This window comes from Ictalurus punctatus, unplaced genomic scaffold (genome assembly GCF_001660625.3).
Source record: "Ictalurus punctatus breed USDA103 unplaced genomic scaffold, Coco_2.0 Super-Scaffold_100060, whole genome shotgun sequence".
Classification (NCBI taxonomy): domain Eukaryota; kingdom Metazoa; phylum Chordata; class Actinopteri; order Siluriformes; family Ictaluridae; genus Ictalurus; species Ictalurus punctatus.
This window is the reverse complement of record NW_026521090.1, coordinates 357,656-429,744: the sequence shown is the minus strand read 5'-3', so window position 1 is coordinate 429,744 and position 72,089 is coordinate 357,656. Positions and strand designations below refer to the sequence as shown.

At 39.8% G+C, this 72,089-nt stretch overlaps 2 protein-coding genes, 4 long non-coding RNA genes and 3 other non-coding genes across 9 annotated transcripts; 2 read left to right on the top strand and 7 right to left on the bottom strand.

The window, feature by feature from the left end:
• Positions 1 to 19,639: 19,639 nt before the first annotated feature.
• Positions 19,640 to 19,710, top strand: trnag-gcc (transfer RNA glycine (anticodon GCC)). The gene has a single exon. It is a non-coding gene; the product is annotated as a tRNA-Gly (tRNA).
• A 2,594-nt stretch (positions 19,711 to 22,304) lies between these two features.
• trnal-uag (transfer RNA leucine (anticodon UAG)) lies at positions 22,305 to 22,386 on the bottom strand. The gene has a single exon. It is a non-coding gene; the product is annotated as a tRNA-Leu (tRNA).
• A 5,284-nt stretch (positions 22,387 to 27,670) lies between these two features.
• Positions 27,671 to 28,401, bottom strand: LOC128630791 (uncharacterized). Its single transcript, XR_008395009.1, has 2 exons — positions 28,338 to 28,401; positions 27,671 to 27,914 (listed from the first exon to the last, which is right to left on the bottom strand). It is a non-coding gene; the product is annotated as an uncharacterized LOC128630791 (long non-coding RNA).
• On the bottom strand, positions 28,392 to 30,707 carry LOC128630790 (uncharacterized). The gene is made up of 3 exons (XR_008395008.1): positions 30,537 to 30,707; positions 30,066 to 30,199; positions 28,392 to 28,449 (listed from the first exon to the last, which is right to left on the bottom strand). It is a non-coding gene; the product is annotated as an uncharacterized LOC128630790 (long non-coding RNA).
• A 2,138-nt stretch (positions 30,708 to 32,845) lies between these two features.
• Positions 32,846 to 32,918, bottom strand: trnav-aac (transfer RNA valine (anticodon AAC)). Its single transcript has one exon. It is a non-coding gene; the product is annotated as a tRNA-Val (tRNA).
• A 3,659-nt stretch (positions 32,919 to 36,577) lies between these two features.
• On the bottom strand, positions 36,578 to 44,344 carry LOC128630779 (E3 ubiquitin-protein ligase UBR2-like). Its single transcript, XM_053679065.1, has 4 exons — positions 43,768 to 44,344; positions 43,582 to 43,675; positions 38,160 to 38,295; positions 36,578 to 36,680 (listed from the first exon to the last, which is right to left on the bottom strand). The coding sequence occupies exons 1-4, from the start codon at positions 43,895 to 43,897 to the stop codon at positions 36,660 to 36,662; spliced, it is 381 nt and encodes a 126-aa protein (XP_053535040.1). The 5' UTR covers positions 43,898 to 44,344; the 3' UTR covers positions 36,578 to 36,659.
• A 124-nt stretch (positions 44,345 to 44,468) lies between these two features.
• LOC128630789 (uncharacterized) lies at positions 44,469 to 45,678 on the bottom strand. Its single transcript, XR_008395007.1, has 3 exons — positions 45,580 to 45,678; positions 44,728 to 44,808; positions 44,469 to 44,557 (listed from the first exon to the last, which is right to left on the bottom strand). It is a non-coding gene; the product is annotated as an uncharacterized LOC128630789 (long non-coding RNA).
• A 33-nt stretch (positions 45,679 to 45,711) lies between these two features.
• Positions 45,712 to 46,517, bottom strand: LOC128630777 (E3 ubiquitin-protein ligase UBR2-like). Its single transcript, XM_053679051.1, has 3 exons — positions 46,240 to 46,517; positions 46,008 to 46,147; positions 45,712 to 45,867 (listed from the first exon to the last, which is right to left on the bottom strand). The coding sequence occupies exons 1-3, from the start codon at positions 46,337 to 46,339 to the stop codon at positions 45,712 to 45,714; spliced, it is 396 nt and encodes a 131-aa protein (XP_053535026.1). The 5' UTR covers positions 46,340 to 46,517.
• An 8,548-nt stretch (positions 46,518 to 55,065) lies between these two features.
• Positions 55,066 to 56,584, top strand: LOC128630787 (uncharacterized). Its single transcript, XR_008395004.1, has 3 exons — positions 55,066 to 55,309; positions 55,697 to 55,810; positions 55,961 to 56,584. It is a non-coding gene; the product is annotated as an uncharacterized LOC128630787 (long non-coding RNA).
• Positions 56,585 to 72,089: the final 15,505 nt, after the last annotated feature.

The window sequence follows — 72,089 nt, the reverse complement described above, 5'->3', positions numbered from 1 at the left end:
TGCTCTCAGAGTCCTCGCTGTCTTCGCTGTCGCTGGTATCGGTGCTGCTTGAGTCACTCCCAGATGTCGAGTCGTCCTCACTTGTGTGTAGTTTATTTTCTTCCCAGTTGTTATCCTCTTTATCGTTTGTTTTGGTCTCTGTGTTATGTGCGTTTTGTGTTGCATTCTGGTCAATGTCTTTTTGATTTTTCGGCATTCTTAGTTTATAGCTGTAAGAATTTGGGCATTGAAAATATATATGCCCAGTTTCATTACATAAATTACATACTTGTGTATTTCTACAACTCTTTCCTTTGTGGCCAAAGCTTCCGCATTTCCAGCACTTTGTTTTCTCACAGTCCTTTGCCTGATGGTCGGAATCGTTACATATAAAACATCGCTTTGTTTGGCCGGGGTATGTAATCGTTCCATTGTATGGTCCCATGGAATGGAGTTTGGTATCTGGAATATACTTCCGTCGGGGTTTTTCTTGAGTTTTATTTTATATCTCCTGACTCCATACCATATCCCGAACTGGTCCAGCGGCTTGTCAACAGGGTTCAGTATCTCACCAAACCTTAAGAGGTATCGTTCTACATCCGAGTCAGCGATTCTCCCAGTCCAAAACTTTACTACAATGCTCTTTATGTCTTGGGGAGCTGATGTAGTCATCTCCCAGTTTTTCCAGAATTCACTTCCTGTATTATTATTAAAAATTTGAGAAAATGTTTGAAGTGCCTGTTTCTTTGGTAAAACATATTTCATACTCTTTTCTGTTAAGCATTGCAATAAAAGAGTATACATCTGTAGTCGATATCCATTGACTACTTAAAAGGTTTACTCCGACTTCAGCCCTGTCTGGCGCTTCTCCTTCTCCACTGTAACGTAGTCTGACCCAGTGCCTCCCCGCCGACGGCGAGGAGGCCACACGGGGTGACATACCGAACCCCGGGTGGCGATAATTATCACCTTGTCAAAGGTGTTTTTGTTGTTGATGTCGTTAAAGTCTTTAGTTTCAAATTACGAACGAGGATACCACTTGCAAAAAGAGAGTATTAATTACCACCCTTGCCTCTTCCAGACATGATGCTGCTCCCGAAGTCAAGTCACTCAATAAAACTTCTCGCGCAGCGCCCACCTATTTATCCACACTCGACAGGACCTAGTTGAGAACAGGCGAGGAGGCGGGCCTAACGCCAACGGTCACACATAGCTCTCTTTTTCTAAAACAAACACTAGGCACTGCTTTTCACCTGCTAACGTCTTCTTCTTCCCCATTCTCTCTCTCTCTCTCTCTCTCTCTAATCACTGGCCTTCTCTTTTCACATTTCCATTTTCACTATCTGTGTTACAGTCGATGTACACACTGTGTTTGAACCTAAATGTCATGCATCAACCAAAAACTGCGCCGCCAGAATGACGGCTGAGCTTAAGATTGGCAAAATATGTCGCAGCAGTTGCATTCGTCAAATAAACTATGAGCAATTAAGTAGTGCCAATGAGATAATTACAGCAATGCGTAATGTCCAATAAGCTCAAAAAGAGTCGGACTCCTCGCACACTTTATTCTACTTGGCCAATCAAACACAATTATGAACTGGGATTCTGATAGTTGTGCGCCTTTAACTCACTGTGTAGAAAAATGAGGTCAGCTATATAGACAACAATTTTCATTACGTATTTAATTACTTCGATTGAGGTCATTATTAGAAGTAGTAGTAGTAATAGTAAAATACCTACAACCTACCTTCTGTTTTAGGCGGCGTGTGTTGTGCTGGATGGAACATGACTGCCCTCGTGTGGCCAAACTCGGGAACGGCAATTTCCCAAAAATTGCAGTATTCTCTTATTAAGCTTTTAATAGCGGTGTTTATAAGTCTATATTTGTATTATTTGGCAAATAGTGGGGTAAGAAGTAATAGATGCTATGGACATTCATGTTTCTCTCACCACTGGGGCAGAGGTGGCTTAGTGGTTAAGGCTCTGGTTTACTGATCAGAAGGTCAGGTCACCATATCATGACCCTGTGCTCTGACCCCAGCTTCCTGACATGTTGGGGTATGTGAAGAAAACAATTTCACTGTGCTCTACTGCATATGTGACCAATAAAGACTCATTATGTAGACTTATACATGACATTTTTAATTCTAAAACAGCTGCTAAACTATGTGCAGACTAAATTATGTGCAGATGTAAAAACAAAATGCTAAACACATTCTCTATTTGTGTGTGTTTTTTTTGTACTGTATGTGTATTTCATCAGTGTTGCTATGAGCTTATTTCTCGTAGAATAATAATAATAATAATAATAATAATAATAATAATAATAATAATAATAATAATAATAACGCAGCTCATCTGTGTTATTACTGTGCATTGTCTAGTTTTCACGTATCAAGGACAATAGACGGAGCTTCTGAACTGTTTAACAGCATTATTATTATTATTATTATTATTATTATTATTATTAGTTGGCCAATTATTTTTTTGATTAATCGTATGGGGTGGAGCGAACTTTCAGTACCATTTGTTTTTGTTTATTTAATATAAAGTCCACAAACTGAGTGTAACAAATATAAACTTCACAGTAAAACTTTACACAACTGTTTGTACAAAACAGAAAAGAACCCAACACACACACACACACACACACACACACACACACACACACACACACCAGAATATATATTATTAATTTAGGACTATAGTTTAATTTGGTGCTTTTTGTGCATCTATAAAAAAAACTAATGCATAATATATATAAAATATATATATATATATATATATATATATATATATATATATATATATATATATATATATATATAGTCCTAAATGAATAATAAAAACTCACTTTCATTGCACCTTGTGGTTTCTGTTCCTCGGTGTCTTTAGACATTATTTTACTTTTGATCATAATGTTTGAATTAGACATTACAGATCTTACTCGCGCTACACTCTGTATCAGCGCGTCTACACCGCGCGTGACCAGCAACGTGTCCTCGTTACTAACATGTCACTTCCGACAGAATTTACACTGCAAGCGCGCAGATACAGCATATAATGACAAACTTAAATTAAACTAAACCTTTTGAACAGCTTGCACCAGTTTCCCCTGCCCCTTACACACAGTGGAGCATTTTGGATATAAACATAAGTTCAATTCAATTCAATTTTATTTGTATAGTGCTTTTTACAATAGACATTGTCTCAAAGCAGCTTTACAGAAATATCAACACGGTATACAGATATTAAAGGTGCGAATTTATCCCAACTGAGCAAGACACTGAGTGGCGACGGTGGCAAGGAAAAACTCCCTAAGATGTTTTAAGAGGAAGAAACCTTGAGAGGAACCCGACTCAGAAGGGAACCCGTCCTCATCTGGGTAACAACAGATAGTGTGAAAAAGTTCATTATGGATTCATATGAAGTCTGTATGGCGTTAGGAGCAGCCGTAATCACACGAGTTGAAATTCATGTTAGATGCTCTGTTGTCATCGATAGCAAAGTAAGCAGGATAATTGTTAGTGTAAAGAAGATTGTACTGCTATTCCTCCTAAGGCCACATCGACTGGAGGGGAGAAGAGAACATATTTATTCATTCATTTATCTTACACAAAATTTTATTTTCATTAATAGTTTGTTTACGTACACACACACACAGACACACGCACACGCACACGCACGCACGCACACGCACACACACACACACACACACACACAGTCGGGGCCAAAAGTCTGAGAGCACTAGTGGGAAATGTTTCTATTTTGCATGTTTTTATTATTTAATTTTAACATTTTCATTCGAAATTGTATTATTGACTACAACTTCAGTAAAAAAAAAAAAAAAAAAAAAAAAAAAACGGAGAATCTTTAAAATATTTACAAGAGATTCAGAGTTTCTTAATGTTTACAATTGCAGAATTAAAAGAATATATAAATATCCAATATATTAAACATTTACTTTCTTTGTTTTAAATATTAATAAATTCTAACCAATTTATTTCAAAATGTAAGAGAAAAAAAAATCCAGATTTTCAATGTGGTCTCAGACATTTGTGTGTGTGTGTGTGTGTGTGTGTGTGTGTGTGTGTGTGTGTGTGTGTGTGTGTGTGTGTGTGTGTGTGTTGTGTGTGTGTGTGTGTTTCTGTGTTCTACTATACTGTATTCTTACCTTGCGCAAAAATATATATACATTATAGGAACATTTGATAGGTTGTGTTTTTAATCTATAAAAGGTATTGTCTTTTTAAATGATGACAATTTACAAGTGATATTAAATCAATCATAGTGCACTGTAAAATGAGATTTTTTTTAAATACTTGAAATCAGTTTGATACTTGAAATCAGAATTTCTTACCTTCTTTGACATAGATCAGAAAGTCATTTCTTTGACCCTTTAAACTCTGAGCTGTCCACTTGGTGTATCACTAAATGGTTATTTAGTTTATTTAAAAGGCAAATGCACTTTGTGTTCTTCAAATGCAAATAAGTTTGACTCAAACGACAGTCTACAGAAAAGTTTAAAAAAACATGAAGCAAAAACCTTCCATTTACATTTTATACATACATAAATATATACATCTATAATATAGGTATAGGTTTTATCCAGCGAGATAATTGATTTATGAATCAATCAATGTCTGATTCAAAAAACTGTTGTACAAATGTGTGACGCAAAAGCAAAAATGTCAGGCTAAAACTGATGTGACGGATCATCCAGCATTCCCTTTAGTCATCTGATGATACATTTATTATAGATTCTCCTTCAAACATTGTTTAATTGACTTTCAGAGTTAAGAAGTTTTCATTTTTGGCAATGAGACACAGAATCATTACTGTGACAAAACATTAATAACTTCTCCATTTGAACTGTTAAAATGTGCAGATTCATTGTATTTCAATATGAAACTGTTCTCAAAAAATAATATTAGACACCAGGATAATATTCATTAATAATAGCACCTAATATTCATTAGCATTGAATTTATTAAAACACTGTGCTATTCTATCACACACCTTTGAATCATGTTAATTTAAATACTATAGTTATAGTACCTGTCAGTGCCAACATCCCCACAAGATTTCATAATGTAATGGGTTTACATTAATACTACATGAATTGATCACGCTCACTTTATATAATTCAATCTTGTAATTAGAAACTTGTGTAAATTAAGCTTAGCATAAGCAGTGAAATCGTGTTTTGATGAGAAATTTAATATTTCTTTGTAAACTATAAATCATATTTTTTCTCAAATTTAGTCTACCGCATGTTCCATGTTTTGTTGAGACATTGTAATTGTAAAGCGACATTGGTTATGAGTAAGGAGCTATATAAATTACACATATTATTATTATTATTATTATTAATAATAATAATAATAATAATAATAATAATAATAATAATAATAATAATAATGTATTATTTATTTATGATATATTTTAACTGTTGAAGCATATGTAATTAAATGGTGATTTCAGTGGTGGTAACACTGTATACAGTGCCTTGAATCCAATTTCAGGTGTTTTGGGAGTTCTTAATGATCTGTTTTAGGAAAAATAGTATTTTGAATACATTTTGCATTAGGCTACTCAAAGCAGCTGGAGTGCCGATCTTATTTGCTTCTGCAGGATGTGTTTGAAAAAGAACTTAACTAATTCGTGTGGCAGCTGCGCAATGCATAAAATCATGCAGATACAGGTAAGTATTTCAGTAAGCTTCAGTTAATATTCACACCAAACATCAGAATCTCAGTGATCTCAATGATGATGGTATGAATGTTGGTGCCAGATGAGCTGGTTTGAGAATTCTAGAGGCTGATCTGGGATTTTCACAGACAGCAATCTCTTGAGTTTACACAGAATGGTGGAGAAAAACAAACACCTTGTTGATGACAGAGGACAGAGGAGAATGGACAGACTGGTTCGAGCTGACAGAAAGGCTATGGTAATGCCTTGGTATGGTATTGTAATTCTTTACAAGTGTGGGGAGCAGAAAACCCTCTTGCAACATACAATACGTCTAGCCAAATGAGGTGGATAAGCTACAACCATATTAGGTTCCACTCCTGTCTGTGAGCCAAGAACAGGAACCTGAGGCTAGAGTGGGTGTGGACTCACTGGAACTGGACAGTTGAAGCATGGAAAAACATTGCCTGATTTGATGAATCTTGATTTCTGTTGTGACATGTAGATGATAGGGTCAGACATTGGCATCAGCAGCATGAACCTGCCTTGTGTCAACAGTCCAGACTGCTGCTGGTGGTATAACGGTGTGTAGAATGTTTTCTTTCTATTATGTGATCCTATGTGAACCTTTGCTTTCAGCATATGGTGTGAACCCCTTGGTCAGAAATAACCGAAACTAAACATTTTCCCTGTTTTTACTGTTGATCAGTCCTGCACATCGGCTTGTAAGAATTTTAGCTCGTTTCTCAGTACAGAACAGCTTCAGCTCTGGAATGCTGGTGATTTTCCTGACATGAACTGCTTGCTTGAGGTCCTTCCACAACATTTCTATTGGATTAAGGTCAGGACATTGACTTGGCAAATTCTGAAACATGAATTTTATTCTCTTTTAACCATACTTTGGTAGACCCTTATGTGCTTTTTGTGCTTAGGGTTGTTGGCCTGCTGCATGACCCACTTTCTCTTGAGATTCAGTTCACAGACAGATGTCCTGAAACTTTCCTTTAGAATTCACTGTTATAATTCAGAATTCATTGTTCCATCCATTATTGAAAGGTTCTTATAAGTAAGGTTCTTATGCTGGAATGTAGTGTTTGCTTTCTCCAAACATAACACTTCTTATTTAAACCAAAAGGTTATATTTTTCCACACAAAACATTTTTCCAAAAGACTTTTCCACGTAATCATTAGCAAACTGCAGATGGACCGCGATGTTCTTTTTGGAGAGCAGTGGCTTTCTCCTTGTAACACTGTAATTCACTCCATTGTTGTTCAGTGTTCTCCTGATGGTGAACTCATGAACATTAACATTAGCCAATGTGAGAGAGGCCTTTGTTTGCTTAGAAGTTACCCTGGGTTCCTTTGTAACTTCAGGGACTTTTACATGTCTCACTATTGGAGTAATTTTGGTTGGTTTCTAATAAACATACTAGGTTCTCTTTTTTGATTAAATTATAGCTAATAGTAACTAGTGACCTAGACGTATTAGGTGTAATTTATGCACTAGTCAAATATTAACCCCACCCCATCCAGTTAATAGTTATAGTTGAAATGAAGCTATCTGGCAGCCCGATATTCAGGTCTCCCCCTCAGCACTTACTGTAAAACAGCGGTGCTACAGAGGCGCAGACCACATGCCGATTCTCTCTCTCTCTCTCTCTCTCTCTCTCTCTCTCTCTCTCTCAATGTTCCCTAGTTTATAACTTATAACCTTGGAACCCAAAGTTTCCCCCTTTTTAATGTAACTTAGTTCCATTTAATTTTGTGCCAGATCAACAAAAAATCCTCCAGTATGTTTATCCCTGAAAAGAAAATGAAACAGAACACACACACGCTGCTTGTATAATAGAAAACAGTTGACCTGTGTTAAATGACTCAATGTTTTTAAGTCTGTTTTTACATCTGTTACGCTTCCGCCGGTGGATGGCGCTGTGTCGTCGAAGCGCAAAGACTGCTGCAGAGCGCGCGTGCACGAGACTCTGACAGATGGACACGCGCGGCTCGTTTGTTTTGATTTACTTCCTGTCCAGGTATTGGCTTATGTTCGAGGGTGTGTCTTTATTTCTCCAGGTGTCTATGCTTTAGATAATTATGTTGGTTATTTAAACCCCTCGTGTGGCTGCGCACTTCGCGCAGTATTATAGTTTGTAACGTTAGTAGTGTTTAAGGAGTATAGCTTTAGCGCTGTGTTAGAATGCGTGTAGCATGCTAGCGGTCTCAGTTCCATGTTCTGTTTTCGAGTAATGCCTAGACTGTAGTTCCATGGTTGATCCAGCTAGTCCTGTTCAGCATAGACCGCGTTTCTTGTGTTCTGTTAGTTTGTTTATCAATAAAGACGGCGCTCCTGCGCTTACTTCCTGCTAACTGTCCTGTGTCGTTACATCACACTCCTGTCCAGTGAAGTGATTATTTGGTGATAATAATAATAATTTTTATTATTATTATTGCAACATAGTACATGCGGTCATGCACATTAGGGTTAGTGTGCTACATGGGATACACAATAGTCATTACAAAAGTCATTAATGTACTTTTTGAATTCTAAATGAATAGTTCAATTCATATTTTGCAGAAACTTACTTTATCTAATTCTAAAGCATCATTGTTATATTTTATTCTATCAAACAGTGAGATGGCAATATTTTGATCGGTGTAGAAGGCCTCACTGGGACATTTGGCTTACATATTGGTAGACATATGCAAATTTAAAAAATATATACATGTAGGAAACACTTAAGAGACTTAATCTATATGTAACAAGAAAATGTAGGAATGGGATAAGCTGACTTAAACATCTAGTTATCTAGTTGGTGGCTGTGCTCAGGTGGTAGAGCAGGTTGTCTGACTCGAAGTGTCCTTGGGCAAGACACTGAACCCCAAGTTGCTCCTGATGTCAAGTTAGCACCTTGCATGGCAGCTCTGCTACCATTGGTGTGAGAATGGGTGAATGGGAAACACTGCTCAGGTTAAAAAGCACTATATAAGTGCAGACCATTAGTTATGTCAATATTTGTGTAGGAAAGTTCCTCATATTCAGAGTAGGGCTAGGCAGGTGCTCAAGTTGCTATGATTTAATAAAGCAGCATGTCAGTTACATTTATATTTTTAAATAAGAAGTCATTCACAGTGCATATACACTATAAAGAAAACAGTCACCCACTATTTATTTGATTGCACATTGTGCTAATCTGTGTCACATTTTTTATTAAATTAAAGAGACCAGAATGGGGCGCATGGTGGCTTAGTGCTAAGCACGTTCGCCTCCCACCTCCAGGGTTGGGGGTTTGATTCCCACCACAACCCTGTGTGTGCGTAGTTTGCGTGTTCTCCCTGTGCTGCTCCCCCTGTCCAAAGACATGCATGGTAGGCTGATTGGCATGTCCAAAGTGTCTGTAGTGTATGAATGGGTGTGTGAATGTGTATGTGAGTGTGCCTTGCGATAGACTGGTACCCTGTCCAGGGTGTACCCTGTCCTGTGCCCTATGATCTCTGGGATATGCTCAAGGTTCCTGTATGATAGGAGATGTAGAAAATGGGGGTGGATGGAAACGAGAGTGAAATTTCATTATCCTGAGTATCCAGTTACACAAATGGAGAAGTGAGTTTAGATTTGGCTAAATAAATCATACAATCTAGAAACAAACAAGTGGGATATAATCAGTGGTTGATTTTAGACACAATCATTCCTGATATTATTAATAATTCTGCTGTTGGTTTGAGTTGAGCACTGACAATCAAATTAAAAGAAGATGAAGCTAGCATTTAGTGGTTTGGTTTTTTTTTTTTTTGTTTGTTTGTTTTGTTTGTTTGTTTTTACAGTGGAGTGATGAGAAGAAATCCTCAGAGACTGCTACAGTGTCCTCCCAGGAATCCATGGCTAATCATAGGCTGAAGTGTTTCAGAGACATTCTGGACATTTTTTCTGTTTCTGAAAGCAGGACCTCGCACTCGCCGCGCAGTACTGGCCATTATCTTCTATGGAAAGTAGCTAAGGTTTGTCCAAAAAGTCGCTAGATATGTCGCTAGATGCTTTAAAAAAAAAAAAAAAAAAAGTTGCTAAAGGGGTCTGAGAAGTGGACCGAAGCTGTCCCTGTTAAAATGAATGAGTGAACGGGAGGAGGAGGAGGGGCTGCAGCGGGGAGTCATATTTTGAGTGAAAGGATTGTATTCGTGTTCTTTTGAAAATAAACCCTTTAAAGTGATTGTTATTTTTTATTTATTGATGTTTTATCATTCAAGCACTTTTTAACCACTTTTTTAACATTAAAAAAAATATTGGCTATTTTCAAGGTTTTCCAGTACTTAAATTTCCAAATGCCAAATTCAAGCACCTTGTACAAACCCTGTGGTAATAATTTTTCATGGATACATTTCCCAAACAAACAAACTAAAAAACTTCTAGTACTTCTAATTAATAAACCTATAACATCAGTTAGCTAGCATTTTCAAGTGCTAAACCCAAACCTCACACATTTGATGTTTTTTCTTTCTTTTTGTTCTTTGAACACTTCTTCTTCTTCTTCCGCTTCTTCTTCTTGTTGTTTCAGATATATTTCTGCCACCTGTAAGTCAGAATGACAAAATTCTTGACTGTAATATCACTCAGGTAAAAGAAATAAATCAATGAATTAATAAATAAGTAACAGTAAACTGATTTTCTGCAAATTTCATGGAACTATTAATAGACATTTTAGTGTATTTAATACAAATTATATCACACTGCTGTTGCACTCTAGAATCTGATAGGTCAGAAGGTCTGAAGGTTGCAATTCATATCTCAGGTTTATATTAATGTGCTCATTGTAATAAGTTATCCTTTCTATGATAGCAAATCATTCACAGAGACTTCTCTGGCAAACATTCCACATAATCAAAGTCTAATAATAAACAGATTTGTGCTATACTACTTTAATAAAAACTTTTAGTCGTTGATATGGTGAAGCTATCTATAAGGAGGTGTTTATTTAAGATTTATGGAAAGAGACTCGGGCCACAGATTTCTCCAGATTCTGAATTTTTTCATGATATGACGTGCTGTAGATGATGAGATATTCATAGCCTTCACAATTTTACATCGAGGAGCATTATTCTGAAATTGTTCCACAAATTGTAGATGTAGTTTTTCACAGATTGGTGTACAGAGGCCCATCTTTACTTCTGAAAGACTCCGCCTCTCTAAGATACTCTTTTTATACCCAATCATGTTACTGACCTGTTGCCAGTTAACATAATTAGTAGCACAATGTTCCTCCAGCTGTTTCTTTTTAGTAACACTTACTGTTCCAGCCTTCTGTTGCCCCGTCCAAATTATTTTGGGACGTGTTGCGCCCATAAATTCAAAGTTACCTATTTTTTTCCTTTAAATGCTACATTTCCTCAGTTTACACATTTGATTTGTTTTTTATGTTCTACCGTGAATAACATATGGGTTTATGAGATTGCAAATCATTGCATTCTGTTTTTATTTACATTTTTCACAACGTCCCAACTTTTTTGGAATTGGGGTTGTAGTACTTCCTCCCATTACCCAGGAAAGTGAGATGTTGCTGTTTACAAATGTCAACATGTTTTTGATAATTATTGAGCATCACACCAAAAATTAATTAATGAGGACTGTCACCAAATTTCTGAAGCTAGGCCAAACATCCTAGCACTAGTTGGCAAAAGTTAGTTTAGCATTTTTTGCTATGTGCCAAATTTGGTCATACAAATGGAGCAGAGCTAAGATCAGATAGCTGTTTATGAGGAACTGTATGTCTGATCAAGCTGAAATTTGATATGGTAGATATACCGTATGTGCTAATCTATAATAGATTCTCATGATGACTTAATTACTGAAAAAAAACATGCCTGTCATTGGCCAATCAGATATCAGATAATTGAAAAGTTTCCCATTAGGTTATTGCCACAAAACTTGAATAGAAAGTTCAGGGATGGACCTCCTAGTATCCAATGCAATCTCGCTCAAATTGGCTACCTGGGGCGTGCTGTTCATGTTTATAAGGGTCAGCGTTAAGTTCAAATAGCTGTTTCTCAGGAACCAAAATGCCAATTGAGCAGAATTTGCTGTGCACTTTCTGCTAATCTGTAACTGAATTACTTCAAAAATGTCTGCCTTCTGCCAGTCAGCTTTCAGCAGGTAGGTTACACAACTAGCATTGAGCCATCATCACAAAATGTGATATGCATAAGTATGTTCACATATGGTCTCTTTATTGTTCTATGAATCTTGACAAGAACTGGCCACTGGGAGTGCTATATGCAGGGAGTGTTTGGACAGATTGCCTCTTATCGCTATATTACTATTATTATTAGCAGTAGAAGTAGTTGTATTATTATTATTATTATTATTATTATTATTATTGCAGTAGTAGTACTGATATTTCCTACCGTTTTTTAAGTTTCATTTTCCACCTCTGGTTCTGTAGTCCAACAGATCTGACGCACTGAAGGCTGGGCATTGGTAGATATCGTCTATGATGAAAAATTAGTATTATTTATTTATTTATTTATGAATCTACCATACATGTCATGAACACAAACCTTTTGAATAATTTTGTCCCTCACAGTAGGGTTCATAAGATACTCACTGATGTTAAACTTCAATCTCAGAAATGCCCTCTTAGTAACAGGCACTAAAAAAAATTAGCAATGTTGATATTTAGTAGCTGTTGTAAAACTTAATTTGACTTCAAATGTATATGAAATTGTGAACTGGATATAAAAGTGTAGCCTGGAACCCCATAGACTTCCACTTCACAGAGCGTGAGAGCCTGGATAACATTGGGAATGATGATGTTCACATAACGACCCCTCATGTTGCAAGTGTAATTTGCAGAGGCACCAGCAGGGATGCTAGAGATAACAACACATCTGCAGGGGGAGAGAGAGAGAGACTTTGACTTTTAAAATATAATTTATTCTACAATTAAAAAACCTTAACATACAGAACACATTGTTTTAACAACCATTACCAATTGAAAAAGAGATTCTCGCCTCTTATAAGTCACCCCTTTGTTTACACACCATTTCTTCTCAAACATCGGAAGATCACCATTCATTTGGTAAAATTCATACTTTAATCTAATCCTAGACTCAACCAAGGCCTTAAATAATTTAACCATGTTTACTTCTTTCCCTTCTGATCCCATTTTGTCAGCCTTCCAAACGGCTAATTTTGCTTGACCGACCAAAAAATTCGAATAGGTACAGATTTCCTGCCTGTGGCGAGAATATCTACCCCCATAAATAAACCCTGTTTTCAAGAAAATGATCCCCAAACTACGAAACATTGTATACAATAGATTAAAGAGCGGAGATAGTTTACAACATTCACAAAAGACATGAAACACAGTATCGAGTTCATCACACAAAGTACACAGTGGAGACGGTGCATATTTACATTTAAACAAAAACACTTTTGTTGGTAATGCACAATGTAAAATCTGCCACTGTATGTCACCAGACTTTTTTTGGTAGAGGGTTCTTATACAATAACCGCCATGAAGGTTCATTATCTCCCGACTTCAAGAAATGAGTCCTCCATTTTGTATGCGTCCTCCCCCTTAGCTGTCTGACAAAGTCGGACTTTACACAGGAAATATATGCATTTTGTTTGCAAGCCTTTAAAGGATAACAACATGTTTACATTGTCTCCATTGTTAATTTGAGCTACCTGTGGAGTTATGTACACTTCTGGAAAAAAAGACCTTTGTGTTACCACCGGACATAAACTTGGTTATATATTATCCCACAAACATGCAGGAAAAGATGTTTTCAAATCCTTTAATATGTTCCCGACTATTCTCTATGATCTACCAGTAATTTTTCTAGTTAGATTCTGTACTGAAAAACATTCTCTATTCGACAAGTCAAACAGGTTTCCAACTTTAGTTATCCCAGCTAAAACAAAGTTAGAAATTTCGGTGTTGGATATAATGCATTTTTTTAGAAAACCAAGGACTGTGCAGAAGTGGTTCATCAAAACCAAAATGTTCTTTCCGCTCCGACTTAAAGTAACCCCAAGCTTCAAGAACCGATTCATAAAACCTTATCTTAAACATGTCTTTTACCACATTTCCCGAAATCAGAAACATTTCTTTATCAAAATCCATCTTGTTTTTTTCCACGTACAATGGCAAGGCCAAAGCTAATCCATGGTAGAGAGTCCGACGAGTAAAGCAGTTTTTGGGCAGTCTGCAACCTCATGGATTTCACCTTAGAGGCAAAATGAATTAATCCCTGACCGCTATCAATTGTAGGGAGACACAGTACCCCAGGGGGGAAGCCAATGATGACCACCCCAAAAGAAGTCTACAAAGGCTTTTTGAAGTTGTGACAAAAGCTCTTTCTGAGGGTCCAACATGGTTAGACGATGCCACAGCATTGAGGTGGCTAGATTATTCACCACCAGCACCCTGCCTCTGTAGGAAAGCTGGGCTTGAATCCACTTCCATCTCTGGAGCTTGCCTGTCACTTTTTCTACAAGTCCTTCCCAATTCTTGTTCATGTGCTGTTCAGTCCCAAAGAACAGCCCCAGTATCTTAACCCCCTCTTTATTCCAAGGGTGCTGATGTGGAAGCTGAGGTGGATTTTGGTGTGACCAATGGCCTAACAATAAAGTGTCAGTTTTTCCCCAAATTGATCCGTGCGGAAGAAGCACTCTAAAAGATGTTGAGGCATGAGGTAAGACGTTTAACATCATCTTCAGATCTAATGATCACTGGGATGTCATCTGTATACGCGGTGAGTTTCACCACTGCTGTGTTTGAAAGGTGAGATGTTGGAACTGTAAATCCTTGCAGCTTCTCTCTCAGAATCCTCAACATTGACTCAATGGAAATCGTGTACAAGAGACCAGACAAACTACACCCTTGTGTCACACCTCTACCTACAGAAGAAGGTCTGGTCAAAATTCCATTTATTTTCAGCATACTATAGACATCTTTATAAAGAAGCCTTATCCATGAAATAAACTGATTCCCAAAGCCAAATCTTTCAAGTATTTTGAACAGGTATTCATGGTCAAATTTATCAAAGGCTTTTTCTTGGTCCAAACACAGAAGACCAAGATCTAATGTATGCAGTTCCGTTAAGTACACCATGTCCCGCACAAAAAAAGATTGTGAAATATAGATCGCTAGGGTACACAGTAGGACTGATCTTCATGGATGATGGACGCTATAGATTTTTTAAGATGATTTGTCAGAGTTTTAGACAATATTTTATAATCAGTTCCTAAAAGAGAGACCGGTCGCCAGTTCTTCAATAAACCAAGATCTCCTTTCTTGGGTAAAAGAGTCACTACAGCTCTTCTACAACTGATGGGTAGGATATTTGACTCAAAGCTTTCGAGAAACACCTCATACAAATCCTGACCAATGAGGGACCAGAAGGCTTTATAAATTTCAGAAGTCAAGCCATCCAATCCTGGTGATTTTCCCGAAGATTGCTGCTGGACAGCTTCCGTTAACTCCTGAAAGGACAAAGGTTTCTCCAGCTCTGCTTTATCTTCATGTCCAAGATGCGGCAGTCCATCTGAAAGCAGATTAATTGCTCCAAGGTCACATGGTTGTGCAGTATATAATTCTTCATAAAAAGATAGAGTTTGCAAAAAAAAAAATTATTTTCCGTTATTTCCTTCCCATTTAACAATTTAAGATGATTTATATTATTTTTTCTCTGATGTTCTTTTCCAATGAAAAAAAGAAAGTTGTTGAAGAATCCATGCTGTTTAACTGAAGATATCTTCCCAGTATGGATGTACTACGACTTATCTCTTCATACAAATTTTTCAAAATCATGTTGTACTCGTCAAGCATTTTTGCAGTTTCCATCTCTTCACCATCACTAATGGAGCTGCTTAGCTTCAGAATCTGCTGTTCCAAAAACTTAACCTTTTCCTAGTTCAGTCAGGTGACTCCTTGTGTATTGTTGGCACAAGAGCCGGATCTGTACATTTCCAATATCCCACCACTGGCTTAAAGTATTATACTGTGATTTTCTCTCTCCACAGGTACGTGACTCACCACCCACTTGTGCGTGTTGGCGGTGTCACTGCCGAGGGACGTTTGATGGCACTCCGCTCCATTGTGAGAGGGTCGCCTTCACCATACAGCTCGTCCATGCTCACTGACTGCGGGTTGAGCACGTCGGTCTCGATGGGCTTGTAGAAGGGATTCACCTCGTAGCCCTCTGTCTCGTGGAGGGTGCGCAGTGCGTCAGCGAGGGCACGGTACGCCGTGGTCTAACCGCCTCTTGTAGGGCCCACCAGCAAGACGCCCTGGTGCACCAGCATGGTCTCGTACAGCTGGATCACCTTGGCGGTCATGCTGGAGAAGGGCTGCAGGGAGCGGGTGCATAGAGCTGCCTCGATGTTCGACTGAAGCGCGCCGTAGTCATGCTCGGGGACGCCCACACCAGGAAAGAGGTCCGACAGAATACCGTTAAACGCACACAAGAAAGATTGGATTGACTCGATTGACACTAGGTTCAAGATTTTCAGATTATGGATGTTCAGATGTTCCAGGATTCTTTACTTTTCATCTAGTATAACATTACAAGGTGCTAATGTTATATACTTTAAATGTTTTTTAAAAAAGTTATATAGTATATGATTACAGCTTTTTAGTTGCAAAGAATTTGCAAATGTCAGTTAATTCTGTTTCCTAATTTGTCCTGGAATTTCCTCCTAGTGCCTGATTCCAGTGATCCTGTGATAATGACCTTTGATACTCCAAATGTAAACTTTGGTGTTCTTTACTATTTATCAGTTTATTTTATTTTAAGTTCTGCGTCATCCTTGAGTAACTTGGATTGAAGCGGCCTCCAGGTTGTCCCAGAGCTCAGTCCTGCCTGCGTAGCCAGGGTTCATCATGATTAATGCAGCTTCCTACAAATGGAAGCAAGGGAAATGATAACGATTCAAACCCTTGCTAATATTCTGAAATCGATTGCAACACTGAGTGAGTCTGTTCCAAGAATCGATTCAGCACAAATCTCGAATTAAAGGTTAGGGGAACAACCCGCAATATTAAGTACATAGGATCATTATCATGATTAACAGGGCGATTCCTAATACCTGGTGTCAATTCGTAGATACCAGGTAATGGGAATAGAGTCGATTCAAATGAATCAAGCTTTGGAGTCGACTCTATAGTCATTGTGAATATGGAGTCAACTCCAAAGCTTGATTGTGGGAGAAGCATGACTGAAGAACCTTGATTTCTCAGTTTGGGAACAATCCCAAAGAAATAGTCGGGAGACGCAGAGCGTTTGGCATCGTTGTGACAAACGCTGAATCTCACAGCTTTATTTTTAGTTTTTAATTACTCAACAACTAAGACACAACCCCCTCGTTTATTCCTTCACTTTCATCTTTCACTACTTTTTTTTATTTTGCATTTTGTTCTGATTCTTTCCCCCTGAATGTCTGGCTAGAACTTTCTGGAACTGGGAGCTAATGCTAAATTTAATGTTCTGTTAGAAAAGACAGCTTGATGTGTGGTTTCATTAAATTCATTCAATTTAAATATCTTGTCTTTCTAAGAAAAACTGCTGATTAAGCAATGCACTATACCATATTCATGAGAAAGTAGAATGTTGTATTTGTTATTTGACGTTTGTGTAAATTCAATACGTCGTTTTCAGCTAGTGATTAAAGAATTGGTTCATGAGTCATCTTTGTCAGATATGCTGGTGGCGCTTTCTGATTTTAGTCACTTAACCATTCAAAAGAGTTATTTGTGTGTGGAACAGTGTTGCATTGCACCCGCGAATACCTGCAACCTGGAATGGAAAATAAGTTTTATTTTGTTCCAACACTTTTTTGTTGTTGTTGTTGTTGCTGTTGTTGCTCCAAAACTGAAAAGTGTTACAATGGAAGCAGAAGTAAGTGTAGCTTCTTAAATTGTGTAGTGTAACACAGTGTTTTTCAATCTTTTTTGAGCCATGGCACATTTTTTACATTGGCAAAATCTTGTGGCACACCACCAACCAAAAATGTTACAGAATGGCACTCTGTAGCCTAATACAGTGTATATAATTACAATATAGTTTCTCAATTTATTTATACTCACTCAGTGTGAAACCTGGGCCTGTTTAGATGAACACAAAGCTGATATCCTGGCAGGAATTTAAGAAAGGCATACACGAAGCTCTTCAACAGCTTTCAGTCTCTCTCTGTTTTTAGCTTTTATAGCAGTTAGGCTTGAAAAGCTCAGCTCACACACATATGTTGTGGAAAATGGGAGCAATGTCAAAACTTTGTTGGCCGGAATGGGGAATTCCATGGCAGCAGTCATCCAAAAACTGTCCAAAGGAAGTTCAGCAAATCTTACCTTTAAACCACGATCTTGTTTCAGTTCAGTTAGTTCCTCCTGCTCCTGTAAAGTTATGTCCTTTCCAATAGCAGTCAAGGCATTCAGTGGAGGCTGAAGAGAAATAAAATGACAACTTCTCCTCAAGAGTTTACAGATGTTTACCTATTACCTTGCACAGTGCAGCAGGGTGATCTTGCCGTTCCTCTGTGAGTGGGAACATCTCAAGGTTGGCACTTTGCACATGTTGTTGCCAGAGGTGCACCTTTAAATGGAATCCATTTATTTTATCTCATTTCGGCCTTGCATCCGTGTGTTCGGTTCATTCAGATGATGAAATATATCTGCCAGGTATGCCAGCTTTGCACTCCACAACACTTGTGCAATTTTCCCACACAAGTCTTCCCTGGTCAATTTGACCCCAAAAATTTCCTCTCCTGTTGTTTTTTCTGGCAGTGCCTTATAAAATAGGAAGTTTTCTCTAATGGCATCTCCATCCACAAAACGCACATTGGCCAAGAGCTGAGAATATCCGTAGACTCATCAGGTTGCAATGCAAATTTCCTACTGATGCGTATCTTTTCCAAAACATGGCTTTCGATGTCTGTGGACATATCATCAGTACATCTGGCGATTGTGTTATCTGAGAGCGGGAGTTTAGATATGTCTTTAACCGCGTCAGGGCCGAGCATCTCGTTGACAGTGTCTTTGCGGGCAGGTAGTATTAACGTCTCTGCCACAGTGTGGGACTTTTTTCATTTAGCTACAAGTTCAGCAACTAGCATTGAGGGCTTTCTAATTTACCTTTGTGGTTTTTCTCATTAATGTTGCCTGTTTCGGTGTTTTCACGCAGGCAAACAAAATAGTCCATCGGCTTGTTTTGAAGCGACGGGTGTTTCGCTTGGAGATAGCGTTTAAGCTTGCTTGGCACCATGGCGCTATTGGACTGCTTCTCGCCACACACCAAGCATAATGGAGTCGGGGTCATCTCATCGCTGGTGAAAGTAAATCCTAACGAAAGATAACTTTCGCTGTATTGCCTCGAGCTCACCGTCTTTGCTTTCTTTTTACCACCACTCATACTAGGCCCTTCACCTGGGTCACAATCTTGTCCAGGGCCCAGTTCGGAGTTTGCATTTTTCCTTTTTAAAAACTTCTTCATCACTGCCACCACGACCTGTCGCATGCGTCACTAATTCTCTTGTCTCTAAGAAGGTAGGAGGCAATTACCTGCTGCCACCCGGACGAATATTACATTACTCTGCCAGTCACTATATTACAGCACAGACACTCAACAATGGCTTATTATTTGCAGATAATCATGGATAAATTTTAATAAAAAAGAATTTTAAGACTAAGTGAAATTGGACAATTTCTCAAGGCACGCCTGACGATCTCTCACAACACACTAGTGTGCCACGGCACAGTGGTTGAAAAACACTGCTCTACGGTACGTAGACTGCATTACATGCGTGTTGAGCAGAGAGGAGATATTATAATATTATACAGTATCTGGAAATATAGCGTGTGACTGCTGCTGAAATAAGGAAGAGACTTAGGATTCTCCTTTTCAAATCTGAAACCAAATTGCTGAACAGCACAATACTTACCTGAACAGCACACTCTGCGAAGTCTTTAGTTATTTAACCTAAGCATTGGTGGTTCAGTGGTAGAATTCTCGCCTGCCACGCGGGAGGCCCGGGTTCAATTCCCGGCCAATGCAGAAGTGAGTTTTGAAAGTTAAGCCTTCACCAAAAGAACATTATAAGCCTTATCATTTCTGCCCAAACTAGACCAACTCCATGCTGCTGAAATATACAAGAGACTTAGGATGCTCCTTTTCTATTTTGAAACCAAACTGTTTAATCAGAACAATACTTAATGAAAAGCACACTCTGCATTGTCCTTACTCATTTAAGATAAGCATTGGTGGTTCAGTGGTCAAATTCTGACCGACCACGCGTGAGGCCGGGGTTCGATTCCCGGCCACTCACGACTGAGTTTTGAATATTGAGCATTCACCCAAAGAACTCTACAAGCCTTATCAATTCTGTCCAAAAAAAGGGTAGCAGACACAGTCCATGTTGCTCAAATATACAAGAGCCTTAGGATGCTCCTTGTCAATTTTGAAACCAAATTGCTGAGTCAGCACAATACTTACCTGGAAAGCGCCCTCTGTGAAGTCCGGGTTAGATTCCAGGCCAATGCACAACTGAGTTTTGGAGACGTTTGTGTTGCTTGAGCCTTCACCCAAAGCACTTCACAAGCCTTATCAATTCCACCCAAAACTAGGGTAATGGACAAACTCCATGCTGCTGAAAAATGGAAGAGATTCTCCTTTAGAATTTTAAACCAAATTGCTCAAGCAGCACAGTACTCAGCTTGAAATCGCACTCTGCGAAGTCCATGGATTTTTAAGATAAGCATTGGTGGTTCAGTGGTAGAATTCTCACCTGCCACGCAGGGGCCAGTCACACGTAGGTGTAGAGCGCTGACTAGCCAATAGAAAGCGAGGATAATCCAGGAGGAGGGTCGGACGAACCTAACGTAAAAACATCCGTTCAAATATTTATATTATATTATCTGTTACATATTGTATCTATGTAATTTTTTAAAAGCGGCATTGTCAACATTTACTATTCCGATACTCTTTCAGTGTGTAAAATTAACTGTTAAAGAAGAATGTGAAATTAACAGTTTGTCAAAATGAAAATAACTATTGAAATAATATATGCAGGGTGTGTTATAGTAAGTTATTGAAAATGTATTCCAAAATAAGGACTAAGATTTTAAAACATTTAAAATACAAGCTAGATAAAACATATTTACAAATACACAGGACAATTTTGTTTTGTTTTTTTAAATACAATGTTGTCTATACACAATTCCACAATGGTAGAGAGAGAGAGAGAGAGAGAGAGAGAGAGAGAGAGAGAGAGAGAGAGAGAGAGAGAGAGAGAGAGAGAGAGAGAATACAGAAGACGTAGAATGAGATTCATGGGCAACAGTATTACACAGGATTTGTAACTATTTACCAAAATCCAACCTTGTGCTTGGCTTGCAATCAGACATGCCATGCACAGACCTTAAATACTGTGTTTCACAACAAAGTTATTTTCTCTTTTCAACAATCCACCTCTGCCTCTCAGCCTCATAGAATGAAGACTGCTGAAACTCTGCCCATGTCGTCTCTGCATTCATTCCCTGTGCCTGATACAGGGAGAGCACTTTAGAAAGACAGTAAATGTATCTGCCTGCCGCTCCAGGGAAACCAGGGTGGATATGAGGACTATTGGGTCCTTGTTTTAGTGGCTGGTGGCAGAACCTGCACAGATGACCAGAAGGCCCTCTGCAGAGTATGCCTCAAAGACTTTCCTGGAGCAGTAGAAGTATTTAACATCACCAGCCTGCTAAAAGAAATGTACAGAGGAGCCATCACCCATGTAATGAGAAATTGGCTGACCACAAGCTAAACAGGATCTAATTTGTTTTTTTTGGTGTCTTCTCAACTGCTGCCTGTGTCAGAGGTGCGTCTTCAGGAACACCACTAGCAGGTGGATTGAACAGAGTGGGAGGCTGTATTGTTCCTGATCACATCTTTTCTTTGAGGTGTTGACTTCTCTTGCAAAGAAGGATTGTCTTTAATGCTTCTTGCCTCTTCAGATGAGTCCCGAAGTAAATCACCTGATGGCCTCTCCTGAAGGACACGTTGATTCTCCCAGGGATTTTTTTTTTCTTCATGCTGATGGCCTGAATAGTACCCATAGATATGAACAATTAACATAAATAAATATATAAAAAGAATTTACTTAGTTATGCATTATGTTTTGTAAAGTAAAATTATGGTCACTGATTCTTTTAAAATAACTTGACAGGTTTCATATTAGAGCAAAAGATCAATGACCCAAAATTTAATTATACAACTATTGAAAAGATACACATCTACTCTAATATATTCTAACTTAATCTAACATAACTGTGTGATCTGCTCACTTGTTACCAAAAGACTTAAAAGAAATAAAAAGAAATAAACAAAAAGAGATGAAAGCTGAAAAAATAAAGCCAATAAAGTATTAACTGGTTTACGCGGTAGCGGAGGCCATTCAAAATGTAGATCTTCAAAAAAAAAGAAAATTTAAAAAAAGAAAACACCAAGCTTCGGAACAGCGCCATGGAATCAACGTGTGGCGAAAAATATATTGTATCCGTAGTGATAAGGACTACCACTGAGAATTAACTGGAGAAGTTTTGGAAAGTTGAGCATAACTACTTTCCGTTCCGGGAAAGTTAAGCAGAACTACTTTCAGCTAACTACCCTGGCAGCGGTGGGATTTGAACCCACACCCCCAAAGAGACTGGAGTCTAAATTCAGTGCCTTGGACCACTCGGCCACACTACCCCGGGCTGACGTGGTGGTAAACCCATTCGTGGTAAGAAGGTGACCGGGTCATTCCGCCGGACAACAAGAAATCTGGCATGGGCGTGACAAATGGGCTGTTGTGAGACTCAAGTGCCTTTCACTTAACCAGCTCTGCCGGAGACATCTAACCATTTCCAGCTGAAGACAGAGCTAAGGCGTGGTCTTTTGGACGCGATTCGTCTAGGCTTAAGAACCCATGGTCCACGGTCACATCGGTAGTGTTTGCGGAAGAGCTCTTCTGCTATGACCTTACATCCCACTTACAGTGGTGCTTGAAGGTTTGTGAACCCTTTAGAACTTTCTATACATCTTCATTACCAGGACCTAAAACATCATAAAGATTTTCACACAAGTATTAAAAGTAGATAAAGAGAACCTAATTAAAGAAACCAGACAAACATATTACACATGGTCATTTATTTATTGATGAAAATGATCCAATATTGCATACCTGTGAGTGGCAAAAGTATGTGAACCTTTGCTTTCAGTATCTGGTGTGACCTCGGTGTGCAGCAACAACTGCAAACAAACATTTCCAGTAACTGTTGATCAGTCCTGCACGTCAGCTTGGAGGAATTTTAGCCCATCCCTCATTATAGTACAGTTTCATCTCTAGGATGTGGGTGGGTTTCCTCACATGAGCTGCTTGCTTCAGGTCCTTCCACAGCATTTCTATTGGATTAAGGTCAGGACCTTGACTTGGCCATTCCAAAACATTGACTTTATTCTTCTTTAACCATTCTTTGGTAGAACGACTTGTGTGCTTAGGGTTGTTGTTGTTGTGGATAAAAATGACATGAAATAAACATGAGGGAGACCTAGTATGAGTAATATGTAATTTTATTGAAAATTCACAGGACTGGTGGGTGCGTAATCTTGAGGAGAGCGGTAGGGGGAAGAAAATGGGGTGTGTCCTGGGGACATGGGATAGTCAGCAAAGGTGAAATAAGGAGACCACTGAGAGTACGGTGGACTGACAGGTGAGAAGAGGGAAGAATGGTCAGAGCCTAGAACAGAGAAGGTGACATCATCCTCAGACTGAAAGCTGGAGGGAGGGTCTGTCTGTGTAGAGGCGTCAATACACACATTCACGGGGTGGATTCTGTATCTGAGAGGGGGGGACCCTGCATTTCCATTTCCAGAGGGGGTGCTGCGAAGAATGTTAAGTATCACCATGATGTCAGCAGTGACATGCGCGAGCTGATAGTGAGTGTTCAGATCTAAATCCAGCCCCTCCAGTAAAGGAGAGAAGAAAAAATGACGACGGGCACCTAGACACACAGAAGCGGTATTAGGCGGATACTGACAAATTGGATTCACACTTTAAGATCTTTAAGAGTAACACACTATGGTTTATTAGTCACAGAGAAGTATAAGAGCTGAGGAGTGCAAACACACACACTCTCGTACAGTCAAGGGCAGGCGTACAGACATAACACACACACACTCTCTGTCTCTCTCTCTCACACACACATATAACATTATAACATTATAAGAATAATAAAAAGGAGTATTAAGATGTTATAAGGGTAATATAAAGAGTAGTAGGATATGTAGGATATTAGAAGGGTAATATAATGATATTATGAAGTAGGAAGTACAGTAAACAATTTGCAAGCAGTATAACTATATATAAAATAGAGATATAGAGCAAATATGAAAATAAATTATAAACCAGAAATACAGAAAAATGTAAAAGAAACTTACTCATAATTCAGATGGTGAAGATTCTTGTCTCAGACGATGGAGGCCTTAATTTTAAGAGAAAACCATGAGGAGCCATTTATAAGGGTAGCTGAGTCAAGCTGCCCCCGCGAGATAACAATGAGACCAAGGTCTCTCTAAATTGTTTTGTCTCTCTCTCACTTTCAATCCTAATGGTATCCAGAAAGGCCTCTTTCAAAACATAATGGTAAATTTGATAAGCCTCTTTTGAAAACATAATGGTAATGTAGATGAGCTCTTTTTTAACCCTATTGGTATTGATATCATAGTCTTTCTGAAATATATTGGTTATCTACTGTGTAAATACAGGTGTCAGATCACTTCTGAGAATTCTCATTGGAGTGGATCTCGTGTGATGGAACGGAACCAATAAATCTGGACCCTTGCTTCTTCTCACTCACGGCTGGTGTCTTTTTTTCTATCTCCAACTGGGTTCACAGATGTGAGTATTTGCTTCTATATTGAATTTTAAGTGTTTTTGGGTAATAGGCTAAATTTGGGCCAGCATTGTCTTGCTGCATGGCCCACTTTCTCTTGAGATTCATTTTACGGACAGATGTCCTGACATTTTCTTTTAGAATTTGCTGGTATTATTCAGAATTCATCGTTCCATCAATGATGGCAAGCCGTCCTGGCCCAGATGCAGCGAAACAGGCCCAAACTGTAATGCTACCACCACCATTTTTCAGAAATGGGATACGGGTCTTATGCTGGAATGCGGTGTTTTCCTTCCCCCAAACATAACCCTTCTCATTTAAACCAAAAAGTTCTAGTTTGGTCTCACCTGTCCACAAAACATTTTTTCCAGTAGCCTTGTCCATGTGATCTTTAGCAAACTGCATGCAGGAAGCAATGTTCTTTATGGAAAGCAGTGGCTTTCTCCTTGCAATCCTGCCATGCACTCCATTGTTGTTCAGTGTACTCATTATGGTGGACTCATGAACATTAAAATTTGCCAATGCGAGAGAGGTCTTTAGTTGCTTAGAAGTTACCCTGGGATCCGTTGTGACCTCATGGACAATTACATGTCTTGCTCTTGGAGTGATCTTTGTTGGTTGACCACGCTTGGGGAGGGTAATCATGCTCGTGAATTTCCTTCATTCGACCACAATCTGTCTGACTGTGGATTGGTGGAGTCCAAACACTGAAATAGAGCACACGGTTGCAAAATGTGTAGCCACAGTGCTGGCTTTTCACATTTCTCCACTCTCTCTAGTGCTAGCTCAGGGACCTGTACAAAGCTTTCCGTTTGTAGGCCTTGTAGGTGTGAGACAGACTGCAACAAAGCCAGCCATTGTTGTAAAGAGGAGGCAAAATAACAAGTTTGCAACGAGGATGGGATTCGAACACACACGTGCAGAGCACAACAGGTTAGCTGTCCATCGCCTTAACCTCTCGGCCACCTTGTCCGAGGCCCACTGCTTTTAACGAAAACTATGCAAATTAGGGTTTAATGTTAGCTGACTAGATGACTGCTTCTCAAATAGATTTTAGTCAAGTCTTCAGGTACGAGCTGTGCTGTCATATAAACTGAAGGGTGACGATGCGGCGAGACGGCCCAAAGGTCTCACAGAACGGGACAATTCCCTAGTTGAGCCGTCGCAATGCAATCCAGTCCTTGGGTGGCTAGGTACCGACTACCTATGGACTGCCCATCTCAGCGAGTTAAATTTCTTTGGAAAATGTAACTTTTACCCATGACCCGGAAAAGGATTAAGCGGTATAGAAGATGGATGGATGGAAATGTAACTTTTATTCTTACCTGGATATACACAACAACTGTGGAAAAAGGGGGTATGAATTGGGACGTTCGTGAGGCAGCATGCTACATGGTGTATAGCATGAAAGTGTGGGAGAAAAACCTGCATAAAGCCTTTGGAGACAAGACATCACCCACCATAAGCTAACTACCCTGGCAGCAGTGGGATTTGAACCCACACCCCGGAAGAGACTGGAGCCTAAAGCCAGCACCTTGGACCACTCAGCCACACGACCCTAGGCCAAGCTAGTGGTATACCCATTTGTGGTAAGAAGGTGACCAGGTCATTCCACCAGACAACAAGAAATCTGGCATGGGCGCGACAAATGGGCTGTTGTGAGACTCAAGTGCCTTTCGCTTAACCAGCTCTGCCGGAGACATCTAACCATTTCCAGCTGAAGACAGAGCTAAGGCGTGGTCTTTTGGAAGCGATTCGTCTAGGCTTAAGAACCCATGGTCCATGGTCACATCGGTAGTGTTTGCGGAAGAGCTCTTCTGCTATGACCTTACATCCCACTTACAGTGGTGCTTAAAAGTTTGTGAACCCTTTAGAACCTTCTATACATCTTCATTACCAGGGCCTAAAACATCATAAGATTTTCACACAAGTATTAAAAGTAGATAAAGAGAACCTAATTAAAGGATACAGACAAAAATATTACACATGGTCATTTATGTATTGATGAAAATGACCCAATATTGCATACCTGTGTGTGGCAAAAGTATGTGAACCTTTGCTTTCAGTATCTGGTGTGACCTCGGTGTGCAGCAACAACTGCAAACAAACGTTTCCGGTAACTGTTGATCAGTCCTGCACATCAGCTTGGAGGAATTTTAGCCCATCCCTCATTACAGAACAGTTTCATCTCTAGGATGTGGGTGGGTTTACAGCAGCTGTGGCCAAAAAGCATTCTAGCAGTTTTTGACATGTACATGTATTTCATCAGCACTGCTACAAGCTTATTTTTTCCCCCATAACACTAATATAGCCTTATTCTGTTTACTCAGAAAGACTATAATTTTATTTTCAGTTCCTCTCCTTAACTTCAGTCACTTCCTCACTGAAACCTATAATCAGAATAACTCCAAAGCTCAGGTCTAAGCCTAAGTCTCCACTCTAAATCATGTGTCTAGAACACAGGCTCTGAACTCTTATCTAACACATTTGGTGTTTTATCTGCTCTAAAGCACCCATCCCAGCTTGTGCAGGCCGCTTAATTAGCTGATGACTTGAATCAGGGGAGTTTGGTGCAGGTTCTAATTGAACATACTCAGGAGTGTAAGGAAGCCTCTCTAATATCTTTCTTACCGGTTCAACTCCAACTTCAGCACCACCCCAAGAAAGCACTGCATGTTAGTAGTGTTCAGGGTCAGTATCTAAACTGACAGTCTATTCACACACACTAGCACTACTGCACTTCACATCCAGTATTTCCTTCTCTAATGTAGTGGGTTCATTGGTAACAGGTTTGTCTGATTAGTATTCTGGAGAAGGTTAACAATGTCTGTGTGTTGGTTCGGAGTTGTAGTTTGTGTTTGCCATGTTTGTAGTCTGAGGTGCATTCTGGGAAACGGAGTCGCTTACTATACATTACTATAATTAGGATCAAGCTGCACATGACATTTTATGAAAGTAGTACTATGTTTTTTCTCATTTACCGGTACCTCATACAATCAAAAGGTTATTGAATTTTAATTATTTTTCTTAAAAATAAAATTAAAAAATGTAAAAACTGAGTTGTGTCGTGGAAATTAGACAACACTTGCAGACTCGTCCTCTGAGGTGAAAAAGGTTTATTACAGAAAGATGGTTAATACAGCATAGAAGAAGTATCCCAGAAGACAAAAAAATTTACATGATCATCCTGTTTACAACGTTTCAGCCAGGCTCTTAATGCATGCTGTTACCTTCTTGAGCATCAGTGAATGTTTGCACCTTTTGGAATAGTCGTGTATGAGTCTTTCGATTGTCCTCAGTGTGAAAAGATGGATCGGAACATCATATAACCTCTACTGGAAAGGGCTAAAATATGCAGGAAAAGCAAAGTATGTGAAGGACCTGTCGTTCAGGTAACGACACACAGTATTAAGAATCAAACGTGTGTAAACTTTTGAATGGGGTAATTTTGATTAATTCAGCTATCATCTTGTGGACTATATGTAAACATCTGTTATGTGAAATAGCTTATTCATGGCGGTACTAAATAAGAAACAGGATTTTTATGATCAATCATATTTTGTTAAGAGTATTAAGATTTTGTAGATTCTGCAAGGGGTATGTAAACTTCTGACCGCAACTGTATAGCCACCCAGCTACTGTACCAACACACACACAATTTCAACCACTTAAAAACAGCAAGGACTTTTATAAACAATCAAAAATAGACTATAATATGAACATTTTAACAAATTAACAAAGACACCACAGTTAAAACACTCTAAATACCTTCTTTTTGCAAAAGTTTTCAAAAGTCTTCTCTTCATCTGATGCCAGCTGGAGCCACCTCTTCATGGTCCCCTCAACCTCCATCTCTGCAGCATTAGCTGTGAAGAGGTTTCTATGAACATTGGAAGAAAGCAATACATATCGTAAGGTTATTATGAATCTTAAGCATTAATTACATTTATACCATGGTGAGTATAAAATAGTGATTGTGAATATTGGATTCTGATTGGCTGGAAGGTGTGCATTATAACCGTTTATTGCACAGGTAGTTCCAGTCAGTTTGATCACTGTGAGCATTTCTAAATCAACGCGCAGCCTACATGCACACACAAACACACACACATGCACAGACACTCAAGCATACAGAGACATTCGTGAACACACATTCGTACACACAGACACTTCTTGCCGGCGCTGTCTGCAACTTGAACAAAAAAAAATATCTTTTCTGGTGAAAAGTTACATTATATTTCTCAGCAATGAGGTGTTACCATCACTGTTTGTGAAGTAATTCAACTCTCAGTTTTACTACACTACTGCTGCGCAACACTGACTATGTTTACATGGACAGCAGTAATCTAATTATTGACCTTACTCTGAGTAAGATAATAATGTGATTAAAGTGTTTACATGAGTCGCTTTTAGAATACTCCTGTCATGTTCCCGTTTTACATGTTATAGAACATAATTAGATTAACAGCCCGCGTCATTACGTCACCGCGCCACGCCGTCCGATGTCCCTCCAGAATTTCACGTATCAACATACAGTTCGTCTTCGTTATGGTATAGTATACAGTTTTGGGTGTTTTTATTTAATTTTTTTATGAACGCTTTAAGCACAGTTATTTATTTGTCATGCTGTACATGCAAGTAGACAACTGCTTGAAGCCGTGAGCTGCATCCCAAAAAGTGCACTTAGCGTCTCTATAGTAGCCGAGATAGATGCATTTTCCCTACTACAGGCCTATAGTCGGCAAGTATGCGGTTTGGGACGCAGCCGTGCTCTCTTGTTCGCCGTAAAATGTTGAGCACTGCCGTGTGTGTACGTGTCCTGTCGCAAAATGTGGTGAAAACTCACACGACGTTAATAATGTGATTCAGGTGTTTACATGTCTGTAATACACGTTGATAATGCGACTAAAACAGGAGTACTCGACATGTCTTAATTCGATTAGTGCTTACTTCGAGTAACTTGACTTTAATCAGATTAAGGTAATTAAAAATTGCTGTTTACATGGTAGTTTCCTAATCAAAGTATCGTCTTAATCGGGTTAACAGTGGATTGTTGTTGTCCATGTAAACGCACTGACTGACTGCTGAGAGGCACATGATGCAGGTAATTCATACATGCTTAATCTCTCTGTCTCTGATAGATATCTGTCAATTCATTCAAATAAATGTAATCTCATCACACTACTTTATCTCTGTGTCTGATTTATATCGGGCAAAATTCCAGATCTAACGACCTAACTAATAGAAATTAACTGTCATTTTAAACTTCTAATCAAAGTTTGTGCTCCAAAAATCAATGACAGCTTTAAATGTTATTAATTGTGGAAAGACCATGGTATAAGCGGGGTAATCCATGGCTAGGTGACGATTTGAACGAGTGGTTCTTTTCCTCCACATCATGCACTAAAATCGTTTAGTGCACATCTAGCCGTGGATTACCCCTTACATATCATCTGAGAGAGACAGCTAATTCTGTATGTAAACAGATATACTTACCAATCATGACCTCTCCAAGTTGGAGAGTGGCCAGTGAAGTCTTTCCATTGACTCCTCTCCAATTGAGGTTCTTTGCCAGGGAATTAGCAATCACCCTCTTCAATATGCGCCAAGTGCAGTCAAGCACATCCGCCCTGTCAATAAGCGCCAACCAGTTTACCCGAAACCGATGATTTTTAAACCAATAATATAATATAAAATAATATAAAATATAAATATAAATAATTAATAAGCATGTATTGCCTTGTCAACTGTGTCAGTGCTTCTCACTACTCCTGCAGTTACCCTGCCCTGTGTGCTTTCCATGTTTTGCTCCTCTACCAAAGATTAGGTCATAACTGTTCCCTCATATCAAAGTGGTGTTGAATGTTGTGCTTTGAGTATAAGAGTGTGACCTTGAGAAAACAAACACTCTCAGTAGCTGTGTAATTGTGCAAGCAATTGTTAACAAAAAAAGAAAAAAATTCTCACCAGTTTTTGCTTGCAATCCGAGCTCTGTTGCATCCTTTGCTCCAGACTATGCAGTTGAGGAAGATCTTGTAGGGCAGTAAATCTTCATCAGTATCCAAAGACTGCACCTGGAACACCTGTACTTGAAGCAAGCTCAGTGGTTTGTTGGTCCAGCTCCATCTCTAATTTAGTCAACACCTCCCTCAGCATGGCTATGGTAAAGAAGTTAACAATATTTACAAACGATACACACTACAAAACTGTACAACTCCATCCTCAGTCTTATTCCTAACCTACACAAATTCCAGTAAGATGGCTGAGTGTAAATCACGGTTAATTAATACCTACAAAAGAAAGTCAATCAGAAAGCAGGAGAATATTTGGTACTGCCGGTACTGAAAAAAAAAACTTATCGTATCATTCTTTTTAAAATTTTAGTATCAACTTGGTACAGATACTTTTGACATCACAACTTACCAATTACAACATCCTTGAATTGCAGGGATGCCAAGGATATTTTCCCATTCATTTGTAACAGATAGCTGCACAGTGACAGGGGCGGCTGTGGATCAGGTGGTAGAGCGGGTTGTCCACTAATCGTAGGGTTGGCGGTTCCCAGCCAGCATGACTCCACATGCCAAAGTGTCCTTGGGCAAGACACTGAACCCCAAGTTGCTCCCGATGGCAAGTTAGCGCCTTGTATGGCAGCTCTGCTATCATTGGTGTGCGAATGGGTAAATGAGACACAGTGTAAAGCGCTTTGGCTATAACTGCACCATTTTACCATTTAGTGACGCAGAAGCGGAGTCCGTTCCATTCCGTGGTGTTTTAATTAACGGAAGTAAAAAAAGAGATGAAGAGAAGGGTGGGGTCTTAGGAAGCAATAAAAAGAACAGGTGACTAGGTGAGAGAAAGCGGGACGCGGAAATGAGCGCCAGGTGAGAATGGCGGAACTGATGGTGTGCGTTTGCCAAGGACCATTCTAATGCTCTTACTGTGGATTATAACCTTGTGGATATTGATTCAGGAGGCTGACGAACACTTCGGGAATATTCTGCCAAGGTGATTAAACTAGCGAGCGGAGTTTTGAGGGTTCGGAGGCACATCACGGGTTTGAGATCCTTTCTTTAATACTTTTGTGGAGAACCAGTATGTTTAAATCGTTGGATGTTACTGTCTGTAAAGAACTCCGAGTGTTAAGCGGAATCTGACTGCCGGTTTCCCATGCTTTCGGGTTCACGAACTCCCGTACGCCTAAATCACCGCCATTGAAGTGCAGCTTTAAGGTGAACAACTTTTTTGTTTTGGTTAAGAATTATTTTGGGGTTAAATGTTTTTTTCTGCCTTTTGTGTGTGAAAAGTTTCTTTTATGAATAGAGCCTTGTTTCCTTATGGGTGCGTTTATTAATCCCACGTAGGGGAACTTTTTGGTTTTCATTATTTCGGTTTCTATGACTGAAACGATCTGTATTTTCTTATGTTTATTGCATAAATAATAATAAACTTATTTTGTAAGAATTGAGTAGCCTTATTCTGAGTGATGTCCAAATTATAAGTTATAAGTGACTGTTAATTTGAACTGTCTGGCGTCCAAACCCCATAAGGTACCACGCTACAGAGTGGCGCCCAAATGGGGACCGAACCGTAAGATTTAGAAAGTTTAGTTGGGGTACTGAACTTAACAGACTTGGACATTTGCGTTATTGATGGACTTGACCATTGTTAATTATTGTGAAATACAGTGTGTACATATATTTTCAGTTTTTCTGGTTGGTGTTTACATGAAATGTATGGTTATGGAGAACATTCAGGAGTCTGTGTACCTACTTGCTGCTCTGTATTGTTTCTCTTCTTCCCTGGCCATGTCTACCCCTACCCCTCGAATCAAGCACATCATTACTCTTGTCTTCTTGATGAAGGAAAGAGCCAGGCTCCCACAATCAGTGGAAAAGCAGAACCTGCCTGTGATTTTGCAAGCAGCTGTTATCTGCCTTGCTACAAAAGGCTCAATGGAAGGGAAGCCGCTCCCAGCCTTTTTCGGGCGTAGACCTCTTGCTGATAGGTGAACTTGGCGACCAGTACTTTACGGAAAATTTTCCAGTCACGTTCAGAGTCTTATTGAGCAACGAAAGAGCCAGGCTTCCACTTTCTGTGGAAAACCAGAGACTCCCTTTCATTTCGTAAGCAAATGTTCACTGCTTTGCTACAAAAGCACAAAAGAAGGAAATCTGCTCTGTCCAAGGTCTCGCTTTCCGGCTGTTCCTAGAGGACCTGATCCTACGGTGATGACAACCGGTCAGTTATTAAAGCAAAGTTCAAAATTTCTAGCTTGTTTCTGCCCGGTCTCAAACCAGGGACCTTTTGCATGTTAGGCAAACGTGATAACCACTACACTACAGAAACCACAACAGAATCTCCCTTTAGCTGTTGCCTATGGTCTTCTGATGAGAAGAGCACATACTTAAACTTTGTTCAGCAGCGTTGAATTGCCCAGCATGACATTGGTGGTATAGAGGTGAGCATAGCTGCCTTCCAAGCAGTTGACCTGGGTTTGATTCCCGGCCAAAGCACGGATTGTAACTTGGAGGTGCTTTATGGTAGTTGGCACAAAAGGAAGGAATCACCTGCCTGAAAATAAATGGGTCAACCTAATGTGCCTTAGGCCTCCCACAACTCTTTCTGCTTCCCACTTGAATTCTTAGTGCTTCTTTGCTGTTTGTAAACACAGAATATCCAATATGACATGAAGTGCATTCACACTTATTTACAGTTAATGAGCTGACTGACACTGCATTGATTCCACAAGGGAGGTATATGCTGGTGTGTATGCACTTAGGTTCACTCTTATGCAATTATTTAAATGTTCATCTGTCAGTCTTGTTCTGAATTTAGATTCGATCACGTTCATATCAGAACACGCTGCTTCACAAAGGTCTGTAGATCCAAATAAAGCAGATGCTTTGAGGGCAGCTTGGTGAATGTTCTTGTAGTTTTCTGGGTCTACAAGTCTCCAGAAATTTTGTGAATGTTGCTGAGATTTCAGCTGGATATGATTTTGGAGATTAATAACCTCCAACTCTATCTCTACAGCATTGACACTGAACAGTTCAGCCATCTGCTTTGAAATGTGATCCATGTCTATCTCCATGAAAGACGGCAACAAATGCCACACATGTCTCAAGATTTTCAAAATCGCTGAACCTTTCCTCAGATTCCTGCCCAAGCCTGGACAGGAGGTCACAATACTCGAGGACATCCAAAATTTTGGTTGCATTTGCATGGCTTTCTTTCTGTCTTTACCAATGAGGGGAAGTGTTGCAATCTTTTGTTTTTCAATTGCTAAAGGTAAAATTACAGTTTTGCTTTAAATACCTTCACAGCACTGATCATATCACATATGGTTTTGTCTTTACCTTGTAACTGTAGATTGAGCTGATTCAGTTTCTCCATCACATCAGCCAAGAATGCAAGATCAAGCAGCCATAAGACAACAGGTTAGTCCCCCCCGGTTCCATTAAAGCCTTAATTTCACTCACCAAGGAAATAAAATGGTGAAGTACCTTACTCCTACTCAACCATCTGACTTCTGTATGAAGGAGATCACCATACTTTGCAGAAATTTTGAATACAAATTCTTACATTCAGCCATAATCCAGTCCAGACATTCCCTCATCTGCTCCGTGCAGCGCTGCTTCATACACGCTGTAGGAGAAAATAAAGACTTCAGATCATCATCACCATCATCACCACCATTATGACCATCATCATTATTGTCCTCATAATCGTCATTATCATCGTCACCCTCATTGCCGTGATCATCATAGTCACTGTCATCATTGTCGTCACCATCATCGTAATCATCATCGTCATCGCAGTCATATCATCGTCATTGTCATAGTTATCATCATCGTTGCAGTCATCATCATCTTCATCGTCATCAACATCGTCAACATTGTCACCATGATCATCACACTCCAATGCTCTCCAAAACATTAAAAAAAAAGTATAAAAGAAAAAAACTTTCCGAAACACTCTAAAAAACCTGCAAAACCCTACAAAATCCTCCGAAACCCCTAAAAAATAAAAAATAAATCAGAAAACTTTTGAAACCTCCGAAATGCTAAAAAACTCAAAACCCAAAAAACCCGCCGAAACAGTCCAAAAACCCCTCAAACCCTCCAAACCTGAAAAAACTCTCCAAAAAAAAAACCCCAAAAGTTGCAGCTTTATTACAGATGTGTTGAAAATGTTTAATTTCCCAAGGGTTTACATTGGAGACCCCTAGTGGTCAAAAGAATAAAAACATGTAGAATTGCAGAACAGTAAACCTTTACTGTGTGTAAAGGCCAAGAAGAAACAAGCAGCTGATATACACAACATCACATAAAGTAGTTCCTGAAGGAGCCGGGCCAGACTGGGACAGAAATTGGGACAGAAACTGGGTCTCACACCCACCCGGTCCTCCCCATACACAATAATACATGTTTGATGTGTACATTAATAAAGCTATTGACCTGTAGCTGCATGATTTCATGTACAGTGCTGCTGTGACGTGATTAGCTGAGTGTATATGGGCCATTGTTCCAGTGATACAATAGAGACTATAATTATTAGAAAATATATTTATAATTAAAATCTACAAGTTAATATAGGAAATTTAAGTAAGACTAGTGAATTTAAATTCAATTTGCATAGCCCTCGTCAAAAAAAAGTTGAGCAGACACAACAGTACTTTTTTTTATTCATGAACACACATATGTACATAAAATTAATCAGATCTCTACACTTAAAGGTCGTAAACCCTGTTACCTCAGTGTCAAGCCTGTTACCCTTGTGTAACCAGTGTTACCTCAGTTTCAAGCCTGTTACCCTTGTGTAAACAGCATTACCTCAGTGTCAAGCCTGTTATCCTTGTGTAAACAGTGTTACCTCAGTGTCAACCCTATTACCCTTGTGTAAACAGTGTTACCTTCACGTCAACTATAAAGTTTGTATCTCCATGTGGTATTCATGTACTGTGAAATATCTAGTGTTAAATTTTGGGAAAATGAAGAAAACTAAAGTACAAGTTACACTTTAAATGCAAGCTCCATTAAATCATCTTAAGAGAATGGCTGTTACTACAGACTTCGTACAGTAACTGATACTCTAGATAAATATCCCCGCTCATGCCAAGGGACCAGGTGGACACACGCACATTCATGATAAAAAGAGACTTTATTTACAGTTTACATTTTCATATCACTATAATTTGATTAAAATTACACCTCTTATTTAACAGTTCAGATCAGTAGTTCATAGAGTACAGAAGATACCAATAAGGCCACGTTGTGAAGCACACACACATAAAAGGACACATTTTGATATTTTGTAAAATAGTTAGTAAAATTAGAATAATTTTAAGTTGTTTTTTTTTTTTTTGAAAAATAGCAAGCTTTCTTGTGCCAATTGACAGGCGTGTCTATGTGTGAGGGGGGAGCTTAAGTATAATCTGAACTGTATAACATTACCACTAGCTTCTGTTTTTTATTTCTTTAGTATTTGTGGGCATAAAAGCCTGCCTATAATTAAACAGTATAATAGTTTAGTAATATCAGCTGTGCTAGCCCGTCACCTACCCACAGCACTAGTTAACACAGCGAACATTAACGTTACCTCCCAGCAGTCGCTATACAGCATTAAATACATGATCAAGCTGAACAAGTGGAAAGAAAAGCTAACGGATGTCACATGATTAAGTTGAAAAAAATTTACATAAGCTCCACCCATACTGAACCAGGAACACCTGTCACATGGCAAATTCAGTATATACGGACTGTATGTGTGAGAAAGAGAGAGGTAATGCAACACATGTCCAGCAGAGGGAGCTAGTGAACTGTGTGTTTCTCCAGTACACACACCCCAGAGATAAAGAGAAGAGATTTTCCTCCCATTAACCACAGCATGAGGTCATTAAATAACTCACACACAGAAATTAAATAAAATGCATTTTTAAATCCAAACCTGTGACTGTAAATGTATGTATAGTGTATGTGAACATGTGCGCATGTTGTGTGTGTGTGTTTACAGTCACAGTGTGTTTTGCTGGTCTCCTAGCTGCGAGTTTCACTCTCAAAGGCGGGGTTATCGTAGTGCAGTGGCACTTCAAACACACTGCCTCCAAACCTGCAAGCCAATCACAGCACAGGATACAGTCACTGAATAGAGCCTCCGTATGGAAGCGTACCTCTGCACTGAGGAGCACACCCTCCTAAACAGTTAGGGCAGCTACAAGAAAACAACAGTTTCCCAGTCCATCACTGAATGCAGAAAAACATGACCAGAGCCATCTTTCCCTACAGCTCTTGCCTGGCGTCCCACTGAAGATAAGCAGGGTTGAGCCTGGGCAGTACTGGGAGACCTCCTAGGGAAAACTAAGCTTGCTGATGGAAGTGGTATTAGTGAGACCAGCAGGGGGGGCTCACCCTGTGGTCTGTGTGGGGTCTAATGCCCCAAAATAGTGACGGGGACACTACTGTATAAACAGCACTGTCTTTTGGATGAGACATTAAACTGAGGTCCTGACTCTCTGTGGTCATTAAAAATATAAAACATAAATAAATAAAAAATAAATTAAAAAAAGAGTATGGGTATAACCGCAGTGTCCTGCCCAAATTCCCTCATTGACCTTCTCAATCACCCCCTAATAATCCCCATCTCTGAATTGGCTACATCACTCTCTCCTCTCCAGTAATAGCTTGTTTGTGGTGGGAGTTCTGGAACACTATGACTGCTGTCCCATCATCCAGGTGGAAGATACACACTAGTGGTCTCCTCCCAGTGTAAAGCACTTTGAGTGTCTAGAAAAGTGCTATAGAAATATAACTGTAACCAAGTGACTTGAAGATGCCCCACCTGCCAGAGAAAATCACCATGAAACCTGCCCTGGATCTCCACAGGTCAACTCAGTGACAAGACCAAGACCAAAAACTGTCAGCCACTGTGAAGAACACCGCTGCTGAGCTATTCCCATTATATGGAGAAAAGTGTTAGAACAGCAAGGGCAATTATTTTGGTTTGCTATATACTGGAAACATTTGGGCTTGAGATCAAACGATGAATAGGAGTTGATTAACAAATTTAGTTGTAAATATTAGGAAATTAAATTCTGGTCAAACAACTTAAAATATGGCACCTTGTTTAAACCTACCCATTTTTCAAATGATCAAAAATATTGGAACATGTTTGGAATGTCCTTAAAATCACCAACATATCGCAAAGCCAAATGTCTTCAGTGTATAATAAAAATAAATCCTGGGCTTGCTGTTCCAAACCTTTCAGAGGGAACTGTATTGACAGACCAGCGCACATTCTGACACCATGTTTCCATTGAACCCAGGACAAGAATATCAGCGTTCTCTCAAACCTGATGGCCTCTCGTCAGTAGAGCCATGATCTTGAATCTTTTTGTGGTCATGCTAGTATGTTTAGTCCAAATACAGGTGTGTGCTTCCAAAATAATACAAACCCCCCTCCTCCACACACACACACACACACACACACACACAGTGAAAAAACTAGCTTATTAGCAGCAGCTTCTGGAATTAAGCAAGGCAGGCTGAAATACAGTGTGTGTGTGTGTGTGTGTGTACGCGCACTTCTCACCTTCATGTGTGTGGTCAGCAGGACCCAGCTGCTCTGTTGCATGCAGAGATTCATAGAGATTGATCGCTGTGTGAGAGACTCGGAGTTGGGGTGTATGCTGGAGACTGAGTCACAGTGTGTGTGAAAGTACTCAGTGCTGCTGGGAAACGAATGCAAATCAGAAGTGACCGTCTACATGTGCTGCTCCTCAACATCCGTCTCTAGAGAGATGAGAAACTCTCATGAATCCATTTACGCACACACCTCACCTCTACTCTGAGGGATTTGAGGATGTCACACATACATCGGGCAGGTCCTGTGATCCATAAGCCATGGCTCAACACATGCCTTATGGAAGAAGTGACCACACAGACAGACAGACCGACAGACACACACAGGGTAAGACTGATAATGTGCTATGGACACAATTCTGTCTTGCAGGGTTTCAGTATGTAATGTTTCGAGTCCAGAGCTCTGAGGTGTACACTGGCACTGCAGAGAATCCTGCACCCTCTTCACTCTCATCTCATGCAGTGCATTCTGGGAATTACAGTCTTACTGATATTCCACAAACTACACATTTCAAGTCCACCAACACTGTAACAGAGGTAATTTCCTACAGCCTAACTCATCTTCTCTACCCCTAACCCCTTAACTCCAAAAGCCTAACCCCTAGCCCATTAGCACCAAGTGCTTGTGATCAGCGTGTGGTTCAGGAGGTATGGAGAGTTCAGTTCCTCGTTCTATAGATATTCAGACCACAGTGTCAGAAACTGAAACTCCTCCACCTGGATTTTCTGCTGTCCGTGTTGTAAACAACATTAATCTGAATTTGACTAAACCAGAAGAAATAAATGTCACAGCGTCTCATCAGATTGTTTCCGAATAAGCAATCAGACACACCTCCCCACCAAACAATCAGCTTTAGGGGTACGGTACACTTTAGTATTTTTACTTTTAACTATATGTTTTCTTACTCTTCCTCAAATAGAGATGTTCTATGCGTAGTAAAAGGTCGGTTGTACCAGAGCTGAAGTTTCTCTTTTCTTTTTCTTGCTGAGTAAGAAAAGTCCAGAAAGCAGGAGGGCAGTTCTCAATAGAGGAATTGTTTTTGAAAGTTTTTGCTAGAATGCTTGCAATTTCTTTTTTGAAGTCAGGAGTGTGCCGTGCTGTTGTATTTGTATGTGTTGTATTTACAGTGACCAGCGTGTGCAGAAAGCGCAGGACCTGGTCCAGGCCGAGTCACAGCTGCACAGCCTCATGATGGACAGCGTTAATCAGAACTCAGGACCCAGTTGGCTCCCGCTGTCAAGGCAACAGGGCCCAGACCAACACACGACGATGGATGATGTCAAAACCACGCCACCCTGCCATAACCTCAGCCCACCTGCCGTGGTGGATCTCACCCAATCAGGATCGGACGAGCTGGAGATGATGAGCATGGATGGAAGGATGGAGGTGAAGGATGAGCATGTGATGGATTTATCTACACAGGTGACAGGACAGTGATTTTGGACAAGTGTTTAAGAGCATAAATGATGAGGAGCGTTTAATCATAGAGGAGAAATCTGATCATAGACACTCACTCAAATCAGACCTTGCACATTTCTCCTTTCAAGCAATCAGATTCATCTGTAGTTCTGTTGGGAATTGAGTCAAACTTACCAAAAGCATTATCAGACGTGGACTTTGATTCAAAAGCCTGTATCGAGTTTGATGCTGATGCATCTAAACCTCTGCCATTGGAGCTATAGATGAATCTGACCCCACACCCAACAATGATAGTGGTAGGCAGAAGTCAGTATATTTCACTGCAGCAGACGAGTCCTTGTTCTGCCCCACCAAGAAAAAAAAACTGCGAGTCATCTATGATGGTGAGGAAGAGGGGCATGAAGAAGAAGAAGAGGTGGAGAAACCTGTTTTGGCTAGCAATCCATTAGCTCGCAGCTTCATGGGCCTCAGATCTTCCACACCCAAATCCATGCTGAATAATGGCACCAACCGCAGATGCAGCATAAACACATCAATCGCATCACGACGCTCATGAGTACAGTCACAGCTGCAGGATATGGAGGAGGAAGAGGAGGAACAAGAGACGAAAGAGGAACAATTAGAGGAGTGGGAGGAGCCAGAGGACGAGCCAGAGCCTAGTGAACACATGGTTGAGTCTGAGGAGGAAGAGGAAGGTGATGGTAAAGAGCTTCACTGACGTTCAACTGGCCTCTAGTGAAGTTGTGCATCAGTGTGCAGCCACTGAAGTGCAGAGTCCAAATGATGTCAAACATCAAGAGGAATCGTTTGATTCACTGGTGCATTCTGGGAAACAGTGTTTGTCTGAAGGGAGGAAACAGGAAGCACTGGACTTTTTTCTGAAGGCCATTGACATTAACACTGGAGACAGTGAGATACAACTGCTCATCAGCTTACTGTACAGACACCCGAGTCACTGACACACACACACACACCTGCTCATCATCCAACCATACAGACACAGTCACTGACACACACAGTGTGTGGGTGGGTCTTCCAGCTAAAGTGGTTTAGAATTAGGCCTAGATTTGAGGAATGCTGTATGGTGCGTGCTCTATGCCATATGAGGAGTTTTGTACATCAAAGCAAGCACTGATCATGTTTGGGGACACAAGCTCCGCCTGCTTGCCCTTTATGTACATTATGCAACATGGCTAAACTTTTTTTGACTTTTTCTTCAATTAAAGCACTGAGATGAACAGCCACATCTGTTTCAGATTCATATTTACACTTACTCTTACACTATTAACACTAAATCCCATTAACTGTATTTATGAATATTAACATTTGCTATTTTCATTACTTCTGCTAGTCCAATTAATAATCTTGCTGTTCATATTGTTATTTAATAATATAACTGTCAATCCAGCATCTAAAATTTTCACACTCCAACCAGACATCCCAAATAGCAAGTACGTTTGGGCCACATGTGGGTATTATCCGTCACATATGGCCTAGATATAGCACCGCTGAACAGATATGGGCCAAATTGTGACCATATTTGTCCTCGTCCTGCAGAGTATCCTCATTAGAGAACAGCAAGTCATGACGGGACACGCCAAACACATTCATGCCCTTCAGAGAGGAGATGTGGCACTGCAGCTCAGGGTCGGAGCGGCACGCAGACGAGTGGAGCGACTGCAGCTGCAGCCGAATGGAGGACGAGTACGTGTCCTCCAGTGTGAAAAGCTCCTTCAGCTCCTGCTTAGAGAAGTACCGAAATGGGTGCACATACATGTGCAAATACACACACAAGCACACACATGACGAAAATATATCGTATAGATGTACCGGTTCAAGTAAGAATTTTAAATACGCAACCAGGAAAAAAAAAAAAAAACGTTTGTACACCCTGGCACATGTGTTTTTTTGTTTTTTTAAAAAAAAGTTTTAAAATAATAATAAGAACATTAATACTGAAATAACATGCACACAAATATGCTGTGAAATCTTAAACTTTTTAAATGTTATATTTAAATTTTTTGCACATACTCAACATCTCCCAGATTCATCAAGAGCTTCACCCAGGTTACTTTTCTTAAAGTTCTCAAATGAACAGAGCTCCTTACTGCTTCCCCTGAGGTCCACAGGAACACTGCTCTTTTTAGGGCTTCAACAATTAGTTTTATAAACAAATACTCTCGACTGTTTTTAATCAACTACTCCTGGGTAGCTGGAGTACTACCCCACTAAGCTTTTGTGGAGTGCCTTAAGCAGAATGAACTTAAGAATGCATTTAGGCGACTTATTAGAAGGAATGTAAAAAGTGAGTTCTTAAAAAAATAAATAAATAAATGAAAATAAATAAATAAAACCTGAGATGTATCTTGATCTCAGGTTTCCCTTATCGATGGCTTGTAACTTGCTTATCCAAGTCGATGGATGTAACTACCACCCCAAAGTGACGGTACAGAGAAAGGATACATGGCATCATGAACTATCAAAAATCAACAGATATTAAATGAAAACCTGACTGCCTCTGACAGAAAGCTTCAAATTGGCCGTGGTTGGATCTTCCAGCAGGACAGTGATCCAAAACATACATCAAGATCAAAACAAAAATGGTTTACTGCTACTTTATTTGTTACACAAATACAAACACACACACACACACGTTTGTAGTGCTTGTGTAGTTTCAGTTTGAATGTGTAAGCTCTGGGAGATTCACACACTACAGGGTTTGAGTGGTTTCCCCCTGCAGTGTCTCCAGTTTTACAAATGCAGTAAAAATGGGAGACAGGAGTTAAGTGGTGCAGAGACACACACATATACACACATATACACACACACACACACACACACACACACACACACACACACACACACATACTGACTGGTATGTAAATACCTGTTACATTTCTCCTCCCTGTTTGCATCATTGATATTCAAAGACCTGCAAATAAACCAGACACAAACACACATAATCTCAATGATACACACCTCTCAGCTCAGGGGTGCATTAACACAGCAGCCTGCACTCTGACCCCCACCTCATTATACTTTAATAATGTCCAGTGGATATATTCTGATGTATATATAACAAGTTCAATCACCTGATTTCTTTAGCTTTTGATACTCTCTGGCTGCTCCTAACGCCATACAGACTTCATATGAATCCATAATGAACTTTTTCACACTATCTGTTGTTACCCAGATGAGGACGGGTTCCTTCTGAGTCGGGTTCCTCTCAAGGTTTCTTCCTCTTAAAACACCTTAGGGAGTTTTTCCTCGCCACCGTCGCCACTCAGTGTCTTGCTCAGTTGGGATGAATTCACACCTTTAATATCTGTATACCATGTTGATATTTCTGTAAAGCTGCTTTGAGACAATGTCTATTGTAAAAAGCGCTATACAAATAAAATTGAACTGAACTGCACTTACTCCTAAGGTCAGATCAGGTTAACGTTCTTTGCTTCCCCATGAGGCGCAATAAGTTTACAGACTACGAAAGTAACACTGGCTTGATCTAAGACAGTGAAAAATAGTCAAGTGCACATAGCAAGCTTTGTTTCATGCTTTGTGTCGATGATCAGCTCACTGTATTGGGACAAAAAAAATATATATATATATATATATATATATATATATATATATCTGCAGATCGCATATTTAAGCCAAACACATCCAATTTGGATCTACATCTTATCGATCACCACACATCCATGAAGACTTTCCTGTACATCACAGATTAGATTTTTGACTTTTCGGTCACAAAACATCCAGACTGATTGATTAATACTAGCTTATTTATTGTGATTGCTCATACAGAGGTCATATTATTTTCTAGACAAACTATTTACTGTTAGCTGCTGATTCTATTGCCTATATCCACAAACATTTGAAAGCAGCAAAACTTTTTATTTGGGATTAAGTAGAAGGCTGTCTAGAAGTAACATTCTGCCCAATTCCTCACCTATGCCAGCAGTGAGAGTGCATGATGTGGCCACAGCTGCCGGTATGGGTACCAAAGGACAGGTCAGGGTGCATGAAGAGGGGATCATAGCTCTCTGGAACACACATGTATCCTCCAGAAATAAGCACACTGGCTACTCAAACCTATCCAATTACTTGACTTGCACACTGTAAACCATAACCTTACCTGGATTGTGAGGGGGTCTTTTGTGGTTCTCGGACATGACCGTAGAGCGTTGGACAAAGGCAGCGAGCACCATGACGGCGCCATCAGGTAGGATCTCCTGCGCTTCGTGACACAGGATACACATCTCCATCTGCCTCCTCTCTCCTCCTCTGGCACGCCAACGACGAGGTCCCACACACACCAGAGCACCGTCACATGAACTGGGGCTGTACCAAGCAGAGACGGATGGTTACAAGTACACTATAACCTTAATTTTATGTTAAGGTACTTCTGAATTTGTTAAAATAATCAATGTTGAATAAATGGGTTCATCTTTTTTTAATCACCAGGAAATTGCTAAAAATGGCCTAGGATCCTCTCTACTCATTTACCCTAACAGAAAATGCTCCAAATGAATATGCAAGATAAAGAGTTTAAGGATGGGAATTTACTTATGTTATGTGAAGACCACCATTAAATGCAAGAACTTTTAGGACAAAGAACAGACAACTGCTCAGCAAAGTCAAGGAAGTGTTGATGCATGGATTTACTGACATAAATGTACTGACTGGATATTGAGAATATAATACAAGTTGACTTATAAAGAACACTGTGTCACTATGAGCATGCTTAGGTATCTATGCTCTGCTGATGTAGAGGCTGAGACGTCCAGAGCCTCTGAATCCTGCGTGAGCAGATCTATGTACTTATTGATAAAATGACTCTGGCTCTGTAATGTTTGAGCCGTGGTCTTTTTCCAGCACAGTTCAGCTTTCCTTTTTCTCTCTGCTTTGTCTTTGTCCCACACAGTCTGCAACACACACACACACACACACACACACACACACACACACACACACACACACACACACACACACACACACACACACACACACACACGCACGTAGATTTAAGCTCTTCAACACTTTAAAGGGTAATGGTTAATATGTCAGTGGAATAGAAAGTTGCTCAAAGTCTGACCTCCTTGTGACAGTGCCCAGTTCCTTCACAGGGAGGTGCAGCAGCTGTGCACTCGCGCATCGTTTTAATGCTAACCACCATCTGTGTAGGAAAAGACACATAATTTAGGAAAATACTTTTACAAGAAAACGATACAGCAGTGCAGTTAGAACTACATGCATACACAATCAAAGTCTTGCAAAACTAAGCATATGTTCAATAGAACACATTTGTGCACTAAAAAGTATACACACACACCATACCATTAAATACTGAAGATGCATTACAATTTTACTAACATTTAATTTGCCTGTTTCTCTTCAAAGTACATACTGCAATACATCATTAGCCTTGGCCTACACCATGGCCTTTATATGTACATGTTCTGCCTGGTGCAGGTGTCCTGACAGTTTTCACTATATGGAAAATAAAATGCACACATCACAGTACATGGAAGTTCAGTTTGTGTAGTAAGCAATCCTTACATGTCATTTAAATATTCATGTTGACATACAGCTTTTAAGTAACACGCACAATAAGCCACATCAAAACACCCCTAGGGCCACCTACAGATGATCAGCAGCAAAACCGCTTTGTGACAGTGAAGCATTTGTGCTTCACAGTGGTGAGAGGTGCTGCTTTGCCTACCAGCCACGCCACCTTGAGCGGTGTTGCACTGCTTGGATTTCAAACAGGTCTTGATGAAGCAGCACTGCTTTAAACTTCATGGTAAAAACGCTCATCTTTTGTATGTTGCGCCTACCTTCAGTGAGCGAATTGTAAAACATGCTAGGCTGCCACCTGGTGGACATATTAGGTGCACGCATAGAGAGAGTAAGGCAAATTGCAAACATAATCAAGATGTAATTTTACTTTAAGGATCCAGCGAATCATGTCTTTGTGCACTTCCAAGTGAGGCGTGCACTGCAAGGTCTCTAACAGAGCCAGGATGCTTGGAGTGTTGCCGGGGGCTTCACCAGGACCTGTGATACAAGAACCACAGATCTAACTACAGGCTTGAGGTTTTGAGATTGTGTGAGATGATGTACAAAACTTACGGGAGATTTTGAGGGTGAAGTTGAAAGTAACTTCATCGTCATCCCCAATGTTCTCTAGCTGTTGCTGCTCCTCCAGCAGAGCCATGCCTATCAAGTGCAGCACCTGTAGCAACACACACATACAGAATTGTGAACACTACTCAGTCATTAAAAAGTGATGCTCATGAACACAGCATAGCAAGTGGAATTTTGTTGAATTTACTACACTATCATGTCATTTTAACAAAACATCCAAACATTTACCCTCTGCAGCATGGACTCAGACCAGTGTCCTCCACTGGGCTCCATAGCCCACTGCAGCACAGCTCCCAGCATGCCAAGCAGCACGTCACACTGCAGAATGTTTCCCAAGCTGGCAAACAGTGGGCAGAATGGAGGCAGGGCTACGACACACAGACACTCACACTTCAGCAATCTGCATTCAACTGACCAATCATTTTCAGATATGACTACAATCACTGAAGAAATAGCTTACCTGGGTCCTCTCCATTCTGTCTCTTAAGCTTTCGCTGAGCTTCCTCTGCCTGTATCCAAAATAAACTACATAAAAATTTAGAAAAACCATTAGTGGTCATGTGACTAAAGAGAATTACTAAATCTGCCAAAAGCAGCACATCACCTTAAGGACATCCTCAGCACTAACAGCCAAATCAAATGCAAATGGATAAGTGCATATATTGAGCTTCCAAAGAGCATTTCCTGATTAGACCACTAGGCACTCAAACTGGTATTTTGTCATTTATGTGCTTTTCTTTATCAATCACACAATCTGACTGAGGCTCTGCACTTAAGAGAAGGAACTAAAGAATGAAGTAACACGTGAGTTGCAGACAGTTTTAGTTACTGCGTAGCAGGAGCTCGGGTACATGCTTTAAGTAGTGAATTATTATTTACAAAAACTGTTTTCAGAATTGTAATGCTGTTCTCTCCAGGGAAGGGGTCACAATGTTAACTGATGTCTGCCCCAGAGACAATAACAGCACCGAGACTCTTCCCGTAATGTCTAACCTGAAATCTTCCTGTAATGCTGCAGACCGAGGGGTCCTGGTCCATGCCACCATGGAGGACATTTTAAACTCATTGTAAAACACTGATTTTGAGTTTCTTGAAGCATTTTGGCGTTCATTTGGAAGTATGCTTGGCTCTTTATCTTGTTGAAAGCCAAGTCTGAACCTCCTGGCAAAGGCAAGCTAAAGGTTCTGGGCTAAAATGTGATTGCTCCCCTCCCTCTGCTTCAGCGGTTCAACCCCAGGTACCAGGCAAAAATTACTTCATGTATACAGAGATCCCCAAACTATACACCGAAACCAGACCTCATTTCAGAACATCTCAAAGAAAAAACATTTTATGCCTACATATTTATTATATATCTATTTTGTAATTGCTTTTTTTATATTATGTGACTGTTGTTTTTTATAATGCTCAAGTGTTTAAATAAAGGAGTTAAAAGTATTATTTATTTATACACAAAGTGGTATCGAGTATCGTGTATTTTTGCTGGTATCAGTACCGACTACTAGATTTTTGGTATCGTGACATCCCTAGATTGGACATTCTATGTTTGAGTTATTACAACTTCCCTTTTCATGGTGAAACTTCTAAATTTGTGAGAGCACCACGCCCACGGCGAGGAGCAAAAATTCAAAAGCTTCGGAATTTAGCATCATCAATGCCTGTAGATGAGACTGACTAATGTGATGCCGAACTGATGAAAGCTCCAGGAGGAGTACATTAAAGTACGAGGCCTGGAAATGGCAAAAAACGGAGGAAAAAATTAAGAGAAAAATCAAAATGCTGACTTCCTGTTGAGTTTAGGGTATGGGTTCAAGAGACCAGGGAGTCAGCCATTTTAAGTGTTGTCTCAATTGCAAAATCCTTCCAGTGCACTGGAACGTTTGCTCCCTAAAAAATCCCACAAAGCACCACAAAAACCAGGGAGCATCGATACTCACTATGTTCCCTTACTGGAAATGACCTCATGTCTCTCAGCTAATGTCTCTCTCTAGTGTCTGGTTTAAAATGAGCTCAATCTGCAAACGCAAGGTGCCTCATGTGTCCATTGTCACTGAATATTTGAATGGAGCTATACTGAGAGCTATTGTAAATGCACTGTAGCACTTGTCTGTCCTGCAGACTTCATAGTTGAAAATGTGAACTGCTTGCTCCCAAAACTTCTTTAGTGCAGATTAGGGCTGCACAATTAATCGAATATCGATTAATCGCGATTACGATTTTGACTCCCCACGATTAAATGCAGATGATAGACTGCGATATTGACATTTAAATTTCGTCCTCCGCTCACAGAAAAACTCCACTGCAGATCAAATCAAGCGGCTCCTACACTACAGCCAATCACCATAGAGTGGCGCAGGGATGACGCCATTTTGTAGTGCCAAAAGCCCGAAATGGAATTAGCATTTTAACCCTTGAGTTGCTAGCTTCGCTTCGAGCTCCAGAGCGAGGGGAAATCATGAAATTAGCACGATGCTAAACAGCACTTCAGAGGTTGTCGGGGACATTAAACCTAATCACGCTGAGTGGGAAACAAACTTTGCAGATAAACTCGGGGCTCTATGGTGCAACCATTTCACTCGCATCTGTGACTGAAAAGTACTTTGTGCGACTGTGAATAAATATTTATTCACACCGGTGCAAGTGACCTGTTCGGAGTTGTATAATACAATCGGAATTAAAACTACAGGAAGTCCAAAATACATCTACACCGCGCAAGAGTTCCTTTCACACTGCTTTTCATCTCCTCAGTCCACTGTACAAGTGTGGAAATACTGCAAAGAAGCCATTATGATGAAGTGACTCTACATCATCTGCTTCTCTCAACTCTCCAATCTCACAACCGCCATCTTTTATTGATCCCGCAAAATGACCTGAACTTTCACCTGCTCGTGTAGACACAGCGGCTTCAGGCGGAGTAAATTAATAATAACGTTACAAGGTGGGTTTAATTCAGACTTCTTTATTAAATAATTCCTCACCAATCACAATCAAGAGTAGCAACTGTTCAGTCTGTAAACATACAGTACAGTGCAGCTCTCCTTCACTAACTCTAATTCACTCCATTTAAACTCACGGTTGCCAGATATCACTAGAAAAGTCAACTCCAGTTTCCATGTTTTGATTTATCCCCCCAAAACACAATATTATCAGCAGACATGGACACTGTACTGGGGAACCGATCTAAAACTGAAACAAAAATAAAACTACTAAAATATAAAGACAGAAAATGTGCTTAGTTATAAATAAATCATTTAATATATAAAAAAAAATAGATATTATAATACCTTCATAAAATATAAATAAAATGAGAAATGAAATAATGTTTAATTACTATGGGTTGCATTTAATATCAATTTGACCTTAACCTTAGATCACTACTTCCTTAGAAAGCTATTAGCCTTTTTCCCAATATGGATCATTTTTGTGTTAGTCTACTCTTAATTAGGCCTCTTTATTGTTCAAGATATTTTAAAATAAATATTTTATGCTGTATATTTATCAATTAACCAACAGTATTTCTCATTGCTATTATTTTATTCAGTTAACAGTGACCATGAGCAGGAGAGATTACATTTAACTGTTTATGATAGACTTCCTGATTAAAGTTTAAATAAAAAAGATTGCTATCTGGATCAGTATCATCTGTAAAAATCCTGATCGGAGCATCAAGTAATGAACACCATTAAACTAAAGCGCTTTGCATCTGACTGGGTAAATGAACTCACCCAATCACATCCTATATGAGATTATTCAGATATCTACACAATACACACAGAGCGGTTCGAGAACTGACTCCAGCCCAGAACCATGACAGTGGAAATGTCTAATAGTGCAGCTTTAAATATATTTAAGAGGAGCAGACTTCAAACACTGAACATTGAGGTGTATTTTATTTGTTTACAAGGTGGAACAGGTTAACGGTTGTTTTGTGCATACAGTCTGTAAAATGAACTGAAAATATTAGATTTAGTTTATCAGAAGGTAAATTAATGTGTCATGACTCACACTATGTTCCTAAATTCTGTCATAATTGACCAGCTCAAGTTCTCATGCCTACTTGTGTGTTATATTGTGGCATGAGAGAACTTAATAAATGTGAAAGTGCAATAAAAAATGTTGTCACTAAAATCAATTAATCATCATGATAAATAATGAACACCTATAACTTACACAATGTCTGGGGTAACTGTTCTGCTAGACCTGACCAGATTTTCTCATTGACTTCATGCCAATAAAGGGTACAATCAATACCCAGACACCTGAATATTCGAATAATATGCTCCTTCGACAGTGGGACAATCGAGAGCGTCCTGACCAGCTGTCTCACGGTGTAGTACGGGAACTGCACCGCCTCCAACCGCAAGACTCTACAGCGAATTGTGAGGACAGCTGGAAAGATCATCGGGTCTCTCTACCCACCACACACCTCCTTCAACTACCGGTGCATCCACAAGGCCACCAGTATTGTGGACGACCCCTTTCAGACTATTCACCCTCCTGCCATTTGGCAGAAGGTACAGGAGCATCGGTGCCACCACCAGCAGACTCTGCAACAGTTTCTTCCCTGGGACAGTCAGATTACAGGGCTCACCTGGGCTAGTCAAACACCTCACCCAGTAAGACTCATACCACTGCACACCGCAATAACCCAGTAAGACTACATAGCTGCATCAGTCACTTTATACTAGAGAACTATTTCTGCTGCCAGTATTGCTGCAATACATGTGCTGCTACATTACACAGTAGCTTACAGTGTACAGTCCATGTCCTGTGTATCTACTGTCCTGTGTATTTGCTGTTTTGTGTTTTTATTGTGTTGCACTCGTCTCACACAGAACAGTACGCAAGACTACATGAAGTGCAAATACACAACTGCGTTGCATCATGGTCCGGAAGGAATGTCACTTTGTTCCAGTGTATACAAGCTATATAGAGGAATGACAATAAAAACCCACTTGACTTAACTAATGGCACCTCAAAAGGTTAAATGTGTATTCGAATACCGGGCACATCCCTAATTAGAAAGACTATTAACTACTAAACTTGAAGTTTAATACATTCTGCACTAGGAAAGAATAAGGATGCTTGTTAAATGAACTTCACTTAGTGTTGTGGTTATAGCACATGGAGCCATTGCTTATTATAATAATGAACAGCTGTGAGAGTAAAAGCACTGCAAACCCACATAAAAATTAAAGCATATTTCCAATTCTGGGAAAAAAAAAGACATACTGCTGTACCTGCAGTGAAGATTTTCCCTGCACCTGAGAACACACGGCACTCTGAGTCTTCAGCAATCTGATTAAAGCATTCGATCATTTCACTGTAGGGGAAAAAAGCACTAATCATGTTATTATGCAAAGTTGCCAATAACGGAGTATAAAGCCAACACCTTATATAACAAAACAAAGACGTCCAATGCAACAAAGCAGAATTATACAAATTAACACTTTTTTTTTTACCTAAATGTCTTCCAAAAACATATTTTTTTCATACTTTCACCCCCCCCCCCCCCAGATAGCCTTTAAGAACGCTTTTGACAAGAGAAGAACGTATTGAAATCATTCTCATGCCTGGATCAGGAAGCTGTGGCAAGATTGCGATGGACTAACAGGAAACATGGCAAACACAGCAAACATACAACACAGTTTCCAAACTTATTAACAAATTCAAAAAGACTGCAAGTGTTGCAGACCAACCGAGAAGTGCACGTCCACTGACGAAGGCACAACCGACCTGGTACTGGCAGACATGGTCCCTTATGTATGGAGACTTTTGGAAAACCCAGTAGTTATGTCCTTTATTTGATGGAAAAACATACCTCCAGTAGGCCTTGTTCATGGTGTTGTGTTTCTCTGGTCGGTGCAGCTCTACAGGAGTGATGTGATTGGCTGGGTGGGTGACTGACAGGGTGGTGAAGGGTGGAGTGGGGCCTCCTGAAGTCGACATGGCTCGAACAGCGTTCAGAGTAGGAAACCACAGGCTCCTGTCTGATAAACACCAGCCAACAGGTTAATATGATGACTGTTTACGGAGATGAATAAAGGACACAAGACTATGGCCCCATACACAGTGATGGACAATCTACAGACAGAAAAGTGACTGAAACCTTTGTTTGGTGCTACAATACATAAATCATCTTAGTCCTAGTGGGTTTATGTTAGGAGACATTAATGGAGCATTTCTGAAAGGAATTTCCAGTCTCAACACAGTAAAAGTCAGGGGTAAAGCTATAAGTTTTCAGATACAGCCAAGACATCAGCACAGAGGACATTTCTGTGGCCCTATCGGTAACATGAAAAGCAGCGTTTTTGCTTTGTTTTATATATATATATATAAAAAGTTTTGTTTTTTTAAATAAAATAAATAAATAAAAACAAATAAACAAACACACCACACAATAGGTAAGGGAAGAACAGCTGTTACAACATGCTAACACAAGTGAGAACAGGAATGTGTTTTCATTCTACAACATTAAATGCAACTATACACCGATCAGCTACAACAGTAAAACCACTGACAGGTGAAGTGAAGAACACTGATTATCTCGTTACAACAGCACCAGTGAAGGGGTGGGGTATATCAGGCACCAAGCGAACGGTTGGGGAAAAATGGGCAAGTGTAAGGATCTGAGCAACTTTGAAAAGGGCCAAACTGTGACGTCTAGATAACTGGGTCTGAGCATTGCCAAAACGGCAGGTCTTGCACCTACCAAAAGTGGCCCATGGAAGGACAACTGGTGAACTGGTGACAGGGTCAAGGGCACCCAAGGCTCACTGATGCGACTGGGGAGCAAAAGCTAGCAGAGGCAGTGTGATGTTCTGGGCAATGTTCTGCTGGGAAACCTCGGGTCCTGGCTTTTGTGTGGATGTTAATATACTTTGACACGTACCACCTACCCAACACTGTTGCAGACCATGTACACCTCTTCATGGCAACAAAATTCCCTAATGGCAGTGGTCTCCTTCAGCCGAATAATGTTCCCTGACACACTACAAAAAATGGTTCAGGAATGGTTTGAGGAAGATGACGGAGTTCAAGGTGTTGACTGCCACCAAATTCTTTGAGCAATTGAGCATCTGTGGGATGTTCTGATACTTTGTACCTGATGCATCATCTTTTATAATTGTATACTTATTTGGCATACAGTGAATATTCACACTTTAAGGCCATGTGGAACAATTTCCAAAATGCATTTAAATGGGGTAAATTGTGTCAGTCTACCCCACCACAGAAGAACTTCACTGGTACTCTGACACAGATGCCACTCTCACTGGCTGGAGTATATCAGGGTAAACATATACACACACACACACACACACACACACACACACACACACACACACACACACACACACACACACACACACACACACAGACACACACATATATATATGTGACCAGATTGGTTCAGAGCTGCCAGGAAGGATATACTGTAGTAACTCATATAATCGCTCTTTATAACCGTGGTTAGCAGAAAAGCATCTCCGCATGCACAACAACATCAAACCAATGTTTCGGCCTTGGGGATGAGAATCACGCCAACTCGGAACGATCCCCTCTCTTTGTTCATCGACTATGTGTGGCAGATGAAGAGACAGGTCAGCTACTGATGCTTTACACCACAACACTGTTGAATTCTCCAATCTGATTGGTCAGAAGGCGTTGGAGACATTTCTGGAACAGCAAGATTCTGATTCCAGCTGCAAGGGAAATTACAGCTTTATAGTGATGTGCTCGTTCTCGTTTCTATAGTAACAGCTCATTGACAGGGTCTAGTATGGCGTACACAATACATAGTCTAAGTTCAATCGTAAACATATTATAAACATGTTACTTAAAGAAAAAAACGTATGATCATTGTGATCTAGTTAAGATTTATAAGTTATCTATTTATGGAAGTTTTATGGAAGTAGTCTCCAGTGTCACGGCAGAGAGGACATTGCACTTTCCAGTTTCTCAGTAACATTGCAAGTCTTATTAATTTCAAGAGTTAGGGGGGGGGGGGGGGGGGGATAAGAGAGGTTTGTGAGGGAACTATTGTTTTATTTTAATGTTATAAAGTAAGAGATCATAATTAACTAACTCTCTTTTCCAGGACATTCCACAGGGCTCCAGATGGCGACTAAAATGGTCGCTATGACTATACGTCTTGTTGTTAGGCTACTGAACTCACATCCCCTCTTGCGCATGCGTGTACCTGCCCTAGCGCCTGCACTCCTGTATGGTTTCCACAGATGAACAGAAACAGGTCTAATGTTGCGTTTATCGGGTTAAAAAGTTGGAAGTGAACTTTATTAAAGGTGTTTAATTTAGTTTGATGTGGTTTGGTTCATTGGAATTTGACTGTATCTCTTATATGTAGGCTAGCTAACTGCGTAGTTAACTAATGTTAGCCAGCTGAAAAGAAAAATATCAGACTTTTCCTCATCCCCTGCCTGTCCAAACCCTGCCTCCTCTACATCAGATGCCCACGATGTTGAGACCAACTCGACCAGTGAAAGTTCTCAAGTGACATTTGAGTCATCCCAGCCCGTTTCAATCGGTGTGCAATCTTTTATAGATGATGACAGCCAAGCACAGCGAGTCTTCTCCCATCCCTGCGGCTCTCATCCCGATAAGACAGTTTAAATCAGCTTGGCTACAAGAGTTCGCCTGGTTACGTTATGACAAAGGGAAAATGTACTGCACCATTTGTGCTAAAGCAGGACAAGATATTGCTGGTAAAACAGAGTTCATTACCAGTTCGAGTCATTTTAAAAAAGAAACCGTAAAGAAGCATGCTGACATTAAAAAATATAAGAACGCCAGGGATTGTGTCATTGCTAGGTCTGCCCCTCGTGCCACCCCAATCGTGAAAGCAGTGCAACGTGCTAGTGATAAAGTCGCTGAGAAAGAGATGAGGGATTTGAAAATAAAATTCAATGCAGCCTATATGACTCTGAGCCTGAATAAGCAGGAAACAACTAATTGTACATAGTAGAGTAAGAAAGTGAAAAAAAATAATCAAATGACTGGACATTTAAGTATTTACGGTAATATGATTCAATATGATGTACTGAACATTACACATATTGTGTATGTAAAGAATACATTGTGTAAACTATGGGAGGCAGAGTAAACAAAGGCAGACAGTACAGAGGGGAAAGAAAAGGCAGCATGAGGTAGCCATTTAACAATGATATCATCATATGTCATATGACATCACTATATTTTGGATCCTGAAAATTTGATTTGGCGCCAAAATATTTTGGGTTTAGGAGCCAACGGTTCCTACATTATTTTTTTTTGCCTGGAGCCCTGTTCCAAATTGTTCTTTGGCTATGCCCCATGTTTGTGCAATGGCTCAGACCGGTTTTTCCTCTTTTCGCAGCTTCAAAATGGCTTGCTTTTCTCCCATAGACAGCTCTCTGGTCTCCATGTCGGTTTATTCTTTTTAACAACAAATGCTGTCTCCACAGGTGAAACCCAGGGCTCAAACCAAGAGAAGACATTCAGAGCTATTCATTCTTTAAAGTCCATTTAACAAGGTACACCTGGCCAGCAAGAAAAACCATCAGTCACTCGTTCCAGTATTTTTGAACAGTTAATGAATAGGATGGCTTCAAAAAAGCTGCCATATTTTAAGCTGTGTAACACGTCTAGATGTAAATATGAGGAAATGAAAGCTGAAATTCTGATCTATCGTCTCATATTTGTCTTTTATCTCAAACCCAAATGTCTTCAGTACATAGCAAAAGCAAGTGAATTGGCCTTGATGTTCCAATACTTTTGAAGAGGACTCTAATTGTAAGAATTAAATATAATTTTCGTACTGAACAAAAGACTGATTATCTGTTCAGGCGTTATTGTGCAGATCCACATTTAAGCATCTTACTATACACTGTTAAACCCAGTGTTTGTGTTCTTTTTTTCAGTTTCCTTCTGCTTCTGAGTTCAAAGAGCTTTTTCTCATCCCCATCCTGGAGCGCCCCTACAGCTGCCTGTTTGGTACATTCCTCTACAGCAGTGAGCAGGAGAGAATGGAAAAGGTACGCTCCACATTTCTCTACTAATGGGCGGAGGCTTTCCAGCCTGTCTGATTTTTCTGAATGGAAATGAATTTGTCTAAGTGTATCATGACTTGTCTCTCTGTCTCTCTGTCTCTCTCTCTCTCTCTCTCTCCTCTCTTTTGTTTTTAGGAAGTACAGGGTAAAACGGTCACTGCGGTCCTACATTAAGTCAGCCGGAGGACTTCACTAACCCGTTCTATGTGGACTGTAAAAACCAGGTGCTGTATCCACCGGCCAGTCTCACACATCTGGAGCTCTGGGTGGGTTATTATGTGCGCTGGAACCCACGCATGAGACCTCAGGTGCTTATACTGCAAACCACACTCTATGAAATTCTGGGGAAATGCTCAAAAATAGTGCTTCCAATATATACCAAAATACCCAGTTACTTGTATAACTGAACAGTGTCACTTCAGACACATGATGAATGTCACTTTTTATTACTAGATGTTTCTGGGTTTTAACACCAAGTTTGGTTTAAAAAAACTAATCCATTTGTATCAGCACACAGCTAAAAAAACACAAAAGCTGGAGTAATGGGTCGGTAAGCATAAAAAGTGCCGTACACAGTGGAACTGGACACACGAGGATCTCTGACACTGTTGACTCTTCAGTGGTTCCATTTTCAGTTCTAGTTTGTAGGTACAGGTTTCAGTCTTCAACAACATTGTAGTTTTCTTTTTAAAATGCACTCCTTGGTTGTGCTCACTGCATTACAAACTCAAATCCAGCATTGTGAGATTATTTTTTTTAAATGTGTTGAAATGGAGTTTTCTTGTGATTCCTCTATATTCCTGTATATTTCATGATTGGCTGGTTAGAAAACTACGTGAACGTACAGGTGTTCCTAATAAAGTGGACCGTGAGTGAACATGACGTGGCTGAAACGATTTCCAAACACTTCAGGAGCAGCTAGCAATAAAGATTAAGGTTACACCGGCTTGATGATTGATCTTTTAATAATGATACATAAATAAATAGAAAGCGAATGGAATGGTTTAGAAAATCTGTGTCCCAAAACGAAACTGATGTTTGTGTGCTTTGTTGATTCTTATGTAGATGCTGCTCCATCAGAATTTGAGAGAGTTATTGTTTTTGCGTGAAGAACGTGGAGGAGCTCCAGAGAGAGGCCACGTCATCCTGCTCCATCTCCTCATCCTCAGAGCATACTTCTCCCTCCTCACATAGTGGCACACCACTTCACACTGCTGTCTAAATACACACGCGCACACACACACACATACATACATTTAAGAGCATACACTGCCTTTACTCAATGAATACACTCAGGCACAAGTAGGGAGTGGATGAGTATGAAGCGGGCACACACACACACACACACACACACACACACACACACACACACACACACACACATTCCTGTTTACATTTTTTTTTAACTATAGAGAAGTAACCTAGTGTCACATTTTAAAAATCCTTAATACTTAAAAATGGATCTTGGAATGATAGTCAGCATGTCTGCAGCATGAACTCATAGTATTTACGATCTAGTATTTGACCTGTAAATATGTAAAAAAGAGAAGTATTCATATATTTGTCCTTACACGTCATGTTCATCTTTCCCTGTGGCCTCATTTGCTCCTCTGTGCCAACTCCCTTTCATCTTTTAACATTTCAATACAGTTTTTAGCTACTTGAAGGTTTTTGTTTGTTTTTCCCCCCAAAGTGAATCATCCATCTATTTTTGTATTTTATTAGTTACTTTCCATTTTATGTCCGCTCTGTCATCACACTGAAGCGTGATAGTTATGTCAGTATTATTCATTTCTCACAGACCTGCCTTTCACCTTGCTAATATATGGAAGCACTGAATAAACGGTCAATTTGTCATGTTTTTGTATGAAGGTGTTAAAATGTTGAGTTGTACGGCCTTTCCTGCCTCGTGGACTTTTCACCGGTATCGTTTGAATAAATCAAACTGGTAATGAAAAGTGTCGTTACTGATAGGGAAGCAAAACAGAGACAAAGATCTGAATGTGAAAATCCATTGAATTTGGAAATGAAATTTCGACACCATTGAATTAATATAATCCGTGTATCATATCATTCGTTCTTTTCATATTCAATTGTCCACTTATCCGAAAATGGAAAAATGGCTTGTTATTTTATTATTCATTTACAGATCCAAAACGAAACAGAGAGAAAAAAAAAAGTCGTTTTCCGTTCTTTCAATCTCACGCTCAAGTTAAAAATAAGCGATTAGAAAACGGGTCAAATGCCCAGGTTTCATTTGAACATTTTATTCATTTTTTTCGATTGACTATGACCCGGAAGTTACTGGTTTCTTCACGTGTTGTGCTGGATAAAGGTGTTTTTATTTTGGTTTATTTGTTTAGTTTTTTGCTGAAGAGCATGGGGAGATTCGTACTGTTTAAGGGAGCCAAATGTGTAACCCTCAAAGAAGACTGCAAAAATATTAACTGCAGTTAAACCAGTCAATAATCCTTTATAATCCTGTAAACGTTTCTGTATTTACGCTTTTACATTTTAGAAAATGGGCAAAATCAAGTTTAAAGAGAGGCTGTAATAAAAATACAGTTTTTGGAGTATCAAGGTCGGTGCAGTGGCTTTGTAGTTAGCTTCTTTGCTTCACACCCCCAGGTTGTACTCAGGTGTCCTCCCCTAGTCCAAAGACATGCGTTGTAAATTGTCCGGTGTGTGAATAGGTGTATGATGGGCTTACACCTCATCCACGGTGGCCCCGCCTTGTGCCCCGAGTCCCCTGAGATAGACTCCAGGGTGACCCTGTGTAAGATCGATGGAATATGTGATTTAATGAACACTGAAAAACTTTTCATTTCTTTTTTTGAAAGCATGTAACATCAGCACAACGTACGGGGACGTTGTGTTGATGTTACCGAAATGGGATGTTACCGAAATGGGTCACCGAAACGGGACTATTGAAGACTCGAATAACTGGCTCTTTTTCCAGTCTGTGTAGTCTCACATTGCTGTTATTGGGTGACACGGGTGGAATCCAATGAGGTTTTCTACTGTTCTCAAGGTTTGGCATGCTGTGCATCCTGAGATGCTTTTCTGCTCACCATGTATGTAAAGAGAGGTTATTTGATGTTACCATGGCCGTCCTATTAACTTGACCCAGTCTGGCCATTCTCCTTTCGTCAACAACACCCCGAGAACTGCCACTTACCTGATGTTTTTCACACAAGTATGTGTGTGTGGAAATCCTAGGAGAGCCGCAGTTTCTGGAATACTCAAACCAGACCATTTAGAATCTACAACCATGCCACGGATAAAATAACTGGATTACATTCTGGTGTTTGATGTGAATATTGACTGAAGCTCTTCATCTGATCCTGCTTGATGTTGTACACTGTGGTGTTGCCATATGATTGGCTGATTGGATAATTGTATGAATGAGCACATGTACAAGTGATCAGTGAGCACATCTATCTACCATAGAGGTATTTTGGGGCAATACTTGACAATGTACCTGACTTTGTTAGACTTGTGGCCAAGTTGAAGAAGCTTCTGACATCCCAATGGAAAAAAATGAATAAAACAATCCAAGACAAAGTCACTTTCAGTCTTGTTTTTATTTTATTTTCTCCTTTCATGTTAATCTCTTTCTACAGAACCCGTCCAAACTTCATACGTCAATGCAGTAAGCAAGATAAACTGTCTACAGCTGAAGAATCTAAGCATGCATCTGTTTTCACCCTTATAGAAAAAGTTTTGCAGTTCCTATCCAAAAGACACCAAGAGCCCAGATGTCCTTAGAAACTAAATGTACCCTCCAACTCGTGGCCTTTTCAGAAACTCGATTCCCAGACGTCGCCACACTGATCACAGTGCATCCTTCAAATCCACCGTGCAGCGGAAATGGACCAGTCGATTTAAACGGATTGTTGAAAATGTACGTTGTTCAAGGCATTTGTGAATTTGAAATTTCGCTGCAAACCGAGTCTGAACAGTCGCCAGAATCTGAGGCAAAAACACACGAAGGAATGAGATCACGTCGTCATTGCCTCGTCTCTGGTGTTCTACATTTTTGACAAAAGTAACACCAGAGATGCTGCGTTAAAGTGGTCAAGAAAATTACACCAGAGTAAAAAAATCTCATTGGGTTAGATTATAAACATCGACTGAAACTCTCGATAGGACGTGACACTGTTGGAGAGTTGCATACGAGCGGACATTCAACAATATTTAGTAGAGGCATTGTGGATGTTTTCGTCTGTGTTCGTCTGTAATATACTGGACAGTCCTACCAAGAGTTCGACCACATACACATTCAACTGAAGCTCATACAGTCAGCATACTGAACTCTCCTTTTTGCCATAGTGCGGCCGCTTAACAGGATAAGGCCTCAGAAGTCAAGCACCAGCAGCTTGTGGCTAAAAAACTGCAGCAGAATTGAGCTCGGCTAGGAGGTGACGGGTGACGGAAAAACGCCGGGGAACCCCGGAAAGGAAAACAGGGCTGTGTTCCAAATCTTTTATTGCCTCCTCTTCAAACTCCAAAAACCTCTGGGCCCTACAGCTAAATCCAGAGCTGAGGAAAACAACCATTCAACTAAGAAGGCCTTCTCAAACACAATGTTTGAGCGAAGAGAGGAAATGATCAAACACGGATCAATTGGAACACAGCCCATACAGCAAGACCGTAAAAAGGTGCCATAGAGTGTAAATGATTCAAAAAGACACAAATCTAAGCCCAAACACTTCATATGACCATTGATATGACTGCTAACGAAATCTATTGTACTGTAGCTGCACTGCTACACGTGTATATAAAGATACACCGATACAACCAGTTGAACATGAATAACACGCAAAGCACATTTCACAGGCATGATATCTTTCAAAAATGTCCAAAATCACAAATTCCCTAATAAAGGAAAAAGACATGTTTGTGCTAACATGTAAGACTTGAGTTTCTACATCTTCCAAACAAGTACACTTGAGCGTCTTCGTTACTGTAAGCTCGGCTCTGAAAATCTACTACCACTGTTGTACCAGTAAACACACACACACACAGACAGAGCAAAGATTGGTCAACAAGGTTTCTTCAACGCAACCACCTTTTTATACACGTACGCTCACTTCATATTGTCAGTCCCTTTTTAAAAGTGAATTAAACCATGACCAGCTATCTTCTCAAAAGTCCGGTCAATTTCAGAGCACAAAAAAACTGCCTATATACACGACAATTCAGTCCCACGTCTCTGAAAGAAATGCAGAGCACAAATGTACAAATCACTGCGATTTCTATTTTTCTTAAATGTGAAAAGGATGCTTGTAAAAAGATGATAAATCTTCACTGGGAATTACTTTAAGGTCATCAACAATTAATTTATAAATCAGGGGAGCCTGGCTCTGGTCCTGAATTCCTGTGATCATGCACAGTGTGATGATTTCTCATCTAACACTCCTACCTAATGACCCGAGGACTTAAATCGGGTGTGATTCAGGAAAATTCCCAAACTGTACTGGACTGTAGTCTTACAGGACCACAGTAAGGCTTCCCCGCTCTAAAGTGTTTACTATAGAAATATTTATTTGAACATGATGTGGATAATCTAATCACAGACTCTGGATTAATGGTGCACACAGCGATGCTTTCACACAAAAGTGTGATGGACACTAAAAAGCTGGAGCAGCACTAATGCATGAATAGTTTGTCTCAGAGTTTGTACTTTCAGTTAGAAACACATTAAACCTCTGCACAGTTTCCAACTTCATAGGAATAATATTGTAAACAGTCGTATTAGTGAGAATGAGGACAAACAGTTAAATATTCACAGAAAGTTTGACTTAGTCACAAAGCAGATGTCCCTCCCCTCCCCCCACTGAGAGCATGTATGCGTTGAGCAGTGCTCCCTCTTCAGGCTGGGAGATGTATCACAGGTTACACCACGTTGTCTTCTGTGGGCGGCTCAGCACTGGGGGGCTGGAGGAGAGTTTGTTGAACTGTAAAATGACATTTTCACTTAGGGGTGTACTCACTTTTGTTGCCAGCGGTTTAGACATTAATGGCTGTGTGTTGAGTTATTTTGAGGGGACAGCAAATTTACACTGTTCCACAAGCTGTACACTTTACATTGTAGCACAGTATCATTTCTTCAGTGTTGTCACATGAAAAGATATCATCAAATAGTACCATAGCAGGCTGAGAGTTTCACATCAACAAAGGTCAAGCGTGCTCGTTAGAATATCAGCCTGGAAAGTTTTCAAATCGGTCTTATCAGTGTTTTTTTGCTCGCTCATTCACACTTTGCACTATGGTTACGATAACAGTCTATCCTTCTGCCCAACATGGATAAAACTGGCCACGTCAGCCATTTTGACAGCCTGTGGTGTTGTCTGGTTAAAAATGTGTGTAAGTTTATATTCTAGATTATATTTGTAGTACATCACCTTGCACATGCACTTTTTCCCCTTAATAGTACAGGGACATACTTGTGCATGAAAGGCAGATAGAACAGTATAATCAAAAAGAGTGCGAAGAAGGGGAAAAAAGTAGAGTACTCGTGATCCCGCCCTCCTTTAAGCCAACCAATGAAAGCAAAGCTCGTTATCAAACAAATTCAAGGTCTACAAAATAACCTGTTGGGAGAACACCACATATAAACACTACACCTTAAAGTGACTAACATCCTATATAAGGTTTGCATAATTATTAGCTTCTCCAATTCAGGAAAATGGGCCAAAAAAAAAAGGTCAGAAATTGTAAAATGCCTATCAGAGGGCTGCAGCACACTGACGATCGCAAAATTATGGAGGTGTGACCTCCCAACAAAAATGCTTACTGTTGTCATTCATTACTGTATTGGCACACTTGCAGTGTAAATTCTGTTGTTTATTATAACGGAAGTGATGTGTTAGTAACGAGGCCGCGTTGCGATCACGCGTGGTGTAGACGCGCTGATACAGAGTGTAGAGTGAGTAAGATCTGTAATGTCTAATTCAAATATCTAGACACACGACTGTCCTCTTCCTCTCATGTGTCTGTTTTATCCTGCTCATTGAAACACAGAACACCTGTTACAAAATCCTGCACAGGTGTAGATCCTTACCACTCACTTTTCCCTGGCTCCCAGTCTAGTCCCAGTCTTTTCCCAGTCTACCTCATTCCCCTGCTTATTATGATGTTTCATAAAAACACCATTTAATACAGATAAAATCCATCAGTCCATCATTTAACCACCAACCCATCATTTAACCATAGGTGTGAGGTGTTTTATGTATCTCTTCCTGTAAATCCCTTCACTTTTCCTTTCTTCACTTACTGTATTCCCAGTCTTTCCCAATTAACCTGAACCATGTTGTCTAGAATTACCAACCCATGTCTGAAAATGATTCAACTATAAACATATGTACATAACAGATTATTAACCCTTATGCTTAATGTTTACAGTAATTACATACACTTTGTTAGTGTTTAGTGGTATTGCCTGTTCATTGGGGTAGCCTTCCACAAGCTGCTCATGATTTGCTGTAATTTGTGCTCATTCCTCCGGACAGAACTGTTTTGACGGCCTCATTGCTCAGACATGCTTTTTCACTTCAGTCCACAAATTTTCTTTGGGAGTCAGGTCAGGGTGTTTTTGATGGCCACTTGAGTAGATTTACTTTGTTGTCTTTAAGCCATTTTGTTACAACTTTGGAGGTATGCTTAGGAGCATTGCCTTGCTTTACATTTTATTTTTTCCCAATAACCTGTGTTCAATTTCCCTTACTCGCCCTACTAGGCCAAAACCAGTGTGCACTTGCAGCATGAGGAGACGAGTGTGTAGTAGGGTGTTGTTTTTTTAAACTACTATATTTTCTATAGTTGCTATCTAAAATGACCTTTAATACAGAGGAGGTGGACTATGGGGAGGTGCAATACCAGTACCCTGATACTAACATAACATAGAGGTTCTCTTTTTTTGGTGTACAGACAATGCTAATGTTTCCTCTTCGTTACTTGACAAAGTTATTATTTTAGCTGTCGAACACAGTATACTGGAGAAATGAAAGAATGAATATTGATGTTATTTTATTTCAACTCCAATATTTTCCAATATGTTTTTTCTAGTCCAGTCAACTTTTCTGATTTGTATGGAATTAATGAATTAATTTTATTATTGATATTATCATGTTTTTTTCATACATCTTGCAATGTGCTCTTGGACACATTAGTGATGGAACCTGGAGCCACTGGGTGTTTCGGGTCTTTAATCCTAAGACTCCCTGGACCTGGCCTGTGTCCAAATTGCTGATCACCCTCCAGAGCCTTCTTGAAGCTCTCTCAGCAGCCTCTGTGGTGTTCCTGATAGTTCTTTTCATTTGTTGTCCTGTGATGTTAAGATGCTTTAAGGTGTGGTAGAGAGACAGGCTGGAAAAGCCTCTCCAGCACACAACGGGATCCTCATAATAATAATAATAATAATAATAATAATAATAATAATAATAATAATAATAATAATAATAACAACTATCATAGCACTGGCACCCTATCCGGGGCTGTCCCCTGTCTTGTGCCCCAAGTCCCCTGGGATAGGCTCCACGCTCCCCCACGACCCTGTGTAGGATACGCGGTACAGAAAATGGAAGGCTGGATGGATGGATGTCCCAAATCAATGTCACTGCTACAGCAAAATCATAGAACTTTGGGGAAATTAAACTTATGGCAGAAAATTCTACTGAGCTTCGTGCCACTGAAACATTTTTTTTTAAAAACTTATGGCTCAATACTAAACCTACCAAAAGTTTCTCACTCCCATTTTCTGTCTGCCAGATCATTTAATAAATAAGCTAAAAATCTACAACAGAAACAGAAAGCAAAGTTAAAACCAACAATTTATTTTCAAAGGTTATATAAACATCTCAAAATATATTGTACCTCTGTTAAACATTTCACAATAATCAGTAGGAATAAGTGGAACTAAATCTTATACAAACTGTACATGAACATGGTCAGAAAGATTCCAACAGGAATTTGAAATATGAACCTTCGATTAAAACTGGAGTACGTGAGTGAGGGGTGTGCCGCTGTTAAGGTATAAAGTTAGCATGTTTCCATAACTCCATGCCTGACTAGCACCCCAGCCTCGGTGCACTTTGTCGATGCAGCCACCTCTTTCTCACACTGAGTGACAAACTGTTCGTAGAGGTAAAGGCCTTTCCAGCTTTCAATGACATGGTGCTGCTGTACTCTGCTGCCTTTAACTACACCAGTCATGGTATCCTGGGGAATGATCATCACACTTCCCGGAAGCTCCATGATGGATACGTGCCTGCCTGTACTCGTGGGAAAGAATGTTGTGTTGAGTAAGGCGCTTACTGTGGAGAACACATTACAGAACATGTTTGAAAACAACACATTTTGGATGTCAGCTTTAGACCTCATTACTCTGAAATTCCACGAAATGCAAAAGTAGCAAGATTCAATATCAGTCCTTACAGGATTTCCATTTTTTTTTTTGATTTTTGCAGCCATAAATGCGTGATCTCTGGCTTTTTTCATAATGTATGATGCAACTTACAAAGTTTATTGTTTTACTTTTTTGTGGAAAACTACTTGAATTGGTGAAATTTGTAAGTGCATGACATAGTTTTGAACGGTCTTTCACAGTGATGTTTGTTGGGAATCAGAATCAGATTTATTGTCAAGTACAGTGGGTTTACATGTACAAGGAATTTGTCTTGGTGTACTGGTGCTTAACAATAACAGTACATACAAGAAATAATATAATATTAATAAGAAAGAGTTAGGAAGTTATGTTTTGGAAGGTTTAGGAAAATAAAAATAAAGACATTAACTGTACATTAGTACAGTATGTGTTGTACACAGCAGTCTGACATGTGTGTGTGTTATGTTGTGGATAAAAATGACATGAAATAAACATGAGGGAGACTTAGCATAAGTAAAAATGTAATTTTATAGGTAATTCACAGGATGGGTGGGTGCGTAGTCTGGAGGAGAGCGAGAGGGGGAAGAAAATGGGGTGCGTCCTGGGGACATGGGGAAATCAGCGAGGGGGAAGTGAACGGACCACTGAGAGTCAGGCAGACTGGTAGGAGAGAAGAGGGATGAAGGGTCGGGGCCTGGATCAGAGAAAACAACATCATCCTCGAACTGAAAGCTGGAGTGGGGTTCTGGGTCTGACTGTGTAGAGGCGTCAACACGCACGTTCATGGGGCAGATTCTGTACCGAAGAAGAGGGGGGAACCCCGGATCTCTAGTCCTAGGGGGGGTGCTGCGAAGATAGTTAAGTAGCATCATGATATCAGCAGTGAGATGCACAAGCTGGTAATGAGTGTCCAGATCCAGATCCAGGTCCAGGTCCAGTAACGGAGAGAGAGGGGACTGACGACGGGCACCGGCACCTAGACATACAGAAGCGGTTTTAGTTAGAGGTGGATAAATTGGTAAAACACTTTAAAGATCTTTATGGGTTGTTAGTCGAAATAGTCGAAAGAAGTGTACGAGCTGAGGAGTGCTAAAACACACACACACACACACACCCTCGTACAGTCAAGGGCGGCAAGTAGACACAACATACACACACATGAATAACTTTAATAATATCTTATAGTAATAGAGAAATAGTATAAATATATATAAAATAAGAAATATAGTGCAAATATGAAAATAAATTATAAACGACAAATACAGGAAAATGTAAACTTACTCATGATTCAGATGGTGAAGATTCTCGTCTCGCATGGAAGGCCTTATTTTAAGAAAGAACCATGAGGAGCCAGTTATAAGGGTGGCTGGGTCAAACTGCCCCCCCCTCTCGAGATAACGATAAGACCAAGGTCCCTCCCGGTTGTTTAGTCGTCTTATCTACGTCATCTTATTTCCCTAGGTAATTGAGAATTCTGGTTTCTGACGCCCTAAGGTAAATGAGAATCCTGGTTTCTGACCACCTAAGGTAAATGAGAATCCTGGTTTCTGACGCCCTAGGTAACTGAAAAATTCTGGTTTCTGATCCTCTGAGTAACTAGAAACTCTGGGTTTTTATTTTCTGGGTTATTGGAAATGCCTGGGTTCTGATTTCATGGGTAAATTAAAACCCCTGGTTTCAATTCTATGTGTAAGTGAAATAGCCCTTTTCTGGAACATAAGAGTAAGGCAAATGAGCTCTTTTTTAACCCTATTGGTAGTGAGATCATAGTCTTTTTGAAACCTATGGGTTATTTAGTGTGTAAATACAGTATAAATACTGGAGCTTAAGCTCAGGGTATTGGGGATCACTTTTGAGAATTCTCATCTGTGTGGATCTCGTGTGGTGGAATGGAACAATAAATCTGGACCCTTGCTTCTTCTCACTCACGGCTGGTGTATTTTTTCCATCTCCAACTGGTCTCAGAGGTAGATGTGAGTATTGGCTTCTAAGTTGAATTTTAAATGTTTTTGGGTAATAGGCTAAATATAGCCCTTCAAACAATGCCTTCTTTAAGTCAGGTGACACAAGCCTGCACAACTCAAACACAACCTGTTGAAGAGAACCAAATTTAAAATAGTTAAGAGCCAAATCTCCACCATTCTGAAGGCATAAAGTACATATTCATGTGTAAGCAAACATTTGTTTTATCTATGGAAAATAAATGAACATTAGAACAGATTTACTTGTCTCTGACTGAACAAAGCAGGCCATATAAATGTTGTGGATAAAAATGACATGAAATAAACATGAGGGAGACTTAGTATGAGTAAAATGTAATTTTATTGGTAATTCACAGGACTGGTGGGTGCGTAGTCTGGAGGAGAGCAGGAGGGGGAAGAAAATGGGGTGCGTCAGCAAAGGTGAAGTGAGGGGACCACTGAGAGTGGGGCGGACTGGTAGGTGAGAAGAGGGACGAATGGTCGGGGCCCGGATCAGAGAAGAGGACATCTCCCTCAGACTGAAAGCTTGAAGGGGGTTCTGGCTGTGTAGAGGCGTCAACACACGTTCACGGGGCAGATTCTGTATCGGAGGGGGGGGGTTTCCATTTCCATTTCTGGAGGGGGTGCTGCGAAGATAGTTAAGTAGCACCATGATATCAGCAGTGAGATGCACAAGCTGATAATGAGTGTCGAGATCCAGATCCAGTAAAGGGGAGAGGAAGGACTGACGATGGGCACCTAGACACACAGAAGCGGTTTTAGGCGGATTTTGACAAATTGGATTTACACTTTAAACTTTAAGAGTACTACACTATGGTTTACTAGTCGAAAAGTCAAAAAGAAGTATAAGAGCTGAGGAGTACTGACACACACACACACACACACACACACACACACACACACTCACTCTCGCACAGTCAAGGACGGGCATGTAGACATAACGCACACACACATAAATAACTTTATAAGAATAATGAAAAGGAGTATTAAGATATTACAAGACATTACAATATCTTATAATAATGGAAAAACTCTTTATAAAATACAGAATAGTATGATATGCAGAACAGTAGAAGGGTAATATAATGATATTATGAAGTAGGAAGTACAGTAAACCATTTTCAAGCAGTATATATATATATATATATATATATATATATATATATATATATATATATATATATATATATATATGTATAAGCAAATATGAAAATAAATTACAAACTACAAATACAGAAAAATATAACTTACTCATAATTCAGATGGTGAAGATTCTTGTCTTGCAAGGAAGGTCTTAATTTTAAGAGAGAACCATGAGGAGCCATTTATAAGGGCAGCTGAGTCAAGCTGCCCCCCCCCCCCACCCCCCCCCCCCGCGAGATAATAGTAAGACCAAGGTCACTCTAGATTGTTTTGTCTCTCCACTTTTGATTCTATGTGTAAGTTGAAACGCCCTGGTTTTTGAGCTATTGGTAAGTGGAATAGCCTTTTTTTTAAAACATAATAGTAAGGTAGATGAACTCTTTTTTAACCCTATTGGTATTGATATCATAGTCTTCTTGAAACATATGGGTTATTTACTGTGTAAATACAGTATAAATACTGGAGCTTAAGCTCAGGGTATCAGATCACTTCTGAGAATTCTCATCGGTGTGGATCTCGTGTGGTGGAACGGAACCAATAAAGCTGAACCCTTGCTTCTTCTGACTCATGGCTGGTGTCTTTTTTCAAGAAGAGGATTCTGAATCGGTTCATTTTAAGAATCATTACCAAAGCCGCTTATCCTACTTCGATGGTTTGAATGAATGAACTGAATCAGTTGAACCGACTCTTCATTGCTCAGTAAGCCAACGCCGACGAGAATTTCAGTATTATTTTAAAACATATTTATATTTTTTGAGAGAAGTTTAACGGCTTGAGAAGTGACTCAAGCAGCCTTTTTATTCACAAATCTCACACACACAAACAAGGACACAATACTCGCTAAAAAAAATAAGTTACCTCAAAAATGTGACAAAAATGACCTCAAAGTGTTTTTTGGTAAAGCAATGTTTTCTGTGAAGCAGTTTACTGCCTACAAATGCCTCTATGATCACAATGCACCTCATCCACCAGCAAATTATCAACAAATCTTGACAACAGACATTGAGAGTAATATCAAATACATATTAATATTGAGAGTAATATCAAATACATATTAATACTGAGATTAATATCAAATACATATTAATACTGAGATTAATATCAAATAAAATGAATGACCTGACTTGGACCCATCCAAGATGTCCACCGATGAAAAAGAGCACAGCCTTCTTGTGAAGGAAACTTAACGGCTTGAGGAAGTGACGTAAGCAGTAATGTAATTGGTTGCTAGGGAATAAATTGTGTTGAACACATGTGTGATTCCATATAAATAATGAAATGTTGAGCAAACTCGTTTAAATAAGCCAGTAAGAGTAAATCAGCTATTAATTGGAGCAACTGAATAAAATAAGTTGAACTTACTAAAGTCAAGAACTATTTTTTTTACAGTGGTAACCTAAAAAAAATATGCCATTAATAAAGATAATTGAATTTAACTTGTTTGAGGTATGGTTCATGAAGCCAGAAAGTTCGGATATTAATCAAAAAATGTTTTGAGTCATATCTGTGATTTTGTTTATTTGCTACGAAGTTAAAAAAAAATCCAGGTGAACATCCAAGAATAGTGGTTCCATAATTAGGGGTTCCAGCCCGAAGGGTGGAAACCCTATTGTAATTGTAAGGATTATTATTATTATTATTATTATTATTATTATTATTATTATTATTATTAAAAACTATAAAACCAAGTCAGTTCTTTACAGATCCAGTCTTTTGGGTGGCGCCTCTGTAACGGTGGAGTTGTTTTCAAGGGAGACTGTTTCTGTTGCAGGTGTCATACACTTGTTAGTGTCATGATCAGAATCAAGTGATAAGTCTGGTGGTCACACTGTGTCTGTTTTATTGAATGCAGACTGTTCAGGGGTGTTCTTTGGCTGAGCATCCAGTATTTGATCAACGTGACATCTCCACATGTGCTCTCCAACGTCCACTTCGTACATCAGTGGTCCAGCTCTTGTGGCTATCTGCCCAGGTGTCCACTTGTTCTCTTGATAATCACGTGCTAAAACTCACCGTCCAACATCAAATCTCCTTGCTGCTTTACTTGTCAAGTACCAATCAGAAATCAATGCTAAGGGGAGTGATTCCACTTAAAGAAATAGATCCACTCTAAACACTACAGAGTTGATAAGATTTGATTAAATTTTGATTCGTTATCAATATTTCGTTTAAAATGTCAAATTGCAGACATGGAATCTATGTTTTAATATCAATGTTGGTAACTGAAACCCTTCTACTTAAATATAGTACTGAAATACACATTTACATTAACAACAGGACACACAGTTATCTTTAATTACTTTTTACTTTGAGTAACAAACATTGTAACAAGAAACCATAAATATGTGTATACAAAGCACACAAGGTAAGCACAAATACGAATGAGTTGGCCAAGGAAAACAACAACAACATCTGTTGACAAACATTGTGAGAGCTATAAATAAAAGGCCAAAAACAACAGTCAGTGACATCACTAAGAACCTCCACAGGGCAGGGGTGGAGGTATCCCAATCCACCGTTAGAAGAAGACTTTGAGAGCAGAAATATGGAGGCCATACCACAAGATACAAAGCACTCATCAGCACTAAGAATCAGAATGCCAGATTGGAATTCGCAAAGAAATACAGAGACGATCCACAAATGTTCTGGAACCAAGATGAACCTCTACCAAAGTGATGTAAAACCCAAAGTGTGGAGAAAGAAAGGATCTATCAACTTAATAATACAGATGCAATAAACTCGATTCTCTGCAGCAGAAAAGTGAACTTGCACAATTATGTTTCATGTTCCTCTGATAAACACAGATCACATAAACATTCCTAACTTTTATTTTTAAAGCATTGTGAGGATGTGCAGATCAACACTTCAGATGGAGGCATGTCAGGCTCTATGGAACACTCCACCCCTGTGGAAGAACATGATGGAGGACTGCAGAAGAATCTCAAATCCCATCAGTCTGGTAGGCACATAAACATATTAACAACACAAACATGTCGTATTTGCTGTATTTATTTGTTTGTAAGCCCGTTCTCAGACGCACCTTTATGTAGGATTTGAGTGGCAATTACAGTTTCAGCATAAACACAGTTCTCCAAAACTCTCCTTACCCTATCATGCAGTGTAAGTGCTGCCATGGAAACTCATTTCTGCCTCCTGTACTTGTAAAAGAGAGCTTTGTCTGAGCTCCTGTTTCTTCAACACCTCCACAGTGACTGTAGCACTTCTGCTGGTCACCTGATATGTTTTTCAATCTCACATGCTGTTTTTCTTCACTTTTAAGTAACAGGCAAGGTAATTAACATCCTCCACCAGGTGCAAGATCTCTCCCCTCACCTATATGGAGCATCCTATTCTTTCCCAGGAGGCCTCAAACCTGGCGATGTTCATTTCATTCCAGAAGAAAAATGTTCAATTATGTGTCAGAGGCAGCTTCACAGAAATATATAAAGTCTTGATATAAAATGTACATTTCTAAATGTATCACCAATGGTGGTGAGGATAAACTCCCTGAGAAGGTATTAGGAAGAAAACTTTAGAGGAACCAGACTCAAAAAGAAACCCGTACATTTCATGAATGTTATTCCTATGTAGGTACAAGCATAGCTGCTGTGCTACAACCTTTTCTAATATCTTGGAGACAAAGAGGAGATTTGATATTGACCTACTGAAAGAAATTCTCTTATACATGTACTCTCTTATACTACGAACTGCTATCAAATACCTATGATGAATGTATTCATTTAATTTCCTT

Excerpts from the sequence above, each read along its gene's own strand:
- LOC128630779 (XM_053679065.1), bottom strand. The coding sequence starts at position 43,897 with ATGGAGATGTGTATCCTGTGTCACGAAGCGCAGGAGATCCTACCTGAT. Across the intron at positions 43,676-43,767 it reads AAGACCCCCTCACAATCCAG|AGAGCTATGATCCCCTCTTC; the intron begins GTAAGGTTATGG and ends TGTGTGTTCCAG. Across the intron at positions 38,296-43,581 it reads CACTCTCACTGCTGGCATAG|CACTGAGTACTTTCACACAC; the intron begins GTGAGGAATTGG and ends GTTTCCCAGCAG.
- LOC128630777 (XM_053679051.1), bottom strand. The coding sequence starts at position 46,339 with ATGACCACTAATGGTTTTTCTAAATTTTTATGTAGTTTATTTTGGATA. Across the intron at positions 46,148-46,239 it reads ACAGAATGGAGAGGACCCAG|CCCTGCCTCCATTCTGCCCA; the intron begins GTAAGCTATTTC and ends TGTGTGTCGTAG. Across the intron at positions 45,868-46,007 it reads CTGAGTCCATGCTGCAGAGG|GTGCTGCACTTGATAGGCAT; the intron begins GTAAATGTTTGG and ends GTGTTGCTACAG.